A 54,954-nucleotide genomic window follows, 5' to 3' on the forward strand; every position below is an offset into this window, starting at 1 on the left:
ACGATCCTTAAAGGGACCTTACCTCAGGCACTCAAAACACCTACAACATCCAGGGCACCTCACATACCATTAGGTCTGGTCCCTATCTACAGAGTGTGCCCCAGAGTAACTAGTGTCTGCCTCTCTTTCACTGTCGCATGCCTGCCCAGGGTTCTCCTCAGAAAAGTGAGTAACCCTCGATTGCCCATACCGTGACCTCACTGTCGCTATACCCTGCAGGTCTGGCGTGCTGCACTAGCTGTTCCTCCAAAAGGAAGGACGAACAGGAGTCTACCTCAGGCACAATGCAAAGAATAGGGAAATGCAACACACAGAACCCAAACAAAATACAAAAGGGAAAGGAAAGACTTAACTTCAAAGAGGCTATGGAAGCACCAGAAACTCCGCCGAGATCCACACACCAGGTATCCACAACTGAAACTGAAGCACAGCATTGTGGGAGAAGCAACAATAAATAAGGAAGGTTAAATGACCACATTAGCAACACCTGAGGCAAAGGTTGTGGCCATTACCAGAAACAACACAGACACCTATTGATCCACAAGGAAAACCTACCAGATCAAACCACGTGTTGCCAGTCTCACCGATCTCCTGCCACCTGTCGCGGGAACGCCCGTGACAGAGACACGATCCATTGCAAGTCTAAAGGCGTCATCTACAAGATAACATGCAATTGTGGAAAGGAATATATCGGCAAAACTACAAGGGAATTGAGATGCAGTATTGGAGAGCATATTGGAGATATAACAAATCAAAGACATACATCCATATCAGAAATGAACATGAAGGGAGGACTGATTGTCTCAGCGTCATGGGCATTGTATTGATCAGACAGACAGAGAGAAGGGGTAATTGGGACAAGAGAATTTTACAATGTGAAGCCAAATGGATTTTTTTTCGTGTATCCCAATGGCCTTAATGTACAATAAAATTATAGTTGTTTTATATAATTTATAACAACTTCTGTGTTCCTTTTTTGTTTTGCCCCTATGTTACTTAGTTTAACTTTAAAGAGAACCTGTCACCGGGATTTTGTGTATAGAGCTGAGGACATGGGTTGCTAGATCACCGCTAGCACATCCGCAATACCCAGTCCCCATAGCTCTGTGTGCTTTTATTGTGTAAAAAAAAACAATTTGATACATATGCAAATTAGCCTGAGATGAGTCCTGTACGTGAGATGAGTCAGGGACAGGAATCATCTCTGGTTAATTTGCATATGTATCAAATCTTTTTTTTTTACACAATAAAAGCACACAGAGCTATGGGGACTGGGTATTGCGGATGTGCTAGCGGCCATCTAGCAACCCATGTCCTCAGCTCTATACACAAAATCCCGGTGACAGGTTCCCTTTAAGTCATTCATACTGATCTATTATGATTGCCCCCTGATTATTATATTTATATATATTTTCATTTTCTATTCATACTTATTATCATCTCTAATATGATTTATTCATTTAGATAATCCCGCTTTGTGTCTTGTCTTACCGTTTATGAGCTACATAGCTCGTCTTGCAGAATAGCCATCTTGCATCTGTGATAGCCCTGAGTTGGGCGGGGCCTGACGTTGCTAAGTTGCTAAGCAGCAGGCTGCCGCGCTACTTTGCCTCCGACTTCCCCACTGTCCACGCGACTTCCCCCTCCTGTGTTCTTGAGATTGCACGCTTTGGGCGTGCGTTCCACGTGCGTTCCAACGCACGTAACAGACAAGCGGGGCTCAGTCAGGGCAATAAGCCGGGAGGACTCAAAAGGGAGGTTAGCGCTATGCAGTGCGCTCCCCTCCCTTTTTTTACTCTTATCGGCGGTGAGACGAGGGTTAGGTGCGGACACTTCCCCATGCCCACTTAGGCACGGACCACTGTCCACTCTGTGCCTCAGGTTTTTTGTAACGAGGTTTGGGGTTTACCTTATACTCTCATTACTCCTTGCTTCCGTTAGAAAGCAGCTTTTGATTCTCTAATTTATAAACCGTGGAGATCCAATTTTGGTCCATTTGGGCATATTTAATTTTGCTTTTTTTTGTCCTTATTTGAGTATATTCTTCACTTATAAATCCCCTGATGAGTCCCTTTCCTGGGTCTCAAAACAGGAACGAAAGTGTAAAACAATTTATCAGTATTTCTTTGGAGTGTGGGAGGAAACCAGAGTACACGGAGGAAACCCACGCAAACACGGGGAGAACATACAAACTCCATGCAGATGTTGTCCTTAGTCAGATTTGAACCTAGGACCCCAGCAAGGCACCAGTGCTAACCACTGAGCCACCATGCTGCGCTTGCTATATTTGCTACCAGGTTCTCTCACATTCATAGTTGATGGCTGTGGGTTCCAGCAGCAGGACACCCTGCAGGCTGTTCTATCAAAGGGGATTGTCCAAAGTGGAAAACCAAAGAGGGGAATTAGTTTTAAGATTCAGGCATGTGCTGCCATGTTTATCTCCATACAAACCCAGCTTTGTCCCCCACACACTCTGACAGTGCCTTGTTTCTGTGATACTGTATATTACTGTTCTTACACAGCAATTATGCCTCCTTTGAGCCCCCACAGATTAATGATACCCCTTAGTGCCTCCCTCACAGTGTTTATGCCACCTCACAAAAATGGTGCACCCTAAGGGCCCCCGTTACAATAGTAGTGCGCCCTGAGAGCGCCCCCCCCCCCCCATTCTGCTGGTGGAGTCACTTTGTACATACATTACATTACTCACCTGTTCTGATCCTGAGTTACATCCTGTATTATACTGCAGAGCTGCACTCACTATTCTGCTGGTGCAGTCACTGTGTACATACATTACATTACTTATCCTGTACTGATCCTGAGTTACATCCTGTATTATACTCCAGAGCTGCACTCACTATTCTGCTGGTGCAGTCACTGTGTACATACATTACTTATCCAGTACTGATCCTGAGTTACATCCTGTATTATACTCCAGAGCTGAACTTGACCTAACTGCATGTAACTTTAATGTTCTCTTTATCCAGTTGCTGACACAACCCATTTGGTACCCAAGCTGAAATGACTCTGAAGACCAATTTTTTTTGCGCATGAGAAGTTTCCAATGAGCTACTTCCACTCATCAAACCCAATGGTAATTATACAGTGATGAGAGTAGACTATGTAAAGTGTCTCTGCACAATAAGGAGAAATTACACCCCTTTACTTACATGCCAACAGTCCTATTTGGATAATTTCGGGAAATGGACTGCAAAAAATTGGGTTTATGTAAACCCTGACCAAAAGTAAGTGGTCCCAAAAGATTGGCAAGTATATTAGTAGATAAGAAGCAAGAGCAGTAGATATATTTGATTTGCTCGCAAATACTGTGTGCCGTCCGCATCTGTATGTCCATTCCGCTGGAACCTGCAGAAAATAGAGCATGAAGTATTCTTGTCCATATTACCATCAAGGATAGGAAAGTTCTATAGAAGGCAGATGTTCCTCTCTGCAAAATGCAGAACGCACACGGCTGGTATAGTGTTATGCGGATATGCAATTTGCAGACCGCAAAAACGGCTATGGTCGTGTTCATGAGCCCTAAGGGTGAGCGTATGGGAGTACTCATATTATCGGCTTAGATATAGGACCACTTCTTTATGGTGCTTTGCTCTTACAGGAAGAGTTGCCAATATGTCCAGCTTGGCCAGCACCTCAGCTCTCGAGTGCAGCCCCAAACTTCAGGAGAAATTCCACAGCGACACGATGTCACCGCCACTTCTGTGAGAAGGTCTGTTAGATGTTCTTCTCTACCTGCATGAAGTTGTTTGTTTTGGTTTCACTTTGTCATTTCCTTTCCTTCTCCCAGCTGTCACCTATTTACACTAATTGTCTCCCTTTATATTCCCTCCCATACTGCCTCACTTTGCGGTTTATACTTCTTCTTGGATTGTGTTCACTGCTGGATGCTGCTTCTGATGATTCCTCAGATAAGTCTGTTTCCTTTATTTGTGTTTCCTTGCTGGTTTGATTCTAGGTGACCCTGACTCCGTCCGTATTATGTGCAGGGAGCCGGTGGTCGTGTCCCCTCACTATTATAGGGTTTTCAGGTGTCACATAGTATGAGGTACGTGGACATGCAATCGTCTACCATAAAGACCTTTGCATGGGCATAGCAGTCAGGGAGAGCTCTAGGGGTTTTATAGGGCTCACCCATATGCTCCTTAGTTTGGGATCAAGCCAGTCGGATGTTTATTTATAAGTTCCAGCTTTCTGCAACACCATCCGTGACATTCGATCACAGAGGACGAGCTGGTGAAGCTGATGGAGAAGTTAGTGGAAGATGCCAAGAACGGAGTCTATGAAAAAAGGGGCTGGCCAAACACCGCTTATGGGGTGTCTGAAATTGGGGTAACAGTGTTGTCCAGAATTTATGCAAGACAACTATAGGAAACCAGGAAGGGAGAGGGCATTATTCTCAATTCCTGCTGCCCAGGGTGGGCGAGGACTGATATGACAGGTCCAAAAGCCACCAAGTCACCAGATGAAGGTGCCGTGACCCCAGTATATTTGGCTCTTCTTCCTACCTCAGAGGATTCACCTCATGGGGAGCTGGTCAGCGACAATAAAGTTGTCACCTGGTAGATATAAAATTCCTGTCAATCCTTTAGATCAGTTGTTGGCCTTTTGGTGAGCAGCATTCTTGCTGGAAGACAAGTAGACCCATCGAGGAGTCCTGGTAGTGTCCAGTATCATGGACTACATTAGATCAACTATAGCAGAAAGAGTCAAGGACAGCACCCGATTCAGGTATTGCGAATAAATACACAACTTATTGAAACTGTAATGTCGCCAGTGCATAAAGTGGAGATGTTTCAGACAGTGAGGTCCTTTAATGAACTGTATTGGAGATCAGTGAAATGATATTGGCCCTAACATACACACTTATTGATATCAAGCATCTTCTCAAGAGATGCAGCTTCTTCTGCAAAATTAAACTATCTTGTATGGTCTTGTATGATCTTGTATGGTTGTAGCACAGAAGGAACTGTGAAAACCCTCCTGCACAATAGGACTCTGAAGGAACTGAAAAGTCAGTAACGGCACTGGCGCCATTTAGTGATACCACAGAGCACAGTTGCCAACCATCCAGACATTTCTGGACAGTCCGTAAACATGGGGAACCTTTTTTCCTGTGTCTGTGAAAAAAATTAGATGCGTCCGCGTTTTTTTTTTAGGCTGGTGGTAGGTGACTAGATTATTTAGTGGTAATGCTGTTAATGAGGTGTTATCAGGATATTGAGCTACAGATGTGGATTACTTATCTTTATAATTCATTATGGTTTTCCAATTTGTCCGTACAAAACGTTTGCTGTGATCTTGGGATAAGTAGTTCAGAAAAAATAAAAATTCTGGTTGGCAACCCTGCCACAGAGCTAATGTTAGTCAACGGTTCCTTTGACTCTGCTGGTGTGCACAGCCATAGACAACCTGTAGTTCAACAATATAAAACAGTGCAAGTGTACACAGCAGCATAAATCACAGTGCACCCCCCAACTGGTTACCTCCCCTCTGTACCCTTACTGCAGACTGCTAGCAATTCATTCATAACTTCTAGCAGAAATAATAAAGGAATGTTGCAACATAGAGCAATAAGAATAGACGCTCCAGAACTGTTATTACATGGGGAATGCAGGTAGTTACTAAAACAGACATGCCAGAAGTGGTGAATGATCATGTTTACCATATTTTTAAATAATTTTTGACGGTGTTATTTTAAATTTTCCATGTCAATATCTATATTCAAGCAAAACCCATAAAATCCTGCAGTTTTCGCATTGGTCACTAAGCCCAATAATAGGCGCCACTTCTTGTTCTGTACAGATCGCTTTACTGCAGTGATCTGCTTATCTGTCATTTTAATCCTGCCTGTAATGTTATCACCTCTAAGTATGGATAAGACAGGATCCACCATTACCCAATAGGCGATTGTCAACGTTTATCTATTCTTTTCTCGTACAGGTCACAGAGCATGCCCAGGAAACTCTCCCAGAGAAGTCAATGAGGTCCCCTCCTGACCATTGTCTATAGACCATGGGGCTGCTGTAAAGCAGTTTTCTTAATGCTTTTTAAATCCAGTTAGGAACAGCTCAGGCAAGATGGCCACCCCCGTAATCATGTTCAGGAAAAATGGCCGCCCCCATAATCTTGTTCAAGAAAGATGGCCACCCCCATAATCATGTTCAGGAAAGATGGATGCCCCCATAATCATGTTCAGGAAAGATGGACGCCCCCATAATCTTGTTCAAGATAGATGTCCGCCCCCATAATCATGTTCATAAAAAGATGTCCGCCCCCATAATCATGTTCAGGAAAAGATGGCCGCCCCCATAATTATGTTCAGCAATGATGGCCGCCCCCATAATCTTGTTCAGGAAATAGAATAAAAATCGCCAATCAGAAAATAAAAGACGAGAAAAAATATATGTGCTCCATCTGGTTTTAACTGACAGATAAAATGTTTGGTGACACATTTCCTTTAGGAGACTAATGATAAGTCAGCAGATATCTCATTGTGCAGAACAAGCATGACTGAGCTCTTAAGAAGTATAGTGATGTGTCTTATGAGCTGCTAACCGGTTAAGTGTGTAAAAGAAGAGAAAGGCGGAGTGGCACTGCAGAAAAGATAAATGACAACCCTTTTTCTATAGTAGCACGGACCACGTCAGTGAGGGTGAAGTCGAGTGAGTGCTATTAGACTTAGAGCACTGGCTGGCGGTGCTCAGTCCTACGTGTAACAAGCAAGTTACATCCAGTAAACATAGGAACATGTAGAAGAAACGGACGGCACTCACCCCTTCTTTGCGCTGAAACAAAACTTCTTTATTGGCAGTGGATGGCGGACAACAAGGGCCGTTTCGCACCTAAGTGCTTCCTCTGGTCCGTGACGTCACGGGCCAGAAGAAGCACTTAGGTGTGAAACGGCCGTCGCCCATTCAGCTGGTTACATCTCTGTACTTGTTGTCCGCTATCCACTGCCAATAAAGAAGTTTTGTTTCAGCGCAAAGAAGGGGTGAGTGCCGTCTGTTTCTTCTACATGTAACCGGTTAAGTGTACATAGACCCAGGGGCAGATTAAGGATTCCATGGGCCCTGGGCTTTATGGAAAGTCTGGGCCCCTATACACACTATGGGGCTTATTTATGAATTAAGCTTTGTTTATTTTCTGGTCTTAAAAGTAGTTTTTTGTGACTTTTGTGTCTCTTCGCCAATTCCTCATGAGTTTCATTTTCTAGACAAGAACATCAGATTAGACTGGGATTATGAACCATGTATAAAAGACCTGGTGGCACAGCTGCAACTCAATAAATCCGGAACATTCACACAAAGCTCCACTTCCTTGTACCTCCTTTCTTTTCTACACAATCCTCACAAGCAGTCGATATAATTCACATAGAAGAGGAAGAAGACGAATAGGCAGCTCTCACCGGTCACCACTGAAGCTTGAGTGGTGAGTGCTGCCTATTTTTCTTCCTCTTCTATGTGAATTATTATACTGGGATTATGACTACACAATATATGACACAGCCAGTGGCGAGGAGGCTGCCATCAAGTCATTTTAACTGGAGGTCTCCACCATCTTGATACAGACCTGCGGCATTATTGATGCCAATAATAATTATTGATGAAACCACCCTGATGCCAAGTGTCTCAGCGATGTAGCAGAGCCTACTATGTCATAGTATGCTGGGGCTGCCTCTTTGTGAATAACAGAGTAGTCTGATCTATAGTCTGCAGTCCTGTGAAAAACAGGGGGGAGATGGGAGTATTGGTTGTGGACCGTGATGGTGGATATTTGCAGGGTGGATGGCAGCAGGGACCGGCAGACAGAAGTGGAGTCAAAAGCCAGGCCCAGTTTGGTGATAAAAAAAAGAACAGTCGTTCTCCTGGGGATGATGGGTGATGCAGTACAAGCAGAGATTAGGTACAATTCTGAGGTATTTCACAGAGATTGCTTTTCCCAGGAGCTGGGCGTAGGCAGCAATGATGGTAGCAGTAGTCGTCGAGTCTCCCTATTTAGAACTTTCCAAATTGACCACAGACGTGCAAAACTCTCACATAATCAGTACTGCAGTTCCCACAATGGGGTGTAGATCTTCAAATGGATAGCCAATCCATGATATAAGTGTGGTGGTTACTGTTGCTAATAGGGATGAACTAATCCAAACTTCACCGGGTGTTCAGGTGTGTTAGGAAAACAAACATAACGGAATTCGTAGACAGAACGCGAAACGGAAGCCTTTAAGAAGCATTCAGTTTTGATCCGTTATGATGAAGTCTATGGCAAAGCATAATGGATCCGTCTGGTTTCCGTTATGCAGGATTGAAAACAAAGTCCTGTGTAACGGAAACCAGACAGATCCGTTATGCTTGGCCATAGACTTCTATGATAACAGACCAAAACGGAATGCCTCTTAAAGGCTTCTGTTTTGCAATCGGTCTATGAATTCCGTTATATTCAGTTTTCCTAACCCACCTGAACACCGAAGCTGAACCCGGTGAAGTTTAGGTTCGTTCATTCCTAGTTGCTAATAGACACGGCCTTGTGATCACTCAACAGAAATTATGTATTTTCCTGGAGAAAAATAGTCTTTTCTGATTTTAGCTTCACACAGCCATCCGCCTCTCTCACAGGCAGAGCCAGACTGAACTGGCTGATGCAATCCGGCTACACAGCTCCTCCCTCCGAGAAGACAGCGCTAGCCTCCCTCTGCTGAAGTTAGGGCATGATAAACTAAATAGTGCTATCTATACAGCTCGTGGGAGCACTTTCCTTCTTCTGTAATGCAATTCCCTAAAATAAGCCTAAATATTATAGGTAAGCATAAGCAAGATTTGGATATATTATATACAGTAGAATAAGTGTCCCCTCCATTTTATTAAGGCTCAAGCACCAATGTATAGTTTTTTTATATGGGAAAATTGTGCAAAAAATGTCACAGTGGCTACTTGTATGTGTAACATAAGTTTGGTGCACTTCCTTTTTTCACCACTAGATGTCAGTGAATTGTGTTAATAATTAGTCAGATCATGTAATCAGCTCTCTGTAAATAGCTTGGGCTTATTTTATATGGGTGGAGCTCTTCTAATAAATACCTGGCAAACCTAACTTTTCTAGATTCTAACATAATAGACCAGTCTTGTAGGTACACAGTAAAGGGTATCAGCATGGCCGGGGTGAGGGTTGCATTAGTCACAGGGGGCAATAAAGGAGTTGGGCTAGCTGTGGTCAGGGCCCTGTGCAAGCAGTTCCAGGGAGACGTGTATCTGACAGCCAGGAACCCCAAGCTTGGAGAAGAAGCTGTCAAGGCCCTGAATAAGGAGGGGTTGTCCCCGCTTTTCCATCAGTTGGACGTTACTGACTTGACCAGTATCCGGGCTCTGCGAGATTTCCTGAAGAAGAAGTATGGCGGGCTGGACGTGCTGATCAATAATGCTGGGATTGCATTTAAACGTATGTATTATCAGAGCCTGAAATGCTGCATGCTGGAAACCTGCTATCAGAGCACGCACACATATCATCAGCGAGGACTGACAGGAGAGACCCTAGACCAGGGGCCGCGGCGGACAACCTGCGGCACTCTAGCTGTTGTGAAACTACAATTCCCAGCATGCTCCATTTATTTCTATGAGAGTTCTGAGAAGAGCAGAGCATGTATGCATGTTGGGAGTTGTAGTTTCACAACAGCTGGAGTACAGCAGGTTTCCCTATCCCTGCCCTAGAGGCAAAGGGTTCTGCATTAGGTGGGTGTGTTACATTTTTGCGTCCAAAGTTCGGGTTTGGGTTATCAAAGACTCCCGTTATGGATTCCGCTACCACGGACCATAACGGAATTTGGAATCCATAACGGGATTCTTCAATAACCCGAACTTTAGACGCAGAACTTAAAACACTAGTTAGGTCCTGTAAGGTTACGGCCACATGGTCAGGTTTCGGCACTCCGTTTTGGAAGCCAAAATCAAGAGTGGATCATAAAAGGAGAGAAAGTATAAAGGACAGATGCGACTTCTGTTTTTTGAATTCTCTCCTGATTTTGGCTTCCAAAACTGCACCAAGAAACCTGACGGTGTGGTCGTACTCTTAATACATCAGATCCCCACAGAAAAGATTTATTTCTTTTATTTATATATTTCTTTATTTTACACACTTACATAGCGCAACTATATTGCGCAGCGCTTTACAGACATTAGCATCCAACTGTCCCCAATGGGGCTCACAATCTAAGTTCCCTAGCAGTATGTCTTTGGAGTGTGGGAGGAAACCCACGCAAACACGGGGAGAACATACAAACTCCATGCAGATGTTGTCCTTGGTCAGATTCAAAGGATTCAAATCTAGGACCCCAGCGCTGCAAGGCACTTGTGATTAGGACAAGTCCATTTCTGTGTATGGGGTCGGAATTATAACACAGCGGTGCCAAGCTATCCCCATGTACAGCTGACGCTCCGGAGTCTCGCCTGTCTGTAGTACTGGGTACAGCTAGCTATGTTGTGCAGAGTCCGTCAGTGTGTATATGTGTGTGTGTCACAGAGTGTATTTGTGTATGTATACATGTATATTTCCTGGACGTCCTACCGCAGCACAGTCACGAATAGGACTTATAAAATTGTGCTGCCTACGGACTTCAGGAAATAAAAATTTCAGGTAAATACATTTTCGGTATATTTGTGTATGTGTCGTAGTGTGTCGCAGTGTATATTTGAGTATGTATACATATGTGTATTTATGTGTGTCACAGTGTATATTTGGGTATGTATACATTGTGAAGCCTCATATACGAAGGAAGGTATGTGTCCCCGAGAATGCTGCAGGAAACATTTTAGAGGGAATGCACCTGAGACGTGCCACCAAGGTACCCGGTCTTGGTGGAGTGGAAGCCACTAGCTAGAGTGTCCACTAAGATAGATAGTGGGACACTGTTGCTAGCTAGTATATTATCTAATTCTGGCCTGGCTTTTTACTAGGAGTAAGCAAAGAGCTGGGTGGGTGCTTACTCCCCACAATCCACTCCACGGTTTATACGTGGCTCATGTCCACGATTGTGTTTTGAAAGTGAGCAGCAGGAAGCAGGGTGTGTCTGTGGAGTGAGAGGCTGCAGATCACACACTGCAAGCCACGTGTAAAGGAAACACTGGCCTGTGGATTGATTACCTGACCCGGCTGCGATCCGGCTGTAACTGAACTGTAAGGGCTCTGGCAGCGGACAGGACCGCAGGGGCAGTATGTGAGTGCATGGTAGGCTGATGGGGGTAGTAGTCGTACTCACGGTTTTGCAGCTCCCTGGGTCGGCGTGCAGTGATAAGGAAGACAGCACTAAATCCTCCGGGGCACTCTCTATTGCAGGGAAGACCAGCCAGATGGAAGTTGAGGTGCCCTTGATGGTAATAAGTACGCTTTGGTGGCTGGGCTCCTGTGTTCGTGACGCCAGCACCGTTAGGTGCAATTTGGAGATGGAGTAGAATGATGAGAGAGGAAGTAGTTCAACCAAACAGGAACTTTACTTGTAAATTGTAATCTTGCAATAAGTATCATCCCATAGTAGCACTTTGTCATACATCAAGATTGTAGAAATGTAGGTAGATTTCCAGCTCAACTGTATACTAGTAATTATCTTACTATAATTGGTTCCTGATCTTGCTCTGGTTACTCAGCCTTTAAATATAGTGTGGATCCTATGTAACTAAATATTTAGCACTCAGCAATTCAGCAATATTCAGTGATTCAGCAACCCAAGGGCGGTCTCCCTCATGGCAGGCAAACTCTCTGCTCTATTCTTTGAAAAGGTTGCACAAGATACAGCAATTATTCTCTTAATCCCCGGAAGGGATCCCTGGAATAGGGTATTACAGTAAATGATCAATAAGTCCTAGTCTTGGACTACAAAGGTTGCAGTAGTAGGGTCCCCTGGGCTAGGCCCAGGAGAACAGAGCCAAGTCTGTCTCCTCTTCTTCTAACTCCTCACTCCTAATTTCTCTCTAACTTCCTGTGGCTGACCTATATAAATGATGTTATAGAGACCTCCAGTGTTGGATGTATGTAATGGATTCATTAGCCTGAAATAGGAATTTAGCAGCTGTGACAAAGGAAATGCATACAATGGCATGAAATGACATATAGCAATTTGGAGTGTTCCCATCCAACTGGAGTGGGACACTACACTATTTCACACGAGCGGATGCCATGCGGGTAATCCGCTGCGTGAAAGAGAGCCAAGCCCCGGTCCGGACAGCAGACACGGAGCATTAACATGATTAATAATGTTCCGTGCCTCTCTGTGACCTTTTTACTACAAAATCACAGTGAGATAAAGTGGTCACTGTGATTTTGTAGTAAAAAGGTCAGAGGCACGGAGCATTATCAATGTGTGTCTGCTGTCCGGAATGGGGCTTGGCTCTCTTTCACGCAGCGGGTTACCCACATAGAATCCGCTCGTGTGAAAGAGCCCTAAGTTGGCTTGAACAAGCAATAAACAGTGTTGAATTGACTTTGTTGTGTCCCTGCCTTTCTTCCAAACTGGTCATAGGAGCCCACCGCATTACATATGGTGAAGGATGCGGGAAGACCAGCAAGGCATACACATTGTTCTCATGTCTGCGATTGAACCAGCAAAGTTCCAACCTAAGCCAGCAGCTGAGATGGAGGAAATACTAAGGCAGCTGGTGCTGGCCAATGTTCAGCAAGAACAGGCCAATGTTCAGCAACAGCAGGCATATGCACAACAGCAAGAGACCAACAGCCTGTTGCTACAGCAGATTGTGACCTTGAGGGAGACACCACCAATGGCGACCCAGCTCCAACCAGCGGCCCGGGATAATGTTCGGTCAGCATTGAGGAAGATGACTCCAGAAGATGACGTGGAGGCCCTTGAACGAACAGCAGAGCGAGAGAATCTGCCATCCGACCAGTGGGCTGAAGTGGTGGCTCAGTTTCTGGTGGGGAATGCACAGAAGGCCTACTTTGACCTCAGCTGTGAGGACGCCCAGAACTCTGGGAGGTTTAAAGGTGAGGTCCTGGCCCGCATGGGGGTCAATACATATGTGCGGGCATTGTACCAGAGTCTCGGCCTGCCAGGTCGCAGGCTTATGATCTGTTGCACCTTGTGAAGAAATGGCTCCAGCCTGACTCTTTGGCCCCAAAGCAGACAATATAGCGGGTGGTGGTGGATTGGTTTGTGAGTACTCTGTCAGTGGCCATTCAGCGTTGGTTAGGTCAGTGGGACCTGGGCAACCTCGACCTTTTGGTCAGCCTGGTCGGGCGGTACATGGCCACCCAGGATTTGGTGCGGGACACTTCTCAAAAACAGGTGACACCCCGACCCCTGGCCCCCCTTATAGAGACTAGGAAAAAGTCCCGATCCCAAGCAGGGGAAAATGCAACCCAATGGCCCATTAAGCATGCCCTGTGGGCTCGTGAAGACACATTTATCCAATGCTAGCGGTGCCAGGGGCCTGGACATAGGGTTGCTAACTGCCCCTTGACCACTGAGCCCATGGACTGCTGGTTTGCACATCGTTCCTCATTCTACGCCAGGCCTGTCTATACCGCAGACACCCTGCTGAGCGCTGGTGAACCTCCCATGTGCCAGGTGTCCATTAACAGGTACCGGATTAACACGCTGTTAGACTCCAGGAGTCTAGTGACCCTAGTGATAAAGAATCTTCCATACAGGGCTATTTTGGGAAGAGACTTGCCCATATTCTGGTCCTTATGAAAGGACAGAGTGCAATCTCTTGCGGAGAATGACTTTTTGGGTCCTGAATCCAAAGACCTCAATTCTTGGGTAGTGGCCATAGGGTTCCCCATCATAGGGCCAGAATGTAACCCTGATAGGTTCCTCCTAGATGTATTGGCCGGTGAGGCCAAAGAGAGAGTGACTGTAATCAATGGGGTAGCCCAACACCCGAGAGAAGAAGCGGTGTTTCCCCATATGGCTGTTTCCCAGGACTTATTGTACCGCATGGACAAGGTCCGACAGGAGGTAGTGGAGCAACTAGTAGTACCACAGCCCTACTGCCAGGCAGTATTAGACTTGGTTCACACACATGTAATGGGTGGTCATCTTGGGGTCAAAAAGACACTAGAGCGTATACTCCAGCGGTTCTTTTGGCCTGGTGTTTATGAAGAGGTTAAGAAGTTTTGTGAGTCGTGTCCAGAGTGTCAGATTACTGCTCCCACAGCGAATTTCCGTAGTTCACTGGTACCTCTTCCCATTATAGAGGTACCTTTTGAGCGGATCGCTATGGATCTTGTGGGGCCCGTGGTAAAGTCAGCCCGGGGCACCAACACATATTAGTGGTGTTGGACTAAGCGACTCAGTATCCGGAGGTCATTTCTCTCCGCCATACCTCAGCCAAACCTATTGCCAGGGAACTATTTGCTATGTTTTGCCGCATTGGGTTGCCCAAAGAGATCCTTACGGATCAACGTACTTCTTTTATGTCCAAAGTGCAAAGGAGTTGTGCAAGCTGCTTCGAATCAAGCAGTTACGCACACCAATGTACCACCCCCAAACAGATGGGCTGGTGGAAAGGTTTAATAAAACCCTAAAGAGTATGTTAAAAAGGGTAGTATCCCAAGATGGGAATGACTGGGATATGTTTCTGCCATATTTGATGTTCGCCATCCGAGAGGTACCCCAGTCCTCAACAGGGTTTTCCCCGTTCGAACTGTTATATGGCAGACATCCGAGAGGCCTGCTGGACATTGCCAAAGAGACATGGGAGCAGGAGCCTACTCCCCATAAGAGTGTAATAGAGCACATTGCAGATATGAAGGAACGGATTGCATCAGTGATATGTGTTTTGATCAAAATATATTGGCTAAGTGTCTCAGATTTAATCATATCAGAGTGAGGACTTTGTCCATAGATAATGCTTGCATCTACTGTATGAACTGCATTTTTACCTTATTTCTGTGATTTCCTTCAATAATATGGCCAGGGGCATCTGTACATTTATATATCATACTGTGCAGGATGTTTTTATCTTTGTTTTTTTCTGTGATTTTTTTTGTCTATGTAGTATTTGCTTGAGGGAGTGTGAATGCGCTCCTATTTTATCTTGGGAGTAGCAATCCTTTGCACTTTTGCCCTTCTTATCTCATAGATCGCCTTGATTAGGTGGTACATATAGGTGTGCCTCCTCCTCCTCCTCCTCCCATTGGTTGCTTGATGCACATGGAGGTGACTAGGAGCAGCACACCATATGTGCGGCGTCTGCGCTCCTGAACATAGAGGCCCAATGGCTTAGATAGGTTTAGCGTAGGACCCACCTGACCTGAGACCACCTTGGCGCTTGGTAGGCGGGCATAGATGTGTTTTGATCATAATATATTGGCTAAATGTCTCAGATTGTATCATATCAGAGTGAGGACTTTGTCCATATATAATGCTTGCATCTACTTTGTGAAGTGCATTGTTACCTTATTTCTGTGATTTCCTTCAATAATATGGCCAGGGACATCCGCACATTTATATATCATATCGTGCAGGATGTTTTTATCTTAGTTTTTTCTGTGATTGTTTTTATAAAATATATCAGCCTGAGCAGAGAAAACCGGAACAGATATATCACGTAAACTTGCTAAAGGCGTGGAAGGACCGAGAATCCCTGTGGGCCACTGAGGCGCTGGTTGGGACTAGTGTAGACCCTCCAACGTCAGTCCCAACAGAGGTCGGAGTAAAAATAGCAGAAATCCTGTCAAAACAACAAAAACGCGAGGTCACGAAGTTAGTGCAGCAGAATACCGATGTCTTTTCAGAAAAGTCGGTTGGTACATCGGTGGTCCAGCGTGACATTGTCACCGAGCCGCGGGTAAGGGTACGAGTGAAACCGTACCGTGCGCCAGAGGCCCGGAGACAAGCCATTACAGAAGAGGTACAGAAGACGCTTAACCTAGGAGTTATCGAGGAATCCAAGAGCGAGTGGGGTAGTCTTATTGTGTTGATTCCAAAGCCGGATGGATTGTTACGATTTTGTAACGATTTCCGGAAATTGAATGAAGTGTCGAAGTTCGACCTTTATCCAATGCCCCAGGTTGACGAGCTGATTGAAAGACTGTGCCAGGCCCAGTACTTCATGACGCTGGATTTAACCAAGGGTTACTGGCAGGTACCTGTGACAGAGTCAGCAAAGGAAAAGATCGCCTTTGTCACACCGGAGGTACTTTACCACTATGTCGTTTTGCCTTTTGCTGACCCATTGAAATGAATGGTTCCATATACAGACTGTATGCAGAACGCAGAAAACGTTTGTGTGAACAAACCCTTAGTCCTTTATGATATAACACTTAACATGTAATAAACTTCTTTTTCTATCTTCCTCAGCCGATGACCCGACCCCCATTGGAACCCAAGCCGAAATCACCCTGAAAACCAACTTTTATGGTGTGAGGGACGTTTACAATGAACTTCTGCCTATCATTAGACCGAATGGTAAGTTGAAATCCCATTTAGATAATTAGTTTTTATAGAAATACACCATTTTTGGGTTGACAACATTTTTGTATGGGTTTTTATTAAACCTACAAGACCGTTTGTCTTCTGCAGCCGGTAGGTATTCCACTACAGTACAGTCTCCCTCTCTCTCCTCTCCTGAACAATCTGGCTTTCGACCAAATCTGAGTTGATCAGTCGAGTATGTAAATGGGAAATGTTCATGACTAGCACTGCATCGGATCTCCAGAGCCAGCACCCCCATCTGTGCCCAGCACCCCCTTCGGACCCTCCACAGTGCCATCTGGCACTAAAAGGTATTTAGGGAAAGGTTAGGGACAGGTTAGGTTAGGCAGGGATATTTAGGGAAAGTTTAGTTGCATCACCCTAAATCGGGTGTCTGGGGTCCAAAGCACAGCTGTGTGACCATAGACCCCCCCCCCCCCCCCAGGGGTGCTGCAGCTTGCCCCCCCACAACTTTATTTGGGGCACAAGCATTTTACAGTATTTTTTTCTGCGTACGCTGACCGTGGCCGGCACTCTTAGCGTCCGGCCACTGTTAGCGCATCGCACACCCCACCGCTAATCAGCTTCGGACGGCTAATCAGCGAGTTTGAAATTATTTTTTTTTATTTGACATTTTTTGCCCTTTTTTAAAAAAAAAATTGTACATTTTTTTTTCTGTTAGGTGCCACCACACACACGCACACCAAATAAAGATTTCCACACACGCACACACACTCCCCTATGGCCCGACGGATGTTCTCTGCCGAGGAGGCATACGCCAACTCCGGAGAGCCCCAGTGAGGACGAGGAAGACCCGACTTTCCTTTTGTCATCCGCGTCCTCCTCATCATCTAGCGATGATGATGAGCCCCCAAGGCGGCGGAGATGCCGCCAGGCAGAGCAAGGGGACCGCCATGCTAGGGACCCTGTGGCCCACACTAGTACGAGCAGCTCTGGGGCTTGTACTAGTTTTCTGGCCCACCAGATAAGTCCACCTGAGCCCCCTACCGGTGAACTTGTCTGGTGTACCCCAGAGCATTTTGAACCTGCGATTCCTGATTTTGTTGGCCAACCAGGAATTCAGATTCGCACAGTGGGCTTCACTGAATATGACTATTTCAGTCTTTTTTTTCAGTGACCACTTTGTGAACCTGATGGTGGAGCAAACGAACCTGTTCGCCCAACAGTTCATTGCTCAACACCCGGGCTCCTTTTTGACTAGGGCCGGTGGCTGGACTCCGGTCAGTGCAGCCGAGATGAGGACTTTTGGGGCCTCGTGCTGCACATGGACCTAGTCAAAAAACCTAGTGTCAGGCATTACTGGAGTGGGGACGTCCTCTACCAGACCCCACTTTACAGTACGGTCATGACACGTACCCGGTTTGAGGCCATCCGGAAATGCCTGCATTATGCAGATAATGCAGCATGTTCCCCCCAAGGTGATCCTGCCTATGACCACCTGTACAAAATCAGGCCGGTCATCGATCACTTTGGGGCCAAATTTTTGGAGGCCTAGGTACCTGGAAGGGAGGTCACGGTTGATGAGTCTCTCATTGCTTTCAAGGGGAGACTCATTTTCCGCCACTAAGTTCCCTCTAAGCGGGCGAGGTATGGCGTGAAGCTGTACAAATTTTGTGAGAGTACCTTAGGGTACACTTACAAGTTTTGTGTGTATGAGGGGCGAGATTCCCGTATTGAACCCCCAGAATGTCCCCCCACTCTGGGTGTTAGCAGGAAACTTGGGACCTTATGCACCCACTTCTAGATAAGGGTTACCACCTTTACGTGGATAACTTTTATACTAGTATCCCTTTGTTCCAGTCCCTCGCCGCCAGTAGGACTGTGCGGAAAAATCAACGCGGCCTCCCTACCTACCCCCTCCAGGTACCTATCCCCAGGGGTGCGACCCGTGCCCTTACCAGTGGAAACCTGTTGCTGGTCAGATATAAGGACAAGAGGGATGTCCTTGTACTGTCTACAATTCACGGTAACGGCATCACCCCTGTCCCTGTGCGAGGTACCGCGGCAACGGTCCTCAAGCCCGATTGTATCGTCGACTACAATCGGTATATGGGAGGAGTTGATCTCTCTGATCAAGTCCTCAAGCCATATAATGCCTTGTGCAAAACCCAGGCATGGTACAAAAAAGTTGCGGTCTACTTGGTACAGGTTGCCTTGTACAACTCTTTTGTGCTGTCCCAGAGCGCTGGCAACACAGGGACATTCCTTCATTTCTATGAGGCAGTCCTCAAGGCCCTGATCTTTTCTGACCGGGAAAGAGCAGGCCGGAGAACCTCGGGAAATGGAGGCGCCCGGATCATCCCTGACCAACACTTTCCAGGTGTGGTCCCCCATACTGGAAAGAAGGGACGGACCCCAAAAAAGTGCAGTGTGTGTCACAGGAGGAGGATACGTGCTCCTTAGTGTGACATGTGCCCCGATCATCCGGGCCTCTGCATTGACAGTTGCTTCAGGGAGTACCACACTTCCATGGAATACTAAATTTATAATCCCCTTCCCCAATTTTAATTTCATTTAGCCACTGACAATCGGAAAAAAACTATGGTTCTCAGACTTGAGATACTTAAAATGAGCCCATACTTAAGATCGGCGAAAAAACTAACTAACTCTTAGACTATGGAGATACTAAAATGTTTTTGTTTTGTTTATAAAAAGATAATATAGTGTAAAACATAAATACATTTTAAAAAGTAGACATATTAGGTATCGCTGCGTCCGTAAGAATCTGCTCTATAAAATACTCCATGACCTAACCCTTCATATGAACATGGTCAAAAAATAAATAAAAACGGTGCCAAACAGCTATTTTTTGTCAAATTTTCCATTTTAATCCGTTTTTTTTCCAGTAACAAAGCAAGGGTTAACAGCCAAACAAAACTTACTATTTATTACCCTGATTGTGCAGTTTACAGAAACACCCCATATGTGGTCGTAAACTGCTGTATAACCAAACGGCAGGGCGCAGAAGGAAAGTAACGGCGTATGGTTCCTGGAAGGCAGATTTTGATGGCCTTTTTTTTGGGCACCATGTCCCATTTGAAGCCCCCTGATGCACCCCTAGAGTAAAAACTCCATAGAATCGACCCCATCTAAGAAACTACACCCCTCAAGGTATTCAAAACTCATTTTACAAACTTTATTAACCCTTTAGGTGTTCCTCAACAGTTTATGGCAAATGGAGATGAAATTTCAGAATTTTTGGTAACCTTGCCTCACAAAAATGTAATATAGAGCAACCAAAAATCATATGTACCCTAAAAATAGTCCCAACAAAACTGCCACCTTATCCTGTAGTTTCCAAAATGGGGTCATGGTGCAAATAAACCAGTCCAGCAAAAGCTGCCTTCCAAAAACCACACGGCGCACCTTTCCCCCTACGCCCTACCGTGTGCCCGTACAGTAGTTTACGACCACATATGGGGTGTTTCTGCAAACTACAGAATCAGGGCAATAAATATAGCGTTTTGTTTGGCTGTTAACCCTTGATTTGTTACTGGGAAAAATTGATTAAAATTGAAAATTTGCCCAAAAATTTAAATGATCAAATTTCATCTCCATTTGTCAATAACTCTTGTGGAACACCTAAAGGGTTAACAAAGTTTGTAAAATCTGTTTTGAATACCTTGAGGGGTGTAGTTTCTTAGATGGAGTCACTTTTATGGAGTTTCTACTCTAGGGGTGCATCAGGGGGCTTCAAATGGGACATGGTGTAAATAAACCAGTCCAGCAAAATCTGCCTTCCAAAAACCACACAGCGCACCTTTCCCTCTACGCCCTACTGTGATTTAGGCCTCTTTCACACGGGCGTCATGTTTTTTGCCCGGATAAGAGCCGGGTGCGTTGCGGGAAAATGCGCAATTTTCCCGCGCGAGTGCAAAACATTGTCATGCGTTTTGCACTCGCGTGAGAAAAATCGCGCATGTTTGGTACCCAAACCCGAACTTCTTCACAGAAGTTCGGGCTTGGGATTAATGTTCTGAAGATTGTATTATTTTCCCTTATAACATGGTTATAAGGGAAAATAATTGCATTCTGACTACAGAATGCATAGTATAATAGTGCTGGAAGGGTTAAAAAAATAAAAAAGTTAACTCACCTTATCCTCTTGTTCGCGTAGTTCGTTCCCGGTCTGCTAGCTGTGTGCTTGGGCTGAATGACCTGTGGTGACGTCAGATCACATGCTCCAATCACATGGTCCATCACCATGGTGAATGAGCATGTGATCTGACGTCATCAAAGGTCCTTTAGCCCAAGCCCACAGCTAGCAAACTACAGACCGGGAACGAACTACGCGAACAAGAGGATAAGGTGAGTTAACTTTTTTATTTTTTTAACCCTTCCAGCACTATTATACTATGCATTCTGTAGTCAGAATGCAATTATTTTCCCTTATAACCATGTTATAAGGGAAAATAATACAGTGAATAGACTGTCACCTAGAACCCATGCGTGAAAATCGCACCGCATCCGCACTTGCTTGCGGATGCTTGCGATTTTCACGCAACCCCATTCACTTCTATGGGGCCTGCGTTGCGTGGATTATCGCACCGCAACGCACAAAGAGGAGCATGCTGCGATTTTCACGCAACGCATAAGTGATGCGTGAAAATCACCGCTCATGTGAACAGCCCCATAGAACTCATGCATCGCACCCGCGCGGAATACTCGCTCGTGTGAAAGGGGCCTTACTGCCACCTTATCCCCTAGTTTCCAAAATGGGGTACATTTTTTGTAGTTTCTACTCTAGGGGTGCATCAGGGGGTCTCCAAATGTGACATGGCAAGTTAAAATTATCCCAGTGAAATCTGCCTTCTAAAAACCATATGGCGTTCCTTTGCTTCTGCGCCCCCCGGCGTGTGGCCATACAGCAGTTTACGACCACATATGGGGTGTTTCTGCAAACTTCAGAATCAGGGCAATAAATATAGCATTTTGTTTGGCTGTTCAACCTTGCTTTGTTACTGGAAATAATGGATTAAAATTGAAAATTTGCCAAAAAATGTAACTTTTATCTCCATTTGCCATTAACTTCTTGTGGAACACCTAAAGGATTAACGACATTTGTAAAATCAGTTTTGAATACCTTGAGGGTGTCGTTTCTAGAATGGGGTAAATTTTGGGTGGTTTCTATTATGTAAGCCTCACAAAGTGACTTCAGACCTGAACTGGTCCTTAAAAAGTGGGTTTTAGAAATTTTGGAAAAATTTCAAGATTTGCTTCTAAACTTCTAAGCCTTGTAACATCCCCAAAAAATAAAATGTCATTCCCAAAATGATCCAAACATAAAGTAGACATATGGGGAATGTAAAGTAATAACAATTTTTGTAGGTATTGCGATGTATTATAGAAGTAGAGAGATTGAAACTTGGAAATTTGCAAATTTCTCCAAATTTTGGGCTAATTTTGTATTTTTTTTTATAAATAAAAATTGTTTTTTTTTTTACTCCATTTTACCAGTGTCATGAAGTACAATATGTGACAAAAAAACAATCTCAGATTCGCCTGGATAAGTCAAAGCGTTTTAAAGTTATCACCACATAAAGTGACACTGGTCAGATTTGCAAAAAATGGCCTGGTCCTTAAGGTGAAATATGGCCATGTCCTTAAGGGGTTAAAGGGGTCGTCTGATTATAGAGAACCCTTTTTAATATGGGAGCTGCTAGTAAACTAGTGATTTCGAGGGAGAAGTTAAGGCCAGCACGTGATTTAGTATTACACACATACATGGACAGGGATTGTCCTAACATGATCAGCTCCAACAGGTTCGGATAATGTGTTGGCCAGACTCATTTGGTAATTTAAAAAAACTTATAGTAAAATTCACTCAGGTATAGATTGTCTAAATTAATGATGATGTAGGAAAAACTAAAGAGCATAATCGAATGGGATCTTTAGTTATAAGATTAGGTGCACTACTGTGGTGGATGCAAACAGTAACATCTGACTAACTCTCACACTGATGTAAAAAATGAGACATTAGCCCGTATATCCTTATATTAAGGATACACCTGAGCGTGGTGTGCAGGCTCAGGTGTGTCCTTAATATAAGGATATACGGGCTAATGTCTCATTTTTTACATCAGTGTGAGGGTTAGTCAGATGTTACTGTTTGCATCCAACACAGTGGTGCACCTAATCTTATAACTATTTATTCTATGTATTATTCCACATCCACACATTTTACCATCTGGTGCAGGATGTCTCTGTGGCACTTGTGGTCTGCTGCGGGCATCCTCCATTGTATGAATTTTTTGCTGGGGATCGCCCTTAGCAACAGACCACAAGCGCAGTATCTGCTCCCCCGAGCATAGGTGCACAAGTGGTAGGCAATTAAAGAGTGCCGTGTTTGTGTGAGGGGAGGCGGGGCTTTATTATTTAAACCTGGCTCTCCTGCCCCCACTTGTCGGTTCGAATGCTTTCGAATCGGCTCGTGGGTTGGTGCCAGAGAAGTGCGTGCGTCACTGGAGAATCGGGTGGTCGGCTGCGTCGGGCTCGTCGCTTCGGTGATTAGGTAGGCAGGGTGGCTGCACACCCGTCTCGCTATGTATAACATGGGGGGCTGCCGAGCGTGCCGCCGGGCCCCAGCCGCGCTGGCGACTGCCCGCACTCCCGATTGCTTCAGGCACCCCGATACAGGCACCCCGATACAGGCACCCCGATCCGCTCCAGGCCCCGCGCCAAGCACCCCTGCTCCCACGTGCAGCATCCCCCAGGCGGGCTCCCCTCATCTGTGGCTCAGCAGCGATGGGTCACACGTCCTTCACATACCCAGAGCAGCGGTCACGCCGGCCGTCGGCTCCTCAGCGCAGCTCACAGGCTTGCTGCGCTCCAGCAGGCCTGGCTTGATAGAGGGCGACACCTACAGGCCCATACTGGTACTGCAGTCCAGGTACAGGGCTCCTTGCTCAGGCACAGTGGCTAGGTACTAAGGCAGGACAAACAAAACAAAAATAAAAATATTATATATTTGGGATATGTTTTAAGGATCAAATATAAAGAGGGCTCCAAAGAGGGGGGCTGACCACGTCACTTTGCGCACGCAGCCGGGCGGCCCGCAAGCCCATACGGCGAGTCAGGGGGTTGGTTCGGGCGCAGTCGCAATAATCCGGTGGACAGCAAAGGAGCGGTGGCAGGAGTGAAGGGTCACCCAGCCACCGTGCGCTCACTCACATGTCTGTCCTTGTTTATTCAGGTCCACAGGTGGTTGGCTAACTTACGATACTGTGGGGTTTGTGGCTGTCATGGCCGCCAGGTGAGTCAGGGGTGGTGCAGGCGTGGGCCAACCCCCTCCTTTTCTCCTGCATAGGCTTGGGGGACGGGGGATGGTGGACTATTATGGCCAGGCCTCTGGCGCATCTCTTACAGGGTGGCGCCTACAATCGTGGCCTTTGGTGGGGGGGAAAGAAGTAAAAAAAAAATTGTATAGATAGGAATGTTGCTTTGCCAGGTCTGTCACGACTACAGACTCCTTATAAAGCCCTGCCACGACTGCAGGCATCAGTCTGTCACGACTACAGACCCGCTCTAAAGCCCTGCCACGACTGCAGGCAACAGTCTGTCACGACTACAGACCCGTTATAAAGCCCTGCCACGACTGCAGGCATCAGTCTGTCACGACTACAGACTCGTTATAAAGTCCTGCCACGACTGCAGGCATCAGTCTGTCACGACTACAGACCCGTTATAAAGCCCTGCCACGACTGCAGGCATCAGTCTGTCACGACTACAGACTCGTTATAAAGTCCTGCCACGACTGCAGGCATCAGTCTGTCACGACTACAGACCCGTTATAAAGCCCTGCCACGACTGCAGGCATCAGTCTGTCACGACTACAGACCCGCTCTAAAGCCCTGCCACGACTGCAGGCACAAATCCGTTACGACTACAGACTCATTATAAAGCCCTGCCACGACTGCAGGCATTAGTCTGTCACGACTACAGACTCGTTATAAAGCCCTGCCACGACTGCAGGCATTAGTCTCATGTCAACAGACTCGTGAGGTAATACTACCACGTCTACAGGCGATGGTCCGTTACCGCTACTCCCGAGGTAGGGTCCCCTCACGACTACAGGGGCCAGTCGGTCACATCCACAGACTCGGTCGCACTCCCGTTGACTACAGGCACTGGGTGGGCATCTACAGGTAGTTGCGTCACGTCTACGCACGCGGGTCAGCCACGGCCTGGGGGGTCAGCCTTCACGGTCACAGGTAGGTCCGGTCAGGCCTCAGTCTCCCAGCGGGTTCCAGTCACAATAACCAGCCCCTAGGGGGGGCACTCCCGCGCCGGCGCATAATGCCAGGGAGCTATGCGGCTCCCCACGCGGCACACGATTCAAACCGGCGGGGGCCGGGGCTCACGGTAAAGGAAGGGCTCCCTCTGATCCGGTGCACATCGCCAGGGAGCGGCGCTGCTCCCCACGCGGTACGAGTGTCCAGTCGGCGGTGGGTCGGCCCTGGCTGAGGGGGGGGGGGGCTCCCCCGCACTGGTGCACTCTGCCAGGGAGCAGCGTGAGCTCCCCACGCGGCTGGGGGTAAAGGTGCAGGACACCGTTTCCCCGCTCCTCATCTTCAATAAAGTCTGGCACGGGCCGCCGTGCCGTTAGGTAGGCAGGGATCGGGGGAAGGAGTACCAGGCTCGGTCAGGGGGAGCAGATCATAGGCGGTGGCTGGCTTCCTGCTGCCGGCCGTACAGAAGGTTCCAAGGGGGTCATTTAGGCACAGGATGTTAGTTAGTCCGTGCAGGTGACCTGCGTTATACCATGCTCTTCATGCTCGTACTCAGAGCTGTGCCCATACTGGAGCTGCGTAAGTGGTTTATAGTTTTAAAAAAAATAAAAATAAAAATAAAAAAATAAATTAAAACCACAATTAGAGTCTTTTCACGCATGGCTTCTCCGTTTTAGGTGTACACATATGACTCCACCATTAGAGTCTCTCACACATGGCTTCTCCGTTTTAGGTGTACACATATGACTCCGCCATTAGAGTCTTTCACGCATGGCTTCTCCGTTTTAGGTTTACACATATGACTCCGCCGTTAGAGGCTCTCACGCATGGCTTCTCCGTTTAGGTGTACACATATGACTCCACCATTAGAGTCTCTCACGCATGGCTTCTCCGTTTTAGGTTTACACATATGACTCCGCCATTAGAGTCTCTCACGCATGGCTTCTCCGTTTTAGGTGTACACATATGACTCCGCCATTAGAGTCTCTCATGCATGTCTTCTCTGTTTTAGGTGTACACATACGACTCCTCCATTAGAGTCTCTCACGCATGGCTTCTCCGTTTTAGGTGTACACATATGACTCCGCCATTAGAGTCTCTCATGCATGTCTTCTCTGTTTTAGGTGTACACATACGACTCCACCATTAGAGTCTCTCACACATGGCTTCTCCGTTTTAGGTTTACACATATAACTCCGCCGTTAGAGGTTCTCACGCATGGCTTCTCCTTTTAGGTTACACATATGACTCCGCCATTAGAGTCTCTCATGCATGGCTTCTCCGTTTTAGGTTTACACATATGACTCCGCCATTAGAGTCTCTCACGCATGGCTTCTCCGTTTTAGTTACACATATGACTCCGCCATCTGAGTCTCACGCATGGCTTCTCCGTTTTAGTTTTACACATATGACTCCGCCATTAGAGTCTCTCGCGCATGGCTTCTCCGCTTTAGGTTTACACAGATGACTCTGCCATTAGAGTCTCTCACGCATGGCTTCTCCTTTTAGGTTACACATATGACTCCGCCATTAGAGTCTCTCACGCACGACTTCTCCGTTTAGGTTTACACATATGACTCCGCCATTAGTCTCTCATGCATGGCTTCTCCGTTTAGGTTACACATATGACTCCGCCATTAGAGTCTCTCGCGCATGGCTTCTCAGTTTTAGGTTTACACATATGACTCTGCCATTAGAGTCTCACGCATGGCTTCTCCGTTTTAGTTTTACACATATGACTCCGCCATTAGTCTCTCATGCATGGCTTCTCCGTTTAGGTTACACATATGACTCCGCCATTAGAGTCTCTCGCGCATGGCTTCTCCGTTTAGGTTACACATATGACTCCGCCATTAGAGTCTCTCGCGCATGGCTTCTCCGCTTTAGGTTTACACAGATGACTCTGCCATTAGAGTCTCTCACACATGGCTTCTCCGTTTAGGTTACACATATGACTCCGCCATTAGTCTCTCATGCATGGCTTCTCCGTTTAGGTTACACATATGACTCCGCCATTAGAGTCTCTTGCGCATGGCTTCTCCGCTTTAGGTTTACACAGATGACTCTGCCATTAGAGTCTCTCACACATGGCTTCTCCGTTTAGGTTTACACATATGACTCCGCCATTAGTCTCTCATGCATGGCTTCTCCGTTTAGGTTACACATATGACTCCGCCATTAGAGTCTCTCGCGCATGGCTTCTCAGTTTTAGGTTTACACATATGACTCTGCCATTAGAGTCTCACGCATGGCTTCTCCGTTTAAAAAAAAATAAAAAAAATAAAAAATAAAAATTCCACTTTTTCTTTCAGGTTTGTCCAGGGGCAGATCGGTTGCCAATGCTAGACTGACTAGTCTCTCATCTCACCATAGCTAACAGACTGATGGCCAATTCCTTGGCCAGTAATACCCTGAGTGCTTACAAGACAGCTTGGCGCCTGTTTCAGAAATATGAACACCTACCCCCGACTATCACTCACCTATTGGGCTTCGTCGGGTTTTTGCCACTCTCAATTAAACCTGTCCTATAGCACTGTTAACTATACCTGGCAGGTATTCAGCACATTCGGGTTTAGTTAACAGGTTCAGGGGTCGATCCTCTCTCGATCACAGGACATTCCTTCCACAGGGGCGCAGCAGCTGCGGCGTCCATGCATAAGGTACCAGTACATGTAATCAAACGGTTGGGTCGTTGGAGTTCCGCGTGTTCCATGCGTTATATCCCGGATCCTTAATACAAAATGTCACTGGCTTTCCGAGTTTTGGTTTTGTAGTTTCTGTTATCAAAGTCTTTCAAAACTCCTATGCATGGTTCTTTTGGCCCCTTTAGGCTACCCTTCGATAAGCAGTTCCGGCATAACTCTGCTGCTTCTAGGTAGGGGGGGGGGGAATATAGGCTTAGGTAGGGGACCCTCTCGTAATGAGCCGATCCGAGCACAAGTGGTAGGCAATTAAAGAGTGCCGTGTTTGTGTGAGGGGAGGCGGGGCTTTAATTATTTAAACCTGGCTCTCCTGCCCCCACTTGTCGGTTCGAATGCTTTCGACCCACCCAGAAGCCCTCCCTTCTTCTCAGGACTCATCATTGGTGTGGCCCCCTTTAGGCTACCCTTCGATAAGCAGTTCCGGCATAACTCTGCTGCTTCTAGGTAGGGGGGGGGGGGAATATAGGCTTAGGTAGGGGACCCTCTCGTAATGAGCCGATCCGAGCACAACTGCATTTGGGGTTGAGCATTTCCTGCCTTTTGAGACCACGTATTTTTGTCATTTAAAGCGAATGGGATCTTTATGTCCATGACTGTCTGTATTGTGGAGTATCTGCCATGAGTCCATCAACTACTAAACCCTTTACCAGTGGCATACCTTCAGTGGAGGCAGACATGACAACGGCTACGGAGCTGAACTCCTTCTTCCTTTCTTGACATTTTCATGCAGTGACCACTATGGGAAGCTCAGTGCAAAGAGATTATTTCATCTTCCATTCTGGTAAATGATAACTGTATATCTTCCTATACACTGAGCTCCCCCTAGTGGTGGCTGCGGGCAGCCAGCTTTATAATAGAAGGGAAACCGGAGATTTATCAGTGTATTTATGCCAGTTGTCTGATGTGAATACATTGAGAAATATGCTTTTCAGAATTAGCGCCATATTTACAAAGCACCTATTTCACTTTTTCCGACAAAGAAGTGAGGGCGACTTTTTTATCACTTTTTTTTTATTAAATTTCTTCTGCTTAATGAAAATAAGGGAAAGTTGTCAGAAAGCTGGGGCATTGCACTTTGTGTTGCCTGGGGAGGGATTGTTGCATCTGTACTGGGACAGGGGGCCTATACTAAAATTAGCTATAGGGCCCTATGAGATCTGTGTACGTCCCTGCCCCTTACCACTCCGTGATGTACTATTAGTTAATGCTCTGTACTAGTATGACATTTGATGTCGCGGGAGCTGGGCCCACACCATTGATTGGAGTCCCATTATGGATATTATACATCCAGCTCTCACTGCCAGGATCAGAGATTACACTGATCTCGGCAGTTTAACTTCTCAGCTGCCGCTACCAATGTCAATCATGTCATCTGAGCGGCTAGACAGACGGAGGGAGCTTCTTTTGTTTTTCAATCAGCACCCTATAAATGTAGTTTCAGGCTTTTAAGTAGCTGGAATGGCTGGAAGGGGCCTTCTGAAAGACCCAAGTCCTGCCATGTCCCAGCTGTCAGAATCTCTATGCCTGTAATACAGAACTGTATAGTAAAAGTGATCAAAAGATCGCAGGTTCAAGTTCACGTAAAAAAAAAAAAATGTATAAAGTATTATTGCATCCAAAACAACCCGATCTAAGGCTACTTTCACACTTGCGGCAGAGTAATCCGGCAAGCAGTTCCATCGCCGGAACTGCCTGTCGGATCCGGCAAAACGTATGCCAACTGATGGCATTAGTAAGACTGATCAGGATCCTGATCAGTCTTAAAAATGCCTGATCAGTCACAAAAATGCATTGAAATGCCGGATCCGTCTTTCCGGTGTCATCCGGCAAAACGGATCCAGCATTTATTTTTTTCACCTTTTTTTAGGTCTGCGCATGCCGGATCCGGCATTCAGGCAAGTCTTAATTTTTTTTCCCCCGGAGATAAAACCGTAGCATGCTGCGGTTTTATCTTTTGCCTGATCAGTAAAAATAACTGAACTGGAGACATCCTGATGCATCCTGAATGGATTGCTCTCCATTCTGAATGCATGGGGATATTCCTGATCAGTTCTTTTCCGGCATTGAGCCCTTTTGAAAGAACTCGGTGCCGGAAAAGAAAAACGCTAGTGTGAAAGTACCCTAAGGCACACGGGTTGCTGTTTTTGAATAAAAAATTGTCAAAAGTTCCCATGTATCCCAAAATGGTATTATTATTATTTATTATTAAAGTGCCATTCATTCCATAGCGCTGTACATATGATAAGGGGTATACATACAAAAACCAGACAATTGCACTAATCATAAACAAGACGAGTTACAAACTGGTACAGAAGGAGAGAGGGCCCTGCCCGTGAGGGCTTACAATCTACATGGTATGGGAGAAGGACACAGTAGGTGCGGGTGAAGTTGGTCATGGCGGTATAGAGGCAGCAGGGTCACTGGTTGGAGGCTTGTCTGAAGAGGTGGGTTTTCAGGTTTCTTTTGAAGGATTCCACTGTAGGTGGGGGGATGCACAGGAGAAATCTTGGAGGCGATTGTGGGAAGAGGTGATAAGAGGAGAGGAGAGAAGGAGGTCTTGTGAGGATCGGAGAGTGCGTGTGGGGGTGTATCGGGAAAGTAGCTCAGAGATGTAGGGAGGGGACAGGTTGTGGACGGCCTTGTATGTATTTGTTAGTATTTTTAACTGAATTCGCTGAGCAATGGGGAGCCAGTGAAGGGATTGGCAGAGGGGAGAGGCAGAGGAGTAATAGGGTGGGAGGTTGACTAGTCGGGCAGCAGAGTTGAGGATAGATTGGAGGGGTGCGAGAGTGCTAGATGGAAGGCCACAGAGGAGAATGGTGCAGTAGTCTAGGCGGGAGATGATGAAGGCATGTACAAGCATTTTCGCAGATTCAAAGTTAAGGAAAGCGCGGATGCGGGAGATGTTTTTGAGTTGGAGGCGGCAGGTGGTGGAAAGGGCTTGGATGTGCGGTCTGAAGGAGAGGGCAGAATCCAAGGTCACTCCAAGGCAGCGGACTTGGTTGACCGGGGATAGTGTGCAGCCATTGATCGGGATACGTACAGTCATGTGAAAAAATTAGGACACCCTTTGAAAGCATGTGGTTTTTTGTAACATTTTTAATAAAAGGTTATTTCATCTCCGTTTCAACAATACAGAGAGATTAAAGTAATCCAACTAAACAAAGAAAACTGAAGAAAAGTCTTTTCAAGATCTTCTGTAAATGTCATTCTACAAAAATGCCTATTCTAACTGAGGAAAAAGATAGGACACCCTCACATGTATTCCCTCTTAAATTGGCTCAGATCTCACACAGGTATATCACACCAGGTGCACATAATTAGTAGATCGTTACTCTGCATGTTGAATGAGGCTTGCCCTATTTAAACCTCAGACATTTAGTTTGGTGTGCTCCTGACTGTTGAAGTGAGAGTGAGCACCATGGTGAGAGCAAAAGAGCTGTCAGAGGACTTCAGAAAAAAGATTGTAGCAGCCTATGAGTCTGGGAAGGGATTTAAAAAGATCTCAAAAGATTTTGAAATCAGCCATTCCACTGTCCGGAAGATAGTCTACAAGTGGAGGGCTTTCAAAACAACTGCCAACATGCCCAGGACTGGTCGCCCCAGCAAGTTCACCCCAAGAGCAGACCGCAAGATGCTAAAAGAGGTCTCCAAAAACCCTAAAGTGTCATCTCGAGAACTACAGCAGGCTCTGGCTACTGTTGATGTAGAAGTACATGCCTCTACAATCAGAAAGAGACTGTACAAGTTTAACTTGCATGGGAGGTGTGCAAGGAGGAAACCTTTGCTTTCCAAGAGAAACATCGAGGCCAGACTGACATTTGCCAGATATAAAGTTGACAAAGACCAGGACTTCTGGAATAATGTTCTTTGGACAGATGAGTCCAAAATTGAATTATTTGGACACAACAGCAGAGGACATGTTTGGCGTAAACCAAACACAGCATTCCAAGAAAAGAACCTCATACCAACTGTGAAGCATGGAGGTGGAAGTGTCATGGTTTGGGGCTGCTTTGCTGCAGCAGGACCTGGTCAGCTCACCATCATAGAATCCACGATGAATTCTACTGTGTATCAGAAGGTGCTTGAAGAACATGTGAGACCATCAGTTAGAAAATTAAAGCTGAAGCGGAACTGGACCATGCAACATGACAATGACCCAAAACATACTAGTAAATCAACCAAAGATTGGCTGAAAAAGAAGAAATGGAGAGTCCTGGAATGGCCAAGTCAAAGTCCAGATTTGAATCCCATTGAGATGCTGTGGGGTGACTTGAAAAGGGCTGTACGTGCAAGAAACCCCTCAAACATCTCACAGCTGAAAAAGTTCTGCATTGAGGAGTGGGGTAAAATTTCCTCAGACCGATGTCGAAGACTGGTAGATGGCTACAAGAACCGTCTCACTGCAGTTATTTCAGCCAAAGGAGGTAACACTCGCTATTAGGGGCAAGGGTGTCCTATCTTTTTCCTCAGTTAGAATAGGCATTTTTGTAGAATGACATTTACAGAAGATCTTGAAAAGACTTTTCTTCAGTTTTCTTTGTTTAGTTGGATTACTTTAATCTCTCTGTATTGTTGAAACGGAGATGAAATAACCTTTTATTAAAAATGTTACAAAAAACCACATGCTTTCAAAGGGTGTCCTAATTTTTTCACATGACTGTAGGTCTGTTGGGGGCGTTGAGCAAGATGGGGGAAAGATGATAAACTCTGTTTTATCCATGTTAAGTTTTAGAAAGCGAGAGTTTAGAGAGCAATAAAACTACAGCCCGCCCCAGAAAAAGGAAGCTCTCACACAGCTCCATCTACAGAAAAATAAAAAATAAGTTATGGTAAAACAAAACATAATACCGACCCGCAGAATAAATTAACATGTCATTTTTACTGCGTAGTAAAAACCTTAAAGATAATGGTGGAATTGCCTTGTTTTTTTCCACACCAAAAAATGTTTGAAAGTTACACAATTCCCCTAATGTACCCCAATGTGGTGTTATTAAAAAATGCAACTTGCCCTGCATAAAACAAGCTCATATAAAGCTATGTTGACAGAAAATTTTAGAAATGCAGAGATCGTAAAGCTGAAAAAAATCTCTTAAATACCAAACTAGACTGCACCCTTTAGAGGCTAATATCTCTCTACTGTATATTTCTCCATAGGAAGAGTGGTTAATGTGTCAAGTATTTTTGGCAACATATCCCTTCCAAAGTGCAGCCCTGAACTTCAGGAGAAGTTTCGCAATGACGCGATCACAGAGGACGAGCTGGTGAAGCTGATGGAGAAATTTCATGAAGATGCCAAGAGCGGAGCCCATCTAGAAAGGGGCTGGCCAACCCTTCATTCCGCTTATGGGGTGTCCAAAATTGGAGTAACAGTGCTGTCCAAAATTCAAGCTCGTCAACTAAAGCAGACCAGGAAAGGAGATGGCATTATCGTCAATGCCTGCTGCCCCGGGTGGGTGAAGACTGATCTGGCAGGTCCAGATGCCCCCAAGACACCAGATGAAGGTGCTGTGACCCCAGTATATTTGGCTCTCCTCCCAACTTCAGCAGATTCACCCTACGGGGAGATGGTCAGTGAAAAGAAAGTCATCCCCTGGTAGATGTAAAATCCCTGTGAATTTATGTCAGATGTATTTTTTCATGTAAAAATAAACTATGAGGTAACCTAAAATGTCTAATTTGTTTACTTTACTGATTTTGTATGGTGGCACAAAGTAGACTGTGAGATCCCTCCAGTGCAGTAGGAACCGAAAGTCACCATACCAGCTTATGTAATGCTCCGGAGAGGCATTACCACTCCGCACCCCGCTACTGTCTCCTATGGGCTAACACAGTGTCATCTTAAGCATTTATTGCAGGTCCTATACAATGTGCACTGCTATTCCTATGTAACTGTTATTGTTCATGTAATGTACCTGGTTCACCAGAAGGCCCTGTGCCCTTGTTGCTTCACTGCAACTGGCGTCACGAAAAACATTTGCTTTAAAGGGAGTCTGTCACCACCATATGGCCATATACAGTGCTTACATTGACAGGTTGCCTGTGATTGGGTTCTAGTCCTCAGATTGCCTCACTAGCCTTAAAGGGGTTCTGCAGTTTGTTTAAACTGATGATATATCCTCTGGATAGATCATCAGCATCTGATCGGTGGGTGTCCGACACCCGGGACCCCAGCCGATCAGCTGTTTGAGAAGGCAGCGGCGCTCCAGGAGCGCCGCGGCCTTCTCACTGTTTACCGCAGGCCCAGTGACGTCCCAACTAGTATCAACTGGCCTGGGCGCGGCTAAGCTCCATTCAAGTGAACAGAGCTTAGCCGCGCCCAGGCCAGTTGATATTAGTCGTGACGTCACTGGGCCTGCGGTAAACAGTGAGAAGGCCACGGTGCTCCTGGAGCGCCGCTGCCTTCTCAAACAGCTGATCGGCTGGGGTCCCGGGTGTCGGACCCCCACCAATCAAATGCTAGATCATCAGTTTAAACAAACTGCAGAACCCCTTTAATTTGCTGCCCTGATTTCTGGATCCCTGACCACTGATTTGCACCCTGACTCTGCCTTCTGACAGACCCGCATGATTTGACGATGTTTCCTAGTTTGGACCCCTGGCTACCCCTGGTTTGAGTTGCTGATTCTGGTTTGGACTCTCCTGGCATTGACCTCGGCTTGGTATATTTTGGTTCTGATTTATGTCCGCTGTGCCATTCTGCCATTCTGGGGGATTAATAATGATTCTGTGTGCCCAGCTTAAAGGGCTTTCCTGGTGTTCTGGGGTACCCACGGATCAGCTGTGGGTGCAGTAGCGCTGCGGCCTTCTTATAGCTTTCCTTAGGCCATGTGATATCACGTACATTGGTCACACGGCCTAGACGCAGCTCAGCCCCATTGAAGTGAACATATGATATATATGTACAGTGCTGTGCTTGGTGAGCTGCGGGAAGGCTGCGGAGGATAGGTCATCAGTAAAAATAAACCCTTTTAACTCATCCTCTTTAACAAGGATCAAAGTAAGATAAATGCATAAAAGTGCCAAAGCGTCATAGCGCCAGCTATCAGAAATAATCATCTCTGGCACTCCCCGTTCTCACCAATGTTTTATAAAAGTGCCAAAGCGTCATAGCGCCAGCTATCAGAAATAATCATCTCTGGCACTCACCAATGTTTTAATATGTTCAAGGGTTATGTTAGGTGACATTGTGCAACTTTTTCTGGGTAACTTAGTCCTATCTTTTTCTAGTGCTGGAGGTGGAGCTCTTGTGATACATATCAGGAGCTACTAACTTTTCTAGATTCTACCATAACAGCCAGGTCCTGTACACCGTAAGGGCTATCAGCATGGCCGGGGTGCGGGTTGCAGTAGTCACAGGGGGCAATAAAGGGCTCGGGCTGGCTGTGGTCAGGGCCCTCTGCAACCAATTCCAGGGAGACGTGTATCTGACAGCCAGGAACCCCAAGCTTGGAGAAGAAGCTGTCAAGACCCTGAATGAGGAGGGGTTGTCCCCGCTCTTCCATCAGCTGGACATAAATGACCTGACCAGTATCCGGGCTCTGCGGGATTTCCTGAAGAAGAAGTATGGCGGGCTGGATGTGCTTGTTAATAATGCTGGAATCGTGTTTAAAGGTAGGTCCTATGAGAGCCAGAAAGAAAGGTTACTACTGCAGAACTACGTGTATAAAAGCTGCTATCATGGCACACAAATATAATATCATCAGTGCGGACTAATGGGTAATATGGAAATGAATCCAAAAAAAGCTTCTAACCTAGACAAGAATGCTATGCAGCCCAAAGCCTTAAACGTGCAGTATCTCCACAGTTTTATATCAAGAAACTCTCTGGTATGGCTCCTTAAAGGGAAACTAAAACCAAAATCCAAACCCCAAAAGAAAGTCCTCCCCTGCATAACGGAAACGGGACGGGTCCATTATGCAGCCTAAAGACTTCTAGAGGGTGGGCCATTTATATGGATACACCTTAATAAAATGGGAATGGTTGGTGATATTAACTTCCTGTTTGTGGCACATTAGTATATGTGAGGGGGGAGAATTTTCAAGATGGGTGGTGACCATGGCGGCCATTTTGAATCCAACTTTTTTTTTTTATAGGAAGAGAGTCATGTGACACATCAAACTTATTGGGAATTTCACAAGAAAAACAATGGTGTGCTTGGTTTTAACGTAACTTTATTCTTTCATGAGTTATTTACAAGTTTCTGACCACTTATGAGATGTGTTCAATGTGCTGCCCATTGTGTTGGATTGTCAATGCAACCCTCTTCTTCCACTCTTCACACAGCATATCCTGTGAAGATACGAGGTGTGCAGCACCTGAAACTACGGATACTGGAAGCCTGTGCTAGCATTTCTCCTGCGGTGTTGCTAGCAGTGTGTGAAGAGTGGGAGAAGAGGGTTGCATTCACAATCCAACACAATGGGCAGCACATTGAACACATTTTATAAGTGGTCAGAAACTTGTAAATAACTCGAGAAAGAATAAAGTTACGTTAAAACCAAGCACACCATTGTTTTTCTTGTGAAATTCTCAATAAGTTTGATGTGTCACATGACCCTCTTCCTATTGAAAAAACAAAAGTTGGATTCAAAATGGCCGACTTCAAAATGGCCACCATGGTCACCACACATCTTAAAGTTTCCCCCCTCACATATACTAATGTGCCACAAACAGGAAGTTAATATCACCAACCATTCCCATTTTATTAAGGTGTATCCATATAAATGGCCCACCCTGTAGTATGACATAATGAATAACGGAATGCCTGTAAGGCCCCTTTCACACTGGCGAGTTTTCCGTGCGGGTGCAATGCGTGAGGTGAACGCATTGCACCCGCACTGAATCCGGACCCATTCACTTCCATGGGGCTGTTCAGATGAGCGGTGATTTTCAAGCATGACTTGTGTGTTGCGTGAAAATCGCAGCATGCTCTATATTCAACGCAGGCCCCATAGAAATGAATGGGTATGCGTGAAAATCACATAGAATCCACAAGCAAGTGCGGATGCAGTGCGATTTTCACGCATGGTTGCTAGGTGATGATGTTAGTAAATTGATTAAAGTCAATTTACTGTATTATTTTCCCTTATAACATGGTTATAAAGGAAAATAATAGCATTCTGAATACAGAATGCATAGTAAAATGTTGCTTGAGGGGTTAAAAAAAAGATATATATATTAACTCACCTCATCCTCTTGATCGCGCAGCCGGCATCGTCTTCTTTCTTCATCTTTCAGGACCTGCAAAAGGACCTTTGATGACGTAATCGCGCTCACCATGTGGTGACATCAGCGCAGGTCCTGCTGAATGAAGATCTGAAAGAAGAAGAAAGAAGACGATGCCGGCTGCGCGAACAAGTGGATGGGGTGAGTTAATTATTATTATTTTTTTAACCCCTCAAGCAACATTTTATTTAGCATTCTGTATTAGGAATGCTATTATTTTCCCTTATTACCATGTTATAAGGGGAAATAATAAAATTAATAGAACACCTAACCCAAACCCGAACTTCAGTGAAGAAGTCCGGGTTCGAGTCTGGGTACCACATTCAGTTTTTTCTCACGCGCGTGCAAAATGCATTGCACTCGCACGGAAAAAACTGAACATCGGAACGCAATCGCAGTCAAAACTGACTGCAATAGCGTGCCTGCTCGTGCGGTTTTCCCGCAATGCACCTGCGACGCATCCGGAGCAAATCCAGGACGCCCGTGTGAAAGAGGCCTAAAGGCATTCCGTCATAGAATTGCGTTATGGTCCGTGGTAACGGAATCCATAACGCGATTCACCTTTTACCAACAAAGTGTGAACGAATTTCAAAATATGAAATTTGCTCATCTCTAATCATTATCAGCTGCTGCCTTTAATCCAGTCTCCTCTGCAATACCACTTGTCACCACCGTGTCTGCTATTGGACTCAGTTCACACTAACTGCGGTTCTTACTGAAACTGTTGTCTGACTCTGTGAGTCAGCTGTCAATCATATTTTGTACCCTGCCATGCACCCACACACAATTTTTTGAGCACATATGGGGTGTTGGCGTATTCGGGGGGAAATGGGTAACAAAATGTGGGGTGCATTTTGTCCTGTTACCTCTTGTAATTTTTCATTTTCACAGCCAATCGTTTCCTAATTCTGTGAAACGCCTGATGGGTCAAAGTGCTCACTACACACTTTGTAATATTCCTTGAGGGGTGTAGTTTCCGGAATGGGGTCACTTTTTGGGGGTTTCCACTGTAGAGCCACCTCAGGGTGTCTTCATATGCGACATAGCTCCCAATTACCATTCCAGCTAAATCCGCTCTCCAAAATCCATATGGTGCTCCTTCCACTCTGAAGCCTGCTGTGCACCCATACTTCAGTGTATCTGTAAGCACACATGGGGTGTATCTGTAAACTCCAGATTCAGGGTAATCGATTTTGAGTTTTTTTTTAGCTGTTAACCCTTGACGTGTTGCAGTAAAAATAGATTCAAATTTAAAATCTGCAACAAAAAAAAAGGTGAAATTTTGAAATTTGATTCCCATATTCATTTAATTCTCGCGGGGCACCTAAAGGGTTAACAAAGTTTGTAAAATCTGTTTTGAATAACTTGAGGTGTGTAGTTTCTAAAATGGGGTGATTTATGGGTGGTTTCTAATATGTAAGCCCCAGAAAGTGACTTCATAACTGAACTGGTCCTGAAAAAAAAATTGAGGTTTGGAAATGTTCTTATAAAATTTAAGATTTGCTTCTAAACTTCTAAGCCTTCTCTAACGTCCCCCAAAAAATTTATGTCATTTTCAAAATGATCCAAACATGAAGTAGACATATGGGGAATGTAAAGTAATAACTATTTTTGGAGGTATTACTATGTATTATAAAAGTTGAGAAATTGAAATCTGGAAATTTGATAATTTTTCTAAATTCATGGTATATTTGGTATTTTTTTTAAAAATAAAAATGAAATATTTTCACTCAATTTTACCACTGTCATGAAGTACAATATGTGATGAGAAAACAATCTCAGAATGGCTTGGAATTGTAAAAGTGTTTTAAAGTTATTACCACATAAAGTGACTTGTGATTTGCTAAAAAAATGGCCTGGGCAGAAAGGTGAAAAATGGCTCGGTACTGAAGGGGTTAAGGTTTTGTCTGTTCCAGTGCCTTCTTGTCTTTTCACACTCTTTTCGGTTCGCCCGTCCTGTCCTCTGCTGCCTTGTTCTGCCCTGTGTACTTCTGGATTCTCCTCTTTCCGCTGCTCGGCATGTATAACCCTATGCATACAATAGTAGTAAAACCAATGCTGGTCCTTCAGTATATAAAACTGACCATGTAATAAACTTCTATTTCGATCATCATCAGCCGCTGACACGACCCCATTGGAACCCAAGCTAAAGTCATTTTGAAAACCAACTTTTTTGGCACTAGGGGCGTTTGCAATGAATTACTGCCGCTCATTAGACCAAATGGTAAGTGTAAGATAAGACGTAAGATAATCCTTTACTAGTCCCACCATGGGGAAATTCACAGTCTTACAGCAGAACAAAAAATACTAAATAAAGGTATTACAGTAGAGTACAGATAAAAAGAAAAAAATAAGGGATATAGATATCACAGCTTAAAAAATGATATCCCCAGGAACCTGATAGGTGATGAGTACATACAGTTGCAAGAAAAAGTATGTGAACCCTTTGGAATGATATGGATTTCTGCACAAATTGGTCATAAAATGTGATCTGATCTTCATCTAAGTCACAACAATAGACAATCACAGTCTGCTTACACTAATAACACACAAATAATTAAATGTTACCATGTTTTTATTGAACACACCATGTAAACATTCACAGTGCAGGTGGAAAAGGTATGTGAACCCTTGGATTTAATAACTGGTTGAACCTCCTTTGGCAGCAATAACTTCAACCAAACGTTTCCTGTAGTTGCAGATCAGACGTGCACAACGGTCAGGAGTAATTCTTGACCATTCCTCTTTACAGAACTGTTTCAGTTCAGCAATATTCTTGGGATGTCTGGTGTGAATCGCTTTCTTGAGGTCATGTCACAGCATCTCAATCGGGTTGAGGTCAGGACTCTGACTGGGCCACTCCAGAAGGCGTATTTTCTTCTGTTTAAGCCATTCTGTTGTTGATTTATTTCTATGCTTTGGGTCGTTGTCCTGTTGCAACACCCATCTTCTGTTGAGCTTCAGCTGGTGGACAGATGGCCTTAAGTTCTCCTGCAAAATGTCTTGATAAACTTGGGAATTCATTTTTCCTTCGATGATAGCAATCCGTCCAGGCCCTGACACAGCAAAGCAGCCCCAAACCATGATGCCCCTACCACCATACTTCACAGTTGGGATGAGGTTTTGATGTTGGTGTGCTGTGCCTCTTTTTCTCCACACATAGTGTTATGTGTTTCTTCCAAACAACTCAACTTTGGTTTCATCTGTCCACAGAATATTTTGCCAGTACTGCTGTGGAACATCCAGGTGCTCTTGCAAACTGTAAACGTGCAGCAATGTTTTTTTTGGACAGCAGTGGCTTCCTCTGTGGTATCCTCCCATGAAATCCATTCTTGTTTAGTGTTTTACGTATCGTAGATTCGCTAACAGGGATGTTAGCATATGCCAGAGACTTTTGTAAGTCTTTAGCTGACACTCTAGGATTCTTCTTCACCTCATTGAGCAGTCTGCCCTGTGCTCTTGCAGTCATCTTTACAGGACGGCCACTCCTAGGGAGAGTAGCAGCAGTGCTGAACTTTCTCCATTTATAGACAATTTGTCTTACCGTGGACTGATGAACAGCAAGGCTTTTGGAGATACTTTTAGAACTCTTTCCAGCTTTATGCAAGTCAACAATTCCTAATCGTAGGTCTTCTGAGAGCTCTTTTGTGCGAGGCATCATTCACATCAGGCAATGCTTCTTGCGAAAAGCAAACCCAGAACTGGTGTGTGTTTTTTATAGGGCAGGGCAGCTGTAACCAACACCTCCAATCTCATCTCATTGATTGGACTCTAGTTAGCTCTTGGAGATGTCATTAGTCTAGGGGTTCACATACTTTTTCCACCTGCACTGTGAATGTTTACATGGTGTGTTCAATAAAAACATGGTGACATTTATTTCTTTGTGTGTTATTAGTTAAGCAGACTGTGATTGTCTATTGTTGTGACTTAGATGAAGATCAGATCACATTTTATGACCAATTTGTGCAGAAATCCATATCATTCCAAAGGGTTCACATACTTTTTCTTGCAACTGTATGTGGTATTTTCCATTCAGGTTTCTGTGTAATATAATCATTCATTCACAAGATCGAGAGGTGCACCAAGACAAATAGAGCAAGATGCTTAAAGGGGCAGTCCACCATAGATGCCTATTGACTTCAGTGGGCATCATACACTGTCCTGTCCAAAAAATAAAGTCGTCACCTGGATTTATCTAAGCAAATAGTTATGAGCCTCCTGTTGGATAATTACTGCATGGGCGATTATCTTTCAGCTGACAACAAGTTTTATTTTTTTTAATCAAATCTTTATTTAGATATTTTCAAAAAATAGAAAAGTGTACAACAAGGGCAACAAGCCCACAGGTCATAGCAGCATAAACATATATACTAGTAGGCAAGCAATGTAACAATATTTAGATGTCGAATGTCGTAATGTAGAAGTGATCATAGAAGCTAAGATTATTAAAATAAGAGTGAGGTGAACACATTGTTAGATCATAGTGATAGGAATTGCTGTTATGATACGTTGTGAAAATGGTGGTCTCTGCACCACTTAAACCAAGCTGACCAAAGGGCCAAGTATTTGTCATGGCAGAGGCTTTCCCAACTGGACAATTCCTCCAATCTGCTAATGTCTTGAGTTTTTTGGATCCACTCCGACACTGTGGGAGTGCGCTCTGACAGCCAATTTAAGGGGATCAAAAGCTTTGCTGCTGCTATCAGATGGGAGACCAAAGAATGTTTATGTAGAGGATAGTGGTTATTTGAAAGATTAATGAGCACCAAGGAAGGGGTGATGGGAGCTCCTATAGAGCAAATTTATTGTATAGCTTTGGACACTGAGCCCCAATAAAGGCTTATATTCTTGCAAGTCCACCATATGTGGTAGGCCGTGCCCTGCTCCGTATGACATCGCCAGAATGCTGGAGATAACGAGGGGTCCATTTTGTGTAACTTATCCGGGGTGCAATACCAGTTTGCGAGCAACTTAAATGAGTTCTCTTGGATCCTGACGCACCTCGAAAAGCAATGTGAGTGTTTCAGAGCTACAGAAACCTCACTATCCGAAAGAGTTAGGCCTAGTTCTTTCTCCCAATTCTGAATGTAATCGTTAATTTCTAACGATAATTTGTTTTCCCTTAGTCCTAACAGCAGCACAGATGGGGTTAACTGCCCCCCGTGGACTGGTAGGACCGGCGGAATGTTTAATGAGCCCAAAGAATAAACCAATAAAAGAACTCCAGCTCCCTTAAAGGGAGGGGTTCATCCCCCAGCCCACCGTGTATATCACAAGAAAAAAATGCTTTAGGGCGGGAAATTTGTGTGCTGCTGTTAGGACTAAGGGAAAACAAATTATCGTTAGAAATTAACGATTCCCTTACGTCCTACCAGCAGCACAGATGGGGAGATAGCAAGAAGAATCCCCTAGGGAGGGTCCTCATGCTCGGCAGAAGCAAGAACTGTCTGCCCAAAGGCCGAAAACTCTGATACCCTAGCATCAATCCTATAATGGGAGATGAAGGTTGATTCAGAGCTCCAGGAAGCTGCCTTACAGATCAACTCTAGGGGGAGAAGACTTCTCTCCGCAACAGAGGTAGCTACGGCCCTTGTAGAATGGGCCCTCACAAACTCCGGAGGATCTAAGGATTGAGAGGTGAAAGCTTCCCTGATAGCTTCCTTGACCCAGCGACTAATAGTCGTTTTAGACGCCTTACGGCCTTTAGACTTACCGGCAAACAGGATAAAGAGATTTTCATCCAACCTGAATTCTTTGGATCTATCCACATAGATCTGAAGGCATCTAGATATATCCAGTGGATGTCGCACTGGGACATCAGAGGAGGAGGCAGAGAGTAATACAGGTAGAGAGACTACCTGATTAATATTCTGAAAGGTTGAAACCTTAGGTCTAAAGTAAGGTAGAAATTTTAAAAGGACCCTATCCTGTAGAAACATGGTATATGGGTATAACGCGGAGAAAGCTTGTAGCTCCGAAATTCTTTTGGCCGAAGTTATGGCCAGAAGAAAGACCATCTTAAGTGTTAAAAATTAAAAACTTGCCTCCTCCAAGGGTTCAAAGGGGGGGGATGCTAGCCCCCTGAGAACAACTGACAAATCCCATTGAGGGACGGGTTTCAGTATTGTAGGCTTCAATCTTTCCGCTCCTTTAAGGAAGCGCTTGATGAGAGGGTCCCGAGAATATGGTCTGTTAAGACAGGCCGAGATGGCAAACACTTGGACCTTTAGGGTAGATGGGGCGAGACCTCTGTCCATCCCATCCTGAAGGAACTGTAAGATCGCTGCGAGGGGCGGATCTGCAAACGCCACCTGGTTGGAGCTACACCAAGAGGTGAAGATCCTCATGATCCGGGAGTAGGCCTTTTTAGTAGACTCTGCTCTGGAATGCGATAAAGTTCTCAGGACCGACTCAGAGAGCCCATCCACTCTGGGAAGGGACTGATCAACCTCCAGGCTGTCAGGTTGAGTCTGTGCAGATCTGGGCAGAGATGCGTGTCCCATGACACCAGGGTCTGCTCCGGGGGGAGTCTCCAATATTGTCCCCGACTCATCTGAATGAGCTGGGAAAACCAGGATCTCTTGGGCCAAAATGGTATGATGGCTATTACCGAGGCCTGATCCTGACGGATTTTCATCAATACCCTCGGAATCATGGAAAGGGGAGGGAAGATGTACGCCAGCCTGAACCTCCACGGTGTTGTCAGAGCGCCTATCGCCAGGGGGTTGTCCTCCCTGTCTAGGGAACAAAACCTCTGTACCTTGGCGTTGAACTCGGTTGCCATGAGATACTCCTATGGCATCCCCCATCTGAGGACTAACTATTTGAAGATCTCCGGATGTAGTGACCATTCCATGGTCGATAGGCCGCAATTTAGGCGGTGCGTGATGACGTTGAAGGAGCCTCAGATGTGAGTGGCGGATAGATGGGATAAGTTCAGCTCTGGCCACCGCAGAATTACCCCGATCACAGACGGAAGGGGTAAGAATCTTGTGCCTCCCTGCTTGTCTATATAAAGCATGACATTCCTGTTGTCTGACGGGACTTTCACTGCTTTGCCCCGAATCTGAGGGGCGAAGTGAAGGAGGGCTAGCCGGATAGCACACATCTCGTGGAGATTTGAAAAAAGATGCCACTCCTGAGGAGACCAGGATCCCCGAACTGGGGACCCGTCTATATGAGCGTCCCAGCCTACTAGGGACGCGTCCATGGTCAATATGAGCCAAGCTGGTTGGGTCATAGACTTCCCCTGTGGTAGATAAAACCACCCTGTGGGGGAAAGTTGGGACTGGTTGAATAGGGGGCACAGGGAATCTAGCCCCAGGGGGCTGCCGTTCCGTTTGTTTAAGACCTCCGACTAGGGGGGCCGGAGGTGCTATAAAGCTCAAGGGACTGCGTCCACAGTCGCTGACACGAGCCCCACCATCTTCATGAGGGTCCATATGGAGACTCGTTGTGGTACATAAGGGAACCTTGCTAGGTCCTGTATCCGCATTCTTCTTTCGGGTGTCAACTGGAGGGACATCTCCAGAGAGTCGACTAAGAATCCTAGATGACGGATAGAAGTCGAAGGGCTCACGTTCGACTTCAGCCAGTTGACAATCCAACCTAGGTGGAGCAGAAGAAAAAATGCGACATGAAGAAGATGGGAAAGTAGAGGCCAGATGTCCAAATAAGGGACAATGGTCAGATCTTGGAGTCTCAATGCTGCCACTACCGATACTATGACCTTGGTGAAGGTCAGGGGGGCAGACGAGATTCCGAAGGGAGGGGCGGCAAACTGGAGATGTCTGCCTACTCCTAGTATCTGGACCGTGATCCTGAAAAATTTCCCAGCCTTGAGGTCCAGAATGGCCATCACCTCCCCAGAGCTGAGGAGGTGGCTGACCGACCTTATAGTTTCCGTGTGGAATCTGGTCCTCCTTAAAAAGGGATTGAGAAGTATTCAATCTATGATCGTCCGAAGATCTCCCGTCTTCTTGGGAACCAGGTATACTGGAGAATAAATCCCTAGACCCTTCTCCCCTGCCGGTACCTCCTCCAGGGTTCCCTTGGAAAGGTAGTCTTGAACATAGACCTCCAAGATTCTTTGCCTGGCCGGCAAAAAACTGCGAGTAGCAATGAGTCTTCCTGGGGGGAGAAAAACAAGGTCTATTAGATTGCCTATGGCAACGATATTTTGGACCCAAGGATGCGGGATTTCTTGGGCCCATAAGAGTCTGGATAAAAGACGCCCCCTTAGAGGGAGGTGGAGAAGGGGTACGGGAAAAACCAGAAGTGTAACGACAGGGATAGCAGGGCTTATCCAAGAGCCTCAGAGAGGCCCATAGTCAGGAGGTTTGTTTTGCCTCCCTGGCGGGTTTACGGGAGCGCCTAGAAAATTTTCTAGGCGGCCCCCCCCAATCTCTGCGTCCAACCTGCTGTCCTGGCCGGCCCCCGCGGGCTTGTCTACCCCTGCCTCGAAAGGATTGTTGGGGGAGACTCTTCCCCTTTTTATCTGAAAGACCCTCCATAATGGTGTCTAATTCAGATCCGAATAGACGGCCAGGTTCAAAGGGGAGCCCACAGAGGTTATACTTGGACGCATTATCTGCGTTCCAAGGTTTCAGCCACAGAGGTCTCCTAGCGGCAGATACTAAAGCCATTGTTTTGGCTGCCAACTTTAACTGAAGTTGGGCTGTGTCACATAGGAAGTCCATGGCCAAATTGACGGACTTGAAGGCAGCGAGGATATCATCGCGCGAGACACTCTGGTCGACATCCGTCTGGATCTGATTCAACCTGGCTCTGAGGAAGGACGAGACCTCTGTGGCAGCAATGGAAGTCGAGGCGGAAGCGGCAGCAGCCGAGTAACCTCGTCTAAGGGTGCACTCTGTCCTTCTATCTAGAGGGTCCTGCAGGCTAGACCCATCGTCTGCAGGAACCAGAGTGCGCCTGGACAACTTGGCAATTGCCATGTCCACCTTAGGAATGGAACCCCACGATTCCACTAAGGGTTTAGCCATTGGGAACATTTGTTTAAATTTCCTGGTAAGGACTGGGCCTTTTTCCGGCTTTTTCCACTCTGTGCGCATCACAGAGAGAAGGGTCTCATCTGCCCTAAAGACCCGCTGGGTCCGGTAGGCGGGATCGGAAGACTCCCCTACGTCAACATCATGGTCCCCCGACCTGATGGACCTCAGAAGCTTCTGAGTCTTTTCCGGTGGAAAAAAGCCAGAAGTCGATTCTTCTTCCTCAGAAGAAGATGACCCCACAGAAAGGGGTAAAGGCCTATCGGGGCCCCGCTCACCTCCATAGGAGCTTGGGAGGGAACAGGTAGCCTCTCATTAAGGAGACGTACGACCCCTTGAATGGAATCGTCAACATAAGTTTTGGCCCACTGGTACATGTCCTGCATCGAAGGCTCAGTAGCAGTGGTGGAACGACAACTGTCACACCTGGAGAAAGGGCAGCTCTCATCAAGAGGCGTATTGCAGTCATAGCAAGCCAGGTGTTTCCTCTTGGTAGCTGTTTTCCGTAGCTGATTGGGCTCTTGGGGAGAGGCCATAGCTGAAAATAGAAAGGGAAAACAATTAAAACATCAAAACATCCTAAAAGAAATAAGGGAAAAAACCCTCCATGATTTTTAGGAGCACGAACCAGAGGAGTCAGTCATAAGCTCTGAAAGGCAAAAAAATCCCGTCTGGATAGAGAAATATCACAGAAATGCAGGAGACTCTGGAGCTTGCTTGTAAGAGCAGCGCAGCCAGAGACCGACTGAATGGAAGCAGGGAGCTTAATATAGAGTAGCTCCGCCCAGGGGAGTGGTCTTTGTTAAAATAATCCTCCCCCTAACGATACTGCCATTCATCAGCTGTAGCCTTCCCTAAAAGAGAAGGTTAATGAATAAGTGGTGATCCCCACCACACCTCCATCCCCCCTAGAGAAAGAAAAAAACCGGCCGGTACTCTTTATCCTGAGTTTCTGCAGTCAGGACCGAACGGCCGGCCGAGGGACCGGAAGTGACGCCGCGGCTAGGCCCGCGTCACTTCCGGTCATGGCGGCGCCCATACCAGCCATGCAGCGGAGCGCTGCCGAATCACAGGGGGAGACCGAGGCAAGTAGACTAATCCACTTGCAGAAAATGAGGCGCAAATATAAGCGCACTAACAACTGGAAAAAAAGGGGGACACTCATGGCTCTAAGAGTCATAAAAACGTCCCCAATTCTCAACAAGGAGAGAGTAAAACTCGCCAGTCCACCTGTCCAAAGGACAGAAAAAAACACGGTGGGCTGGGGGATGAACCCCTCCCTTTAAGGGAGCTGGAGTTCTTTTATTGGTTTATTCTTTGGGCTCATTAAACATTCCGCCGGTCCTACCAGTCCACGGGGGGCAGTTAACCCCATCTGTGCTGCTGGTAGGACGTAAGGGAATGTGGTTTTCCAGAAGTGTTAATATCAACTAACTTATTATATAGGAATGAGATCAATCTTTTCTTGGGAATAGGGGATTCTATGATAGTTTCTGTAAACTCCGGATTCAGGCTAATAGATTTTGAGGTTTTTTTTGGCTGTTAACCCTTGACGTGTTGAAGTAAAAATAGATTAAAATTTTAAATCTGCAAATAAAAGTGAAATTTTGAAATTTGATTCCCATTTTCATTTAATTCTTGTGGGGCACCTAAAGGGTTAACAAAGTTTGTAAAATCTTTTTTGAATAGCTTGAGGGGTGTAGTTTCTAAAATGGGGTGATCTAATCATCTCAGAAGCACAACCTGATCTAAAATGCGTCTCTTGTAACATAATCACATCAGCTGTTTCTTTCCTCAACATCTGGAAAACACGGCTCCTCTTAACTGGGTTATTACACCCATTAACATTAAAAGAGGCCAATTTTATCTGTAAGGAGGCCATCAGCAAGACATTGAGGGAAGAAGAGCAGACCCACTACAAGCGCCATGACCCGATATTTAAACATAACAATTACTACTAACAAGATGAAGAACAGATTAGAAAAAATCTTAAGAAACCATGAGGCTCTCAAAGGAGCAAGTTGGGGAGAGGTCAACATAAAAATATGTTTAGCCCAATCTGCCCAAGCAGCTGTAGGTAAGCCTATAGTAAATAACAAAAGGATGGGAAAGCCTATTCCGCTGATAATTACAGACTGAATTGCATTAAAAGCAAAATAGGTGAGTGAGATATGAAACAGAAAAAGAGCCGGGTACATAAGAAAAGTTTGACTACATAAAGGGCTAATCCATATGTAGTGTTCGGTGTATAGGTTAAGCTGAGTATATGAGGGAAGCTGGATACCTAAAGGAAGCTGAGTACCTAGCAAAGCTGGGTACATAATAAACCTGAGTACATGATAACGCTGAGTACATAATAACGCTAAGTACATAATATAAGCCGAATACATAAGATAAGCTGAGTATAATCAGTAGGCTGAGAACATTAATACAAGGGAGGCACTAAAGGTATGCCGGGTACATAATAGGGATGAGAACCTTAAGTGACCTCTAAACAGGACGGGGGTAAACACCCCACATAATCCCACTTACGAGGACTTTCAGAAAGTCAAATCAGCGCCTTATCCTGGAAAGAACCTTCAGATCAAGTGTTAGAACCTGATCTAGAAGCTCTGTTATTTCTAGTGGATTTCTGCCTCCTGGCTGTGGACCAGGAGTTTGGAGTCTGCGTCATAGGCAACGCCGTGTTCTGAGTTATGGGCAGCCATGAAGGAATCTCCATTGGTGGTACTTGCAGGATCACCCATGCTTGGCTCAGATCTTCAGGTGAGCAAATCGTGACCCGGCGACCTCCGGCTGTAATGAGTAAGCCAAAAGGGAAGAGCCACTTGTATGGTATTTTAGACGTCCGCAGTGCATCAGTTAAGTGCTTTAAAATCCTCCTTTTTTGAAGTGTGGAGGGAGCTAAATCCTGATAGATCTGGATTTTGGCGCCTTCCAGCGCTAGGTCAGCCATGTCCCTGGCTTTATGCAATATGGCTTCCGTATCGCGGTAGCTTAACAGACCACATATGATGTCCCTTGGATTTTCAGTGGGAGTAGGCTTGGGGCGAATAGCCCTGTGCACGCATTCCACCACTATGGCAGATGCTCTTTCTGTGCCCAGCAAACTAGAAAATAAAGTCTGCCTAGATGCAAACAGATTCTCTTTATCTGGAGCTTCAGGGAATCCTCTTATTCTTAGGTTTTTCCTACGATTCCTGTTCTCCTGATCCTCCAACATCAATAACGTGTTGTTGATTGCGGACCTGTGGGTCTCAAAAATATTCCTGGCCTCTTTGTTAAAAGAAAGCAAGTCATCTTGCGTTTGCTCTAAAGCCTCCACTCTACTGCCTATGTGGCGGATATCTGTTTTTATGGCCGATAATTCCGCAGCAATAGGGGCTAGAGCTCTGCAGAGCCTGATCAAAGTAGTCTCTGGTGAGCACGGTGGCATCACTTACCCCCCGATGTAAGGAGGAGGCGCCAGCTTCTCCTGCAAAGTCCTCAGAGAGGGCTTCTGTATCGTGCTGCAGGGATTCTTGTTCTTTCGGCGCCATCTTGCCCGAACGTGCAGTTGGATGAGTCGCTTGCTTATGAAAGAACTTATCCATCTGTTTGAGCTTTTTCACCGACTTTTCAGTATCGGCCTCTCAGCAGGTTGGTTCTTGGGCTGTATCTTCACCATTACAGCAGAGTAGGGTGCTACAGAAAGCTTACAGCAGCTTGGTGGCGGGAGCGTGTCACCGCCACTTCTGTGAGAAGGTCTGTTAGATGTTCTTCTCTACCTGCATGAAGTTCTTTGTTTTGGTTTCACTTTGTCATCTCCTTTCCTTCTCCCAGCTGTCACCTATTTACACTAATTCTCTCCCTTTATATTCCCTCCCATACTGCCTCACTTTGCGGTTTATACTTCTTCTTGGATTGTGTTCACTGCTGGATGCTGCTTCTGCTGATTCCTCAGATAAGTCTGTTTCCTTTATTTGTGTTTCCTTGCTGGCTTGATTCTAGGTGACCCTGACTCCGTCCGTATTAAGTGCAGGGAGCCGGTGGTCGTGTCCCCTCACTATTATAGGGTTTTCAGGTGTCACATAGTATGAGGTACGTGGACATGCAATCGTCTACCATAAAGACCGTTGCATGGGCATAGCAGTCAGGGAGAGCTCTAGGGGTTTTATGGGGCTCACCCATATGCTCCTTAGTTTGGGATCAAGCCAGTCGGATGTTTATTTATAAGTTCCAGCTTACTGCAACACCATCCGTGACAGAGCACTACTCTCGAGCAGCCGCCATCAAGCGAGGTCAGGCTCTGTCCCCCTCTCACATTCATAGTTGATGGCTGGGGGTTCCAGCAGCAGGAAACCCTGCAGGCTGTTCTATCAAAGGGGATTGTCCAAAGTGGAAAACCAAAGAGGGGAATTAGTTTTAAGATTCAGGCATGCGCTGCCCAGTTTATCTTCATACAAACCCAGCTTTGTCTCCCAGACAGTGCCTTGTTTCTGTGATACTATATATTACTGTTCCTACACAGCAATTATGCCTCCTTTGGGCCCCCACAAATTAATGATACCCCTTAGTGCCTCCCTCACAGTGTTTATGCCACCTCATAACAATGGTGCACCCTAAGGGCGCCCGTTACAATAGTAGTGCTCCCTGAGAGCCCCCCCCCATTCTGCTTATGGAGTCACTGTGTACATACATATATTACATTACTTATCCTAATGAGTTATATTCTGTATTATACTCCAGAGCTGCACTCACTATTCTGCTGGTGGGGTCACTGTGTACATACATTACATTACTTATCCTGTACTGATCCTGAGATATATCCTGTATTATACTCCAGAGCTGCACTCGCTATTCTGCTGGCGGCGTCACTGTGTACATACATTACATTACTTATCCTGTACTGATCCTGAGTTACATCCTGTATTATACTCCAGAGCTGCACTCACTATTCTGCTGGTGCAGTCACTGTGTACATACATTACATTACTTATCCTGTACTTATCCTGAGTTACATCCTGTATTTTACTCCAGAACTGCACTCACTATTCTGCTGGTGGAGTCACTGTGTACATACATTACTTATCCAGTACTGATCCTGAGTTACATCCTGTATTATACTCCAGAGCTAAACTCGACCTAACCGCATGTAACTTTAATGTTCTCTTCATCCAGTTGCTGACACAACCCATTTGGTACCCAAGGTGAAATGACTCTGAAGACCAATTTCTTTGGCACACGAGAACTGATCAAACCCAATGGTAATTATACAGTGATGAGAGTAGACTATGTAAACTGTCTCTGCACCATAAGGAGAAATTACACCCTTTTACTTACATGCCAACAGTCCTATTTGGATAATTTCGGGAAATGGATTGCAAAAGGTTGGGTTTATGTAAACCCTGACCAAAAGTAAGTGCTCCCAACAGGTTGGCAAGTATATTAGTAGCTCAAAAGCAAGAGCAGTAGATATATTTGATTTGCTCGCAAAAACTGTGTGCTGTCCGCATCTGTATATCCATTCCCCTGGAACCTGCAGAAAAAAGAACATGACGTATTCTTGTCCATATTACGGGCAAGGATAGGAAAGTTCTATAGAAGGCCAGATGTTCCTCTCTACAAAATGCAGAATGCACATGGCTGGTATCAGTGTTATGCGGATATGCAATTTGCAGATCGCATAAACTGCTATGGTCGTGTTCATGAGCCCTAAGGGTGAGCGTATGGGAGTATTCATATTATCGACTTAGATATAGGACCACTTCTTTATGGTGCTTTGCTCTTACATGAAGAGTTGTCAATATCTCCAGCTTGGCCAGCACCTCAGCTCTCGCCAAGTGCAGCCCCAAACTTCAGGAGAAATTCCGCAGCGACAAGATGGTGAGGACGAGCTGGTGAAGCGGATGGAGAAGTTTGTGGAAGATAACAAGAATGGAGTCCATGAAGAAAGGGGTTGGCCAAACACTGTTTATGGGGTGTCTGAAATTGGGGTAACAGTGTTGTCCAGGATTCATGCACGACAACTAAAGGAAACCAGGAAGGGAGAGGGCATTATTCTCAATGCCTGCTGCCCAGGGTGGGTGAGGACTGATATGGCAGGTCCAAAAGCCACCAAGTCACCAGATGAAGGTGCCGTGACCCCAGTCTGTTTGGCTCTTCTTCCTACCTCAGAAGATTCACCTCATGGGGAGCTGGTCAGCGACAATAAAGTTGTCACCTGGTAGATATAAAATTCCTGTGATTCCTTTAGATCAGTTGTTGGCCTTCTTTTGGTGAGCAGCATTCTTGCTGGAAGACAAGTAGACCCATCGAGAAATCCTGGTAGTGTCCAGTGTCATGGACTACATTAGATCAACTATAGCAGAAAGAGTCAAGGACAGCACCCGGCTCAGGTATTGCGAATAAATATACAAATTATTGAAACTGTAATGTCGCCAGTGCATAAAGTGGAGATGTTTCAGACAGTGAGGTCCTTTAATGAACTGTATTGGAGATCAGTGAAATGATATTGGCCCTAACATACACACTTATTGATATCAAGCATCTTCTCAAGTGAGATGCATCTTCTTCTGCAAAAATAAACTCTTGTATAAATATAAATATCTTGTATGGTCTTGTATGATCTTGTATGGTTGTAGCACAGAAGAAACAGTGAGAACCCTCCTGCACAATAGGACTCTGAAGGAACTGAAAAGTCAGTAAACGGCACTGGCGCCATTTAGTGATACCACAGAGCACAGTTGCCAACCATCCAGACATTTCTGGACAGTCCGTAAACATAGGGAACCTTTTTTCCTGTGTCTGTGAAAAAAATTAGATGCTTCCCTTTTTTTTTTTAGGCTGGTGGTAGGTGACTAGATTATTTTGTGGTAATGCTGTTAATGAGGTGTTATCAGGATATTGAGCTACAGACGTGGATTACTTATCTTTATAATTCATTATGGTTTTCCAATTTGTCCGTACAAAACGTTGGCTGTGATCTTGGGATAAGTAGTTCAGAAAAAATATAAATTCTGGTTGGCAACCCTGCCACAGAGCTAATGTTAGTCAACGGTTCCTTTGACTCTGCTGGTGTCCACAGCCATAGACACACAGTGCAAGTGCACACAGCAGCGTAAATCACAGTGCACCCCCCAACTGGTTACCTCCCCTCTGTGCCCTTACTGCAGACTGCTAGCAATTCATTCATAACTAGCAGAAATAATTAAGGAATGTCACCAGGGCTGTGGAGACGGTAGATAAATGCTCTGACTCCGACTCCTCAGTTTTTGGTACTTCCGACTCCAACTCCCCGACTCCTCTGTATTTAATATGCGAATGTATTTTATACATTCCTTGAAGGAAAGAAAGGCAACATACATGTCATTACCACAGAACTACTGGCTAGGAAGCCAACAGCATACTGTATTGAACAGTTTAAAGGGCTTCTGTCACCCCCCCCCCCCCCAAAAGTCATTTTTCATTTTTGGGCTAATTAAAATCATTATAGTGTGATTATTCAATATATAATGCTCTTACATTTTTCTGTGGCTTAGTTGTTTTTTTTAAATGCACTTTTATAATATGTTAATTATCTGGCTACCAGCAAGTAGGGCGGTTGCTTGCTGGTAGCCACCGCATCCTCCTTTCAAAAAAACGCCCCCTCCTCCTGTTGATTGACAGGGCCAGCGAGCGCTCTCCTCCTTCGGCTGGCCATGTCTGCGTTCCAAATCTCGCGCCTGCGCCGTACCGCGGTCTTCAGTCAACGCAGGCGCACTGAGAGGAGGACCTCACTCGGCCGCTCCTTCCTCAGTGCGCCTGCGCCGATGACGTCACATCTACACCCGGCGCAGGCGCACTGAGGAAGGAGCGGCCGAGCGAGCGTCCTCCTCTCAGTGCGCCTGCGCCGACTGAAGACTGGTACGGCGCAGGCGCGAGATTTGGAACTCAGACAGGGCCAGCCGAAGGAGGAGAGCGCTCGCTGGCCCTGTCAATCAACAGGAGGAGGGGGCGTTTTTTTGAAAGGAGGATGCGGTGGCTACCAGCAAGCAACCGCCCTACTTGCTGGTAGCCAGGTAATTAACATATTATAAAAGTGCGTTTTAAAAAAAAACTAAGCAACAGAAAAATGTAAGAGCATTATATATTGAATAATCGCACTATAAGGATTTTAATTAGCCCAAAAATGACTTTTGGGGGGTGACAGAAGCCCTTTAAGCAAAAGACAAACACAATGGGCCAGATTTATCATTAGCTCAAGTCAGAATAATGGAGTGAAAAAGTCGCACATTTTTGCGCAATCGCTTAAACTGCGCAAAAATTTGCGACTTTTTTCTGCTCTGCACTATGCTCGCCAGTTTTCTGAAAGTGGGCGTGTTTTCTTATGTAAATGAATCTCTAGACAGATTTACTATTGGGACTATTTAAAAAGTCGCAAAAAAGTCGCAAAAAAGTCGCAATTTCACTCCAGTAAGGACCATGCTTATCTTATGAGACTTTTTAATAGAACATGCAACTTTTTCATAAAAACGTGCGACTTTTTCGTAAAGATGTGCGACTTTTGTAAAGCTGCTTACTGACGGATAAACTGCTACCGTCAAACCACATTTATTACAGTCTTAAAGGGCCGATCATAAATCTGACTTGGCTAAAACTGACTTTAGCCATATGTGAAAGTGGAGTGAGCTGTCAGAGTAATGATATATCTGGCCCAATGTGTTCCACCAAGTTCTTCTAAGCTCTTATAGCAGAGAGAGGTAGTTGGGCAGAAGCCGCTGCCTTCTCCTTTGTGTGCTGATCTTCTGCTGAAGATAGGGCTTTGGGAGGATCCAGGAAGGGGCAGGGGAAAGGGCATTTATTTTAAAACATGATTTCCCTAGTAGAATCCCATAGTCATGTTTAAAGTTTAGGCTAACAATCTGAGTTTACAAGTTTTTAAAGCCTTAGCGGAATGACAGCAGTTTTTTAAATGGTTTACAGCTTCAGTCTTGAACTATTGACTATCCATTCCCTTCACTTATACAAGTGTCTCTAGTCCTGCAAAAAACATATTTACTTAATCAGTTATCAGTGAGAGGCTCGGTTAACCATGGGCGTTGCGTTCCCTGTAACAGCGGAACATAACACAATGGAAAGTATAAGTATTGCCGCTCCTTAACTGTGCGTTGCGTGACATATAGTGAAGCATATGAAAACAATGCTTCTTCACGGTCACTTAACGTGTTCGTTTTGCGGTAACGTGACACACTGCATGCATTGGCCTTTATTCCTACAGTAGAGAAGTCATTAATTATAACTTTTTGTGAATTGGGGCATTTAAACTTGCTTTTTTAATTTTTTTATTCCAATTTAAATTTAGTCGG

The 54,954-nt window shown here is 45.5% G+C and overlaps 1 protein-coding gene and 2 pseudogenes across 1 annotated transcript; all 3 read left to right on the plus strand.

The window, feature by feature from the left end:
• The window catches only part of LOC122931867, an 8,523-nt pseudogene extending 3,939 nt beyond the window's left edge, over positions 1 to 4,584 (plus strand).
• A 4,526-nt stretch (positions 4,585 to 9,110) lies between these two features.
• On the plus strand, positions 9,111 to 33,060 carry LOC122933039 (carbonyl reductase [NADPH] 1-like). Its single transcript, XM_044287776.1, has 3 exons — positions 9,111 to 9,453; positions 16,325 to 16,432; positions 32,547 to 33,060. Exons 1-3 carry the CDS (start codon positions 9,168 to 9,170, stop codon positions 32,987 to 32,989), a joined length of 837 nt encoding a protein of 278 aa, XP_044143711.1. The 5' UTR covers positions 9,111 to 9,167; the 3' UTR covers positions 32,990 to 33,060.
• Positions 33,061 to 34,691: 1,631 nt separating this feature from the next.
• LOC122933042 lies at positions 34,692 to 51,837 on the plus strand (annotated as a pseudogene).
• The last annotated feature ends 3,117 nt before the right edge of the window (positions 51,838 to 54,954 follow it).

This window comes from Bufo gargarizans, chromosome 3, assembly GCF_014858855.1.
Source record: "Bufo gargarizans isolate SCDJY-AF-19 chromosome 3, ASM1485885v1, whole genome shotgun sequence".
Taxonomy (NCBI): Eukaryota; Metazoa; Chordata; class Amphibia; order Anura; family Bufonidae; genus Bufo; species Bufo gargarizans.

Coding starts and splice junctions, on each gene's coding strand:
- LOC122933039 (XM_044287776.1), top strand. CDS start 9,168: ATGGCCGGGGTGAGGGTTGCATTAGTCACAGGGGGCAATAAAGGAGTT. Junction 9,454..16,324: donor TGCTGGGATTGCATTTAAAC/GTATGTATTATC, acceptor TATCTTCCTCAG/CCGATGACCCGACCCCCATT. Junction 16,433..32,546: donor GCCTATCATTAGACCGAATG/GTAAGTTGAAAT, acceptor ATTTCTCCATAG/GAAGAGTGGTTAATGTGTCA.